Source organism: Diceros bicornis, chromosome X, assembly GCF_020826845.1.
Source record: "Diceros bicornis minor isolate mBicDic1 chromosome X, mDicBic1.mat.cur, whole genome shotgun sequence".
Taxonomy (NCBI): Eukaryota; Metazoa; Chordata; class Mammalia; order Perissodactyla; family Rhinocerotidae; genus Diceros; species Diceros bicornis.
In genome coordinates, this window is record NC_080781.1 from 42645526 (window position 1) to 42706473 (window position 60948).

General features: G+C 41.4%; 1 protein-coding gene across 5 annotated transcripts; it reads left to right on the top strand.

Moving 5' to 3' along the window:
• Window positions 1–40601: 40601 nt before the first annotated feature.
• On the top strand, window positions 40602–46596 carry PAGE4 (PAGE family member 4). 5 transcript variants are annotated; one of them, XR_009217488.1, is made up of 5 exons: window positions 40602–40669; window positions 42281–42366; window positions 42848–42953; window positions 44397–44526; window positions 45857–46596. XR_009217488.1 is itself a non-coding variant. In XM_058535863.1 (4 exons), exons 1-3 carry the CDS (start codon window positions 42289–42291, stop codon window positions 44510–44512), a joined length of 300 nt encoding a protein of 99 aa, XP_058391846.1. In that variant the 5' UTR covers window positions 42281–42288; the 3' UTR covers window positions 44513–44526; window positions 45857–46596. The 5 variants fall into 5 exon arrangements, 1 of the variants encoding a protein (XP_058391846.1); XR_009217489.1 differs by having other exon boundaries at window positions 40645–40705; XR_009217490.1 differs by lacking the exon at window positions 40602–40669 and adding an exon at window positions 41090–41161.
• Window positions 46597–60948: the final 14352 nt, after the last annotated feature.

The window sequence follows — 60948 nt, forward strand, 5'->3', positions numbered from 1 at the left end:
AACCTCAAAGAGTTTAGAACTCACAGTCTAAACACAGACTCCCAAACTTCAGACTCAAACTTGAGGACACAGAACTTCAAAAAGATCAAGGGCCTCACATCCTGAACTGAGACATCAAAAAACTCATAAGCAAATTTAGGACATAGACCCTCAAAGAGTTCAGAGATCTCTTGCCTCAAACACCTCAGACTAAAACCTTGAAAACCTCAATGAGTTCACAGAGCACACACCCTGAACACAGACTCCAAAATACTTCAGACTCATACATTGGTAAACAGATTCTTAACGAGATAAGGGGCTTCACACCTGAATTCAGAACCCCAAATTCATAAGATTTAATCTTGGAACACAGACACGTAGAGATTTCAGAGACCTCACAATTTGAACACAAATCCTAAATATTTCACATCCAAACCTTGGGACACAGTCCTCTAAAATTTTAGAGACCTAATGTGCTGAACCCAGACTCCAAAATATCTCAGTATCAACTCTTGGGAAATAGACTCTATAAAATTTCACTTACCTCACAGCTTGAACAATGACAACCAATATCTCCAACTCTAATCTTGGAACACAGGCTCTACAAGATTTCAGAGACTTCATACCCTGAGCACAAATCTCCAAATACCATTGACTCAACTCTTGGAACACAGACCATCAAAGAGTTTAGAAACCTCACATCTTGGATACAGACCCCCAAGAGTTCACACTCAAACTTGAAACATATACACTCCAAAATTCAGAGATTTTATACCATAACACATACCCATCATTACCTCAGACTGAAAATATGGGACACAGATCCTCAAGGTGTTCAGAGACCTAACACTCTGCACAGTGACCCTAAACACATCAGATTAAAATCTTGAAATACAGACAATGATTACAGAGACCTAAAGCACTGAACACAGACCTCCCATTACCTCAGAGACTCAAACTTGGAACACAGATCATCAGTGTGTTTCAAGATCTCAAACCATGAACTCATGACCCCACACAGAATCAAACCTTGGGACAAACTCCCTCAAAGAAGTCAGAGATCTCTCACTCTGACCACAGACCCCAAAATACTTCAGATTCAAACTGTGGAGCATAGACAACAAGTTCACACACATCTCACTCCCTGAACACAGACCGGCAAATATCTCTGATTCAAACATTGGAACACAGGCCCTCAAATAATTTAGAGACTTCATATCCTAAACATAAATCATCAAGTGCCACAAACTTAGATCTTGGAACACAGACACTACGAGAGTTTAGAAAACTCATACCTTGAGCAGAGACACCAAAAAGCTCAGAAGAAAACTTAGGACACAAACTCTCAAAAATTTCAAAGACCTCACACCATGAACACTGACCCAAACACCTTACACTCCAATCTTGGAACACAGACCCTGAAAGAGTTCTGTGACCACTCAACCTGTACACACACCTCCAAATACTTCAGACTTAATATTTGGAACCCAGTTCCCCAAGTGTTCATAGACCTCAGACCCAGAACACAAACTTCCAAACACCTCAGACTCAAATGTTGTGACACAAAGCCTGAAAGAATTCAGAAGACCTCTCAACTGAACACAGACTGCAAATTAACTCAGATTCAAATATTGATCACAGTCTCTCAACAAGTTAAGAGACCTCACCCCTGCTCACAGAACCCATATACCTCGTATTCAAATATTAAAATACAGGTTCTAAAGATTTGTGAATGCTTACATCCTGAATACAGACCCAAATACCTTAACCTCAAACTTAGGAACACAGACTTTCAAAGAGTTCAAAGACTTTACACTCCAAACACAGACCACAAATACCTCAGTCTCAATCCTATGAAAAAAAGAACTTCAAAGAGTTCAGAGACCTCATACTCTGAACACGGACCCCAAATACTTCAGATTTAAACCACGGAGCATAGATACTTAATAAGTTCACACTCCTCTCACTCCCTGAACACAGTCCTGCAAATACCTCAGAGTCAAACACTGGAACACAGGCACTCAAATAAGTCAGAGGCTCCATACCCTAAATATAAATCCCCAAATACCACAAACTCAAATATTAAACATAGAACCTCCAAGAGTTCAGAGACCTCATACCCTGAAGAGAGACACTAAAAGCTCAGAAGCAAACTTAGGCCAAAAACCCTAAAAGAGTTCAGAGACCTTACACTCTGAACACTGACCCAAACATCTCAGATGCCAACCTTGGAAAACTGACCCCGAAAGAGTTCTGCACCTTGCAACTTGAATACACACCTCCAAATATCTTAGAGGCAATATTTGGAATGCAGACCTTTTAGAGTTCATAGACCTCATACTCAGAACAGGAATTTCCAAACACCTCAGACTCCAACCTTATGACACAAACCTTCAAAGAATTCAGAGATCTTACACCTTGAACACAGAATCCATATGCTTCATGTTTAAATATTAAAACACAGACTCTAAAATATTTGTAAATGCTTATTGTGAATACAGACACCAAATACCTCAGACTCAAACCTTGGAACGCATACCCTTAATGACTTCAGAGACCAAAACCCTAAACAAAGACCCACAAATGCATCAAACTCAGAATTTTATGTCACAGACCCTCAAAGAGTTCAAAACCTCACACTCTAAACACAGAACACCACATATCTCAGACTCAATTCTATGAAAAAAAGATCTTCAAAAAGTCAGAGATCTCACACTCTGAATATAGACCCACATATAATTCACATTCAAACATTGGACCACACTTAATCAGCTCAGAGACCTTATTCCCTGCTCAGAGACCCCCAAACACATCTGATTCTAAAGTTGGAACACAGGCCCTCAAAGATTTCAGAGATCTCACACCCTGAACATAAATACCCAAATGCCACACACACAAATCTTGGAGCACTGGCCCTCTAAAGTTTATAGACTTTACATTCTGAACTTAGACACCAAAAAAACCCTCAGAAGCAAACTTAGGAAGCAAACCCTCAAAGAGGTCAGACAGCTCCAACCTTAAAAACAGACCCCAAACACCTCAGACTCCAACTTTGGGACACATACCATGCGAGTGTTCTGTGTCATCACAACCTGAACACATACCTCCAAATACCAGTAATTCAATATTTGGAACCCAGAACCTCAGTGAATTCATTGACCTCATACTCAGTACATGACCTCGCAAACACGTGAGACTCCAACATTGGGCCACACACCTTCAACAAATTCAGAGAACTTACTCCTTTCACAAATAACCCATCAGGGGGCCGGCCCGTGGCTTAGCGGTTAAGTGCACACGCTCTGCTACTGGCGGCCCGGGTTCGGATCCCGGGCACGCACCGACGCACCGCTTGTCCGGCCATGCTGAGGTGGCGTCCTACATACAGCAACTAGAAGGACGTGCAACTATGACATACAACTATCTACTGGGGCTTTGGGCAGAAAAAGGGGGAAAAAAAGGAGGAGGATTGTCAATAGCTGTTAGCTCAGGGCCAGTCTTCCTCAGCAAAAAGAGGAGGATTGGCATGGATGTTAGCTCAGGGCTTATCTTCCTCACACACACACACACACACACACACACACACACACACACACACACATACACACACACACAAACCCATCTATGTCATATAAACATTAAAACACAGACCCTAAAAGATTTGTAAGTGCTTACACCCAGAACACAGACACAAAATACCTCAAATCTTGGAACACAGACTCTCAAAGATTTCAAAGAACTAAATCTCTAAACACAGACGTGCAAGTGCATCAAATTCATTATCATAGGACATAGACTCTCATAGACTTCAAAGACTTTACACTCCAAACATAGATGCACAAATACCTCAGATTTAGTCCTCTAAAAAAAGATCTTTGAAGGGTCAGATACCTCATACTCTGAATATGCACCAGCAAACATCTACTCCAACCTGGCAACACAGACGTTCAAAGAGCTCATAACCCTCACACCCTGACTACAGACCCCAGAAGCTCAGATTCAATATTCGCCCCAAAGACCCTCAGCGATTTCAGAGCCGTCACACTCTAAACATAAATCCCTAAATACATCAATTAAAGCTTTAAGACACAGACCCTTAAAGAGTTTAGAGATATCACACTCTAAACAGAGTCCCAAACACCTCAGACTCAAACTTTGGATCAGAGAACCTCAAAAAAATCAAGGACCTCATGCCCTGAAGTTAGATACCAAATAACATGGAAGCATACTTAGGACACATCCCCTCAAAGAGTTCAGAGACTTCACATCTTGAACACTTGCCTTAAACACCTTAGACAAAAACTTTGAATAATAGACCCTCAATGAGTCCAGAGACCTCTCACTGTAAACACCAACCCCAAAATACTTCATACTCCAACAATTGAAGACAAACCCTCAATCATAAGGGTCTTCTAACCCTTAACACAGAAGCCCAAATCTCTTAGATTCAGCCTTGAAACACAGATAGAGGAAACATGAAAACACAGACACTATAAGAGTTGTGAGTGTTTACAACCTGAATACCGACCCCAAATACCTGAGACTCAAACTTGGAACACAGATTCTCAAAGGTTTCAGAGAACTCACACCCTGAACACAGACCTGCAGATACACCAGACTCCACCCTTAGAACACAAACCCTTAGAGAGTTCAAAGACTTTACATTCTAAACCCAGAACCCAATACCTCAGATTCAATCCTATGAAAAAAGTACTTCAATAAGTCAGAGGTCTCATAGTGTGCAAACACTGCAAAATAGCTCAACCTCCAACCTCACAGTACAGACCCTCAAAGATTTTGGAGCTCTCCCAACCTGAATATAGACTTCCAAATAGCTTAGATTCAAAATCTGTACCAAAGACCTTCAACAATTTCAGAGCCCTCACATGCGAAACACAGATCTCCAAATATATCAATTATAATTTTAAGACACAAACCCTCAGTGAGTTGAGAGACATCACATTCTAAATAGAGTTCCAAACAACCTCAGGACACCGAACCTCTAAAAAGATCCCTGAACTCACACACGAAACAACACAGAAGCAAACTCAGGACACAAACCCTCAAAGGGTTCAGAGATCTCACACCTTGAACACTTACCCCAAATACCTCAGACTAAAACTTTGAAAAATAGACCTTCAATGAATTCAGAGACCTCTTACCCTGAACACTCAGTCCAAAATACTTCATACTCAAATGATGGAAGACAAACCCTCAGTGACATCACAGACTTCACAGCCTGCATTCAGAACCCCAAATCTTTCAGATTCAGCCTTGGAATACAGACAGTGAAAGACTTCACAGACCTCACACTTTGAACACAGACCATAAACATCACCCACTCAAAATTCAGAGACCTCACATGTTGAACTCAGAATCCCAAATATCTCAGGAATAATTCTTGGGAAACAGATCCCATAAAATTCCAGACACCTCGCAGCTTCAATACTGACACCCAATACCTCCTCCAACTCAAACACTGGAACACAGGCCGTATAAGATTTCAGAGATTTTACATCCCCAGTACAAGTCTCCTAATACCACAAACTCAAGACTTGCAACAGTGACCCTCAAAGTACTCAGAGACTTCACACTCTGCTCACTGACTTCCAAACACTTCAGACTAAAAGCCCAAAACAGAGTTGTTCAATAATTTCGGAGACCTAATACATGAACCCAGATTCCCTGTTACATCAGACTGAAACCTGGGAATGCAGATCATCAAAGTGTTTCAGAACTTCCAATCCTGAACTCACAGCCCGGTAGAACACAATCAAACCTTGGTACTAATACCCTTAAAGCACTGGGAGACTCCACACCCAGATCACAGACCCAAAAATACTCCAGATCAAACCTTGGAGCATAGACAGTTAATAAGTTCAGATACCTCTCATACCCTGATCACAGACCCCAGAACCCCTGATTCAAACTTTGGAACACAGACCCTCAAAGAATTCAGAGAGCTCACACTCTGAACACAGATCCCCACATACCTCAGATTCAAACCTAAGGACACAGGCCTCAGCGAGTTCTGAGAATGAACACACATAACATAGACCTTCAAATCTCTCACACTCAAACCTGAGAGGCTCTCAAAATTTCAGACACTCTTCTCCCTGAACACAGCACCCTCTCCCCCACTGCAAATACCTCAGATTCAAACCTTTGAACACAGATGCTCAAAGAGTTCAGAGACTTCACACCCTGAACAGGGAGGTCTAAACCACTCAGACAAAAAACTTGGAACCTAGAACTTAAGATTTCAAGAACCTCACTCTTTGAATACAGAGCAAAAATACCTCTGAAGCTTGGAATCCAAGCCTAAAATTTCAAAGACTTCACACCTTGATCACGGACCCCCAATTACCTCAGATTCAAAACCTTACAATGTAGACTCTGAAAAATTCAGAGACCTCACACTCTGAACACAGAACAGTAGTTACCTCAGACTCAAGCCTTTGGACCAACTTTGAAAAATTTCAGAGAACATGAGCACACGCCTCTAAGTATTTCAAACTCAAAACATGGTACATATGCCCTTAGAGAGATCGGAGGCCTCATACCCTGAACATGGACTTCCAAACACCTCAGGCAAGAAACTTGGAACAAAGACCTTCAAAGAATTCATGGACCTCACTTCCTGAATAAAGACCCCCAAATGTCTCAGACTCAAATGTGGGACTCAACACTTTCTAAAAGTTCAAAGACCACACACCCTGAACCCAGACCTCCTAATCCCTAAGACTAAAACCTTGGAACAGAAACTGAAAATCTTAGAGGCCTCAAACCCTGAATACAGACCCCTAAATAACTTAGGCTGACTCCTTGGGACACAGACCCTCTAAAAGTACAGAGACCTCATGCCACAAATGCAGACCTCCAAATGTATGAAACTTAAACTTTTGGAAACAGAACCCCATAGATTTCAGAGACCTCTCACCCTGAACAGAGACCGCCAAATACTTCAGACTCAAACACTAAAACAAAGACACCAAAAGATTTGAGATGCCTCACACCCTGCACACAGACCCACAATGACCGTAGATTCAAACCTCACAACACAAATCCTCGAAGACTTCAGAGACCTCACACTGTGAACATGGACCACCAAATACTTTGGAGTCAAAACCTTGAGTCATAGACCTTAAAGAGTTCAGACACCTCACACTGTGAACACAGACCACCAAATACTTTGGAGTCAAAACCTTGAGTCATAGACCTTAGTTCAGAGATCTCACACTCTGAACACAGACCTCCAAACCCCTCAGAATCAAACCTTAGAACAGAGACTCTCAAAATTTCAGAGACCTCACACTCTGACTATGGACCCCCAAATACTCCACATGAATCCCTGGGGCACAGACCCTCTAAAATTTCACAGACTTCACACTCTGAAAACAGACCCCAAATACCTCATATTCAAAACTTAGGACACAGCTCTTCTAAAAGTTCAGACTTCACATGCTGAACACAGACCCCTGAATACCTCAGACCTAAACCTTCAGAAACAGACCTCCACTGATTTCAGACACATCTCTCACTGAACTGAGACCTCCAAAAACCTCCGAGTTAAACCTTGAGTCACAGACCCAAAAACAGTTCAGAGACCTCACACCCCATACACAGACTCCTAGTTGCCTCATATTCAAACACTGGGACAAACTCTAAAAGAATTCAGTGAACTCATCCCTTGAGCACAGACTCCTAACTATCTCAGGCTCAAACTTTCAAACATACACCCTCAAAGAGTTGAGAGACCTTACAACCTGAATGTGGACATCCAAATAACTCAGACAAAAAGCTTTGAACACACACCCCCAGGGAGTTTAAGGATTTCACCCCTTGAACGAAGACCTCAAATACCTTAGACCCAAACTTGGGACATAGACCCGCTAAAACTTCAGAGACTTCAGACCTCGAATACAGACCCTTAAAGTATTCACAGACCTCACACCCTGAACACTCACCCTACATTAATCAGACTAAACCTTAGGGCACACCTCAATGACTTTAGAGATATCACACTGTGAATACAGACACCCAAATATCTCTGACTCAGACCTTGAGCCACAGACTCTCAGAGTTCAGAAACCTGATACCCTGACTAGAGACCCACAATGACCTCAGATTCAAACCTTGGGCAAACCCTCAAAAAATTCAGAGAGGGGCCGGCCCCGTGGTGCAGCAGTTAAGTTTGTGTGCTCTGCTTCAGTGGCTCGGGGTTTGCAGATCCGGATCCTGGGCACAGACCAATGCACCACTTGTCAAACCATGCTGTGACACTGTCCCACATAAAGTGGAGGAAGATGGGCATGGATGTTAGCCCAGGGCCAATCTTCCTCAGCTAAAAGAGGAGGATTGGCAATGGATGTTAGCTCAGGGCTAATCTTCCTCACACACACACACACACACACACACACACACACACACACACACAAAATTCAGAGAGCTCACCCCTGAGCACAGGCCCCTAAGTATCTCAGACTTAAATTGTGGAACCTAGGCCCTCAAAGAGTTCAGAGACATCACTCCTGAACATGGACTTCTAAATACCTCAGATAAAAAATTGAGAAATGGACCTTCAAAAATTTCAAGGCCTCAGACCCAAATTTGGGATAGATACCCTCTAAAATAGCAGAGACCTCACACCTTGATCAAAAAGCCCAAGTACCTCAGATTCAAATCTTACAACACAGATCTTCAAAATTTCAGAGACATCACACATTGAACATTGATCCACATAATTTAGATTCAAACCTTGGGATACAGACCTCAAAGAGTTCAGAGATCTCACATCTTGAACACAAACTCCAAACACGTCAGACAAAAATCTTGGAGCATAGTCATTCAAAGTGTTCAAGGGCCGTACTCCTGGAGCACAGATTCCCAAATGTCTCAAACCTAACCGTGGAACACAGACCCTCTAAAATTTCAGAGACCTCACACTTTGAATACAGATCCCCATGTACCTCATATTTAAACCTTATAAAATAGACCTCAAAGATTTGAAGGACCTCACACCCTAAACACAGATAAAGTATTCTGAGGCCTCACACTCTCAACACCCATCTCACATAACTCAGATTCAAACCTAGGGACCCAGAAATGGTAAATATCTGGGTAAATATAATAGATAATTCTTCTCCTCCTGGGTTCTTTAAAATATGTTTGACACTTAAAAGTAAAATTTATAACACTGTCTGATGCGGTTTTGAATGTATGTAGATATAATATATGACAACTATGGCATAAAGAGGGGAGGCCTATAAGATGGCAAAGTTTCCACATTTTAACTGAAGTGATAAAATATTGATTCTAAGTAGAATGTGAAATGTATTTTGTAATTCCTAGAGACACCAGTAAAAAACTATACACAAAGTCAAAATCACAACAGATATATTAAAACGGAATACTGCAAGTTTTAATCCAAAACACGGCAGGAAAGATGAAATAGGAATTAAAAACAGAGGGAACAAACAGAAAACAATAAAATGGTAGGTCTAAATCCAAACATATCAATGATACATTAAATTTAAATGGTCTAAACACATCAATTAACCGACATTGTCAAAATTAAAAACCATGACCTAACTATATGCTGTCTGCAAATGTAATGCCATAGGTAGGCTAAAAGTAAAAGGATGGCTGGTTTCAGTGCAGAGATATAGAGAGCTGGAAAAAGTATCACTTCCATCCTCTACAACCAGAAAAAAGCTGGACAAACTGCAAATTAAATACTTTTCTTGAAACCATCAATGAAATGAGTTTTCTGGAAAACAACTAACCTGAAATCTAGAGAGACAGGTACCTACAGGAAAACACAGCACCTGAGCATTTGATTATCTGGGACAGATGCCTCTGAATGTCTCATAAGCCAGTAAGAAAATTAAGGTAAAATTTTTTAACAAATTGCTAAAGGCTGAGTGTGGGCTAGTGCGAGAGTGTGAAGTTCTAGGGGCTGCAGACATGAGAATTTCACACCTGCTTGCACGCTTTTCCTCTAGAACACCAGCAGGCACTGACAGGGAAAGTTGGGGAGAATCCTGAGAAACTGAGGAAGGGATATAGGAGCCACTGCTGAAACTCTGCTTATACCAATCTCTTCAATCTCCCATACAAAACAAAAGCCTTAATTTGTGTGCTGGAGACCATCAAAACCTGTTGCCTGAGGTCACTGGTAGAAACCCATTGCAGCAGGGAGAAAAATATGGAGGCCACTACTGAAACTGCTTGCACATCTTCCCTATCTCCCCTGAGTAGCAAAAGCCCTCACCTGTAGGGGGAAAGACATCAAAGCTGTAGCCTAAGTGCACAGGTGGAAACCCACCACAGCTGGGAGAAGGGATCACGGGGGCGGGGGTGGGGGGGAAGAATCTCTATTACTGGAGTAGTAAGTGTGCTAGGCTCAGCATTATATCTGGAAGAGGGGCAGAAACACTTGTGGAGGCCACACACCTGAGTCCCAGGTTCACAGTGCCTACCTAAGACTGAGGCTTATTCAGGACATCAGGGAACATACTCCCTTCCACTCCCTACCATGCTAACAAGCCTCGAACAAAAAAATGAGCAACAGAACACAGCTAAGAAAGCTGTAAGAGACAGACTTTCTCTGGGGTACAACTCAGTGGGAAGACCCAAAGCCAAGTGGCGAGATCAGAACAAGGCATCACTAGAAGGGTTTGAAGGCTCCGGTGCATTGAGAGTAACCATAGCAACAACAAACTTCAAATTTAGTACATCTCCTTACTAGATTAATACTAAATCCTAGGAGAAGTACCCATACTAAAATCCTAAGAGATGTAACTGTGCACTCTTCTCCAAACATAAAAATATTTACTTTAGTATCTACTGTCCTATACAACATTAGGCTTCCAACATGAAATTATTATGCATTCAAAAAGGCAAGAAACACACAGTCTGAAGAGACAATCATCAGAACCAAACTCAGATATAATACAGATGATGAAACTGTCAGAGAATTTAAAATAATTGCAGTTAATATGTTAAAGGCTCTAATGAAAACGGGGGTGGAAGAGAAAGTCTTCGCTGGTGTTTTGATTAAGTCTCATACTTAGGCAAGCACTGTGGGTTTGTGGCTTGGGAAGGTGGCCTTCACAATGTTCCTGTCCTTCCTCCATGGCTGGAGCCTTTTTTCCCCTATTCCCTTCTCTCAGCTGCATGGATATCCACCCATGCACTCGGGCTACAGCTTTGATGCCCTGGCTCCTGAAGATGGAAGTTTTTGTTACTTAGGGAAGATAGGGAAGGTGAGTCTGGGCCAAGTTTCCTTGATGGCCTCCATTGCCTTCCCCTGGTTGCAGTAGAATTCTCCAATGCCTGCATATTAAGCTTTTTTTGATCTGTAAGGGAGATAGGGGAAATAGGTCTGGGAGGATTCAGACAATGGCTGCTGTTCTCCTCCTCTTGCCAGCAACATTCTCTGGTTTCTCTGTGTGAGCCTAGTAGAGGAAAAGCCTGCAAGAGGGTGGAAATCCCATATGGCTGAGTCCCCCGGGAGCTTCACATTCTCATGCTAGCCCACACTTGGTCCCCAGGAATTCATAAAAATTTCTTCTTTAATCTTCATATTGGCTTCTGTCCATGGTAAGCAAATGCTCCAGTCCTGTCTCCTTGCAGGTACCTGTCTCCCTCCAGATTTTTTTTTTATTGATGTCTTAATAGTTTATAACATTGTGAAATTTTAGTTGTACATTTTTTGTGTGTGTGTGTGTGAGGAAGATCAGCCCTGAGCTAACATCCATGCCAACCCTCCTCTTTTTGCTGAGGAAGCCAGGCAAGAGCTAACATCCATGCCAATCTTCCTCCACTTTATGTGGGATGCCGGCACAGCATGGCCTGACAAACGGTGCGTCGGTGCGTGCCCGTGATCCGAACCTGGGCCGCCAGCATTGGAGCACGTGCACTTAACCGCTATGCCACGGGGCCGGCCCCTGGTTGTACATTTTTGTTTGTCAATCACCATATACATGTCTCCCTTCACCCCTTGTGCCCACCGCCCACCCCCTTTGCCCCTGGTAACCACAATACAGTTCTCTCTGACCATGTGTTGGTTTATATGCCACATATGAGTGAAATCATGTGGTGTTTGTCTTTCTCTTTCTGGCTTATTTCACTTAACATAATACCCTCCAGGTCCATCCATATTGTTGCAAATGGCACAATTTTGTTTTTTTTTATGGCTGAGTAGTATTCCATTGTATATATATACCACATTTTCTTGATCGAATCATCAGTCAAGGGACACTTGGGTTGCTTCCACTTCTTGGCTATAGTGAATAATGCTGCAATGAACATAGGGGTGCATAAGCCTCTTTGGATTGTTGATTTCAGGTTCGTTGGATAGATTCCCAGTAGTGGGATAGCTGGATCATAGGGTATTTCTACTTTTAATTTTTTGAGGAATCTCTATACCGTTTTCCATGGAGGCTGCACCAGTTTGCATTCCCACCAGCTGTGTATGAGGGTTCCTGTTTCTCCACATCCTCTCCATCATTTGTTGTTTTTTGTCTTGGTGATTATAGCCATTCTAACGGGCATTAGGTGATATCTCAGTGTTGATTTGATTTGCATTTCCCTGATGATTAGTGATGTTGAACATCTTTTCATGTGCCTATTGGCCATCTGTATATCTTCTTTGGAGAAGTGTCTGTTCATTTCCTCTGCCCATTTTTTGATCGGGTTGTTTGTTTTTTTGTTGTTCAGTTGTGTGAGTTCTTTATACATTATGGAGATTAACCCCTTGTCAGATATATGTTTTCAAATATTTTCTCCCAGCTGGTGGGTTGTCTATTCATTTTGATCCTGGTTTCATTTGTCTTGTAGAAGCTCTTTAATCTGATGAAGTCCCACTTGTTTATTTTTTCTTTAGTTTCCCTAGTCTGACTAGGCATGGCATCTGAAAAGATTCCTTTATGACCAATGCCATATAGTGTGTTGTCTATATTTTCTTCTATGAGTTTTATAGTTTCAGGTCTCACCTTCAGGTCTTTGAACCATTTTGAGTTAATTTTTGTCAATGGCGACAGCAGATGGTCCATTTTTATTCTTTTGCATGTGGCTGTCCAGGTTTCCCAGCACCATTTATTGAAGAGCATTTCCTTTCTCCATTGTATGTTCTTAGCTCCTGTGTCAAAAATTAGCTGTCCATATGTGTGGTTTTATTTCTGGGCTTTCAATTCTGTTCCATTGATGTGTGTGTCTGTTTTTGTACCAGTACCATGCTGTTTTGATTACTATTGCTTTGTAGTATGTTTTGAAGTCAGGGATTGTGATGCCTCCAGCTTTCTTCTTTTTTCTCAGGATTGCTTTAGCTATTCAGGGTCTTTTGTTGCCCCATATGAATTTTAGTATTCTTTTTTTCTATTTCTGTGAAGAATGTCATAGGGATTCTGATTGGGATTGCATTGAATCTGTAGATTGCTTTAGGTAATATAGACATTTTAACTATGTTTATTCTTCCAATCCATGTGCATGGGATATCTTTCCATTTCTTTATGTCATCATCGATTTCTTTCAATAATGTCTTGTGGTTTTCATTGTATAGGTCTTTCACTTCCTTGGCAAGATTTATTCCTAGATATTTTATTCTTTTTCATGCAATTGTAAATGGTATTATCATTTTGAGCTCTTTCTGTTACTTCGTTATTAGCATACAGAAATGCAACTGATCTTAGCAGGTTGATTTTGTACCCTGTGACTTTGCTGTATTTGTTGATTATTTCTAATAGTTCTCCAATGGATTCTTTAGGGTTTTCTATATATAAAATCATGTCATCTGCAAATAGTGAGAGTTTCACTCCTTCATTGCCTATTTGGATTCCTTTTATTCCTTTTTCTTGCCTAATTGCTCTGGTCAACACCTCCAGAACTATGTTGAATAAGAGTGGTGAGAGTGGGCAGCCTTGTCTCATTCCTGTTCTCAGAGGAATAGCTTTCAGACTTTCCCCATACAGTATGATGTTGGCTGTGGGTCTGTCATAAATAGCCTTTATTATGTTGAGGAACTTCCCTTCTATACCAATTTTGTTGAGAGTTTTTATCATAAATGGATGTTGGATCTTGTCAAATGCCTTCTCTGCATCTGTTGAGATGACCATGTGGTTTTTATTCCTCATTTTGTTGATATGGTGTATCACGTGGATTGATTTGTGGATGTGGAGCCATCCCTGTGTCCCTGGTATAAATCCCACTTGATCATCGTATAAGATCTTTTTAATGTATTGCTGTATTCAGTTTGCCAATATTTTGTTGAGGATTTTTGTATCTATGTTCATCAGCGATATTGGCCTGTAATTTTCCTTTTTTGTATTGTCTTTGTCTGGCTTTGGTATCAGGGTGATGTTGGCCTCGGAGAATGAGTTAGGAAGTGTTCCATCTTCCTCTATTTTTTGGAATAGTTTGAGAAGGATGGGTATTACATCTTCTTTGAATGTTTGGGAAAATTCACTGGAGAAGCCATGTGGTCCTGGACTTTTATTTTTTGGGAGGTTTTTGATTACTATTTCAATCTCTTTACTTGTGATTGGTCTATTCAGATTCTCTATTTCTTCTTGGTTCAGTTTTAGGAGGTTGTATGAGTCTAAGAATTTATCCATTTCTTCTAGATTGTCCAATTTGTTGGCATATAGTTTTTCATAGTATTCTCTTATAATCCTTGGTATTTCCGTGGTATCCATTGTAATTTCTCCTCTTTCATTTCTAATTTTATTCGAGACTTTTCTCTTTTTTTCTTAGTAAGTCTGGCTAAGGGTTTGTCAATTTTGTTTATCTTCTCAAAGAACGAACTCTTTGTTTCATTAATCCTTTCTACGTTTTTTTGGTTTCAATTTCATTTATTTCTGCTCTAATTTTTACTTCGCTCCTTCTGCTGACTTTGGGCTTTGTTTGTTCTTCTTTTTCTAGTTCTGTTAGGTGTAATTTAAGGTTGCTTATTTGGGCTTTTTCTTGTTTGTTGAGGTGGGCCTGTATCACTATGAATTTTCCTCTCAGGACTGATTTTGCTGTATCTCATATGAGTTGGTATGGCATATTTTCATTTTCATTTGTTTCCAGATATTTTTTGATTTCTCCTTTAATTTCATCAATGATCCATTGGTTGTTCAGTAGCATGTTGTTTAATGTCCACATCTTTGTCACTTTCCCAGTTTTTTTCTTGTGGTTTATTTCCAGTTTCATAGCATTATGGTCTGAAAAAATGCTTGTTATGATTTCAATCTTAAATTTATTGAGGCTTGCCTTGTTTGCCAACATATGGTCTATGCTTGAGAATGTTCCATGCACACTGGAGAAGAATGTGTAGTCAGCTGTTTTTGGATGGAGTGCTCTGTATATGTCTACTAGGTCCAGCTTGTCCAGTTTTTCATTTAAATCCACTGTTTCTTTGTTGATTTTTTGTCTGGATGATCTATCCATTGATGTAAGTGGGGTATTAGGATCCCCTACTGTTATTGTGTTGTTGTTAATATCTCCTTTTAGGTTTGTTAATAGTTGCTTTATGTACTTTGGTGCTCCTAAGTTGGGTGCATATATATTTATAATTGATATGTCTTCTTGGTGGAGTGTCCCTTTTATCATTATATATTGCCCTTCTTTGTCTCTCTTAACTTGTTTTATCTTGAAGTCTACTTTGTCTTATATGAGTATGGCAACGCCTGCTTTCTTTTGTTTGCTGTTAGCCTGGAGTATTGTCTTCCATCCTTTCACTCTGAGCCTGTGTTTGTCTTTAGAGCTGAGATGTGTTTCCTGGAGGCAGTATATTGTTGGGTCTTGCTTTTTAATCCATCCTGCCACTCTGTGTCTTTTGATTGGAGAGTTCAATCCATTTACATTTAGAGTAATTATTGATATATGAGAGCTTAATGTTGCTGTTTTGTCGCTTATTTTCTGGTTCTTTTGCATTTCCTGTGCTTCTTGTCCCATGTGTTTTAGACTGCCAGTTCAGTTTGGTTGTTCTGTCTTATGACTCTTCTAGTTTTCTTTTTATTTATCCTATGTGATTTTGTTCTGATTATTTGTTTAGTGGTTACCTTGTGGTTTGTATGAAAAATCTTGTGTATGAGATAGTCCATTATCTCACTGCCTCTTATTCCCTTTTACTAAGTCAATTCGATCTCTTTCCCCTTCCTCTTCTAAGTTATTCTTGTCACAACTTATTCTATCTTGTGTTATGGTGTGTGTTTATAGTGTTGAGGTTGTATTTATTTTTGGTGATTTCCTTCCTTTGATCTTTGATTTTGGTATTTAAGTGGTTGCTATCCTATTCCAGTGAAGATCTACTATTTTTCTGATTTTGTCTACCTATTTTTCTCCTTGCTCCAAGCTTTGTATTCCCTTTCTCTTCTTTTTTTCAGGCCTCGGGGCCTTCTTGAGAATTTCTTGTAGTGGGGGTCTCATGGCCATGAACTCCCTTAGCTTTTGTTTATCTGGGAAAGTGATTATTTTTCCATCATATTTAAAGGATATTTTTGCTGGATAGAGTATTCTTGGCTGAAAGTTTTTGTCTTTCAGTATTTTGAATATATCATTCCAGTCTCTCCTAGCCTATAAAGTTTCTGTTGAGAAATCCGCTGAGAGCCTGATGGGAGTTCCTTTGTATGTTATTCTCCATTTTTGTCTAGCTACTCTTCATGTTGTTTCTTTGTCATTGACCTTTTTTTTTTTTCATGGTTGGTTTATGTATTTATTTTAGAAATATAATTTAGGAGTTAGCTGATGGTCATAGAGACACAAATTAATAAATGTATTTGAATTGATAACTAAAATGAAACATTTTGTTACAGAAAGTAAGTCTGGGATCAATAAATTGGTTAGGCAATGTGGACTGACTTTGCCAGTTAGGTTTTTTTTTTTTTTTTTTTTTAATTTTTTGTTTATTGCAGTAACATCGGTTTATAACATTGTATAAATTTCAGGTGTACATCATTATACTTCTATTTCTGCGTAGATTACATCATGTTCACCACCCAAATACTAATTACAACCCATCACCACACACATTTCATTTTGCATAATACCCTCAATGTCCATCCATGTTGTCACAAATGGCTGGATTTCTCGTTTCTTATGGCTGAGTAGTATTCCATTGTGTATATATACCACATCTTCTTTATCCATTTGTCCCTTGATGGGCACTTAGGTTGCTTCCAAGTCTTGGTTATTGTGAATAACGCTGCAATGAACACAGGGATGCACGTATCTTTATGCATTGGTGTTTTCAAGTTCTTTGGATAAATACCCAGCAGTGGAATAGCTGGATCATACGGCAGTTCTATCCTTGATTTTTTGAGGAATCTCCATACTATTTTCCATACTGGCTGCACCAGTTTGCACTCCCACCAGCAGTGTATGAGAGTTCCCTTCTCTCCACATCCTCTCCAACACATGTTGTTTCCTTTCTTGTTAATTATAGCCATTCTGATGGGCGTGAGGTGATATCTCATTGTAGTTTTGATTTGAATTTCCACGATAGTTAATGATTTTGAACATCTTTTCACGTGCCTGTTGGGCATCTGTATATCTTCTTTGGAGAAATGTCTGTTCAGGTCTTTTGCCTATTTTTTAATTGGGTTGGTAGTTTTTTTGTTGTTGAGATGCATCAGTTCTTTGTATATTTTGGAGATTAAGCCCTTATTCTTTGTATGGTTTGCAAATAACTTCTCCCAATTGTTAGGTTGTCTTTTCGTTTTGTTGATGGTTTCCTTGGCTGTGCAGAAGCTTTTTAGTTTGATGTAGTCCCATTTGCTTATTTTTTCTATTGTTTCTCTTGCCCGGACAGAGATGTTGCTTGAAAGTATGTTGCTAAGACTGATGTCAAAGACCGTACTGCCTATGTTTTCTTGTAGAAGTTTCATCGTTTCAGGTCTTACATTCAAGTCTTTAATCCATTTGGAGTTAATTTTGTGTATGGTGTAAGGTAAGGGTCTAATTTCATTTCTTTGCATGTGGCTGTCCAGTTTTCCCAACACCATTTGTTGAAGAGACTTTCTTTTCTCCATTGTATGTTCTTGGCTCCTTTGTCAAAGATTAGCTGTCCATAGATGTGTGGGTTTATTTCTGGGCTTTCGATTCTATTCCATTGATCTGTGTGTCTGTTTTTGTGCCAGTACCATGCTGTTTTGGTTACTATAGCTTTGTAGTATATTTTGAAATCAGAGAGTGTGATACTTCCAGCTTTGTTCTTTTTTCTCAGGATTCCTTTACTTATTCGGGGTCTTTTGTTGTTCCATATAAATTTTAGGATGATTTGTTCTATTTCTGTGAAAAATGTTGTTGCAACTTTGATAGGGATTGCATTGAATCTATAGATGGCTTTAGGAAGTATGGACATCTTAACTACGTTAATTCTTCCAATCCAAGAGCACGGAATATCTTTCTATTTCTTTGTGTCTTCTTCAATCTCTTTCAGCAATGTTTTATAGTTTTCCGTGTACAGCTCTTTCACCTCTTTGGTTAAGTTTATTCCTAGGTATTTTATTCTTTTTGTTGCAATTATAAATGGGGTGGTATTCTTAATTTCTCTTTCTGCTACTTCGTTGTTAGTGTATAGAAATGCAACTGATTTTTGTATCCTGCAACTTTACCATATTCGTTTATTACTTCTAAAAGTTTTCTGGTGGATTCTTTAGGGTTTTCTATATATAAAATCATGTCATCTGCAAATAGTGACAGTTTCACTTCTTCATTTCCAATTTGGATCACTTTTATTTCTTTCTCTTGCCTGACGGCTCTGGCTAGGGCTTCCAGTACTATGTTAAATAGGAGTGGTGACAGTGGGCATCCTTGTCTGGTTCCTGTTCTTAGAGGGATAGCTTTCAGTTTTTCACCATTGAGGATGATATTAGCTGTGGGTTTCTCATATATGGCCTTTATTATGTTGAGGTACTTTCCTTTTGTATCCATTTTATTCAGAGTTTTTATCATAAATGGATGCTGTATCTTGTCACATGCTTTCTCTGCATCTATTGAGATGATCATGTGATTTTTATTCTTCACTTTATTAATGTAGTGTATCACATTCATTGATTTGCGAATGTTAAACCATCCCTGCATCCCTGGAATAAATCCCACTTGATCATGGTGTATAATCTTTTTAACGTATTGTTGTATGCGATTTGCTTGTATTTTGTTGAGGATTTTTGCATCGATGTTCATCAGTGATACTGGCCTGTAGTTTTCTTTTTTTTGTGTTGTCCTTGTCTGGTTTTGGTATCAGGGTAATGTTAGCTTCATAGAATGAGTTAGGGAGCTTCCTCCCCTCCTCAATTTTTTGGAAGAGTTTGAGAAGGATAGGTATTAAGTCTTCTTTGAATGTTTGGTAGAATTCACCAGGGAAGCTGTCTGGTCCTGGACTTTTATTTTTGGGGAGGTTTGTGATTACTGTTTCGATCTCCTTCCTGGTGATTGGTCTATTCAAATTCTCTACTTCTTCTTGATCCAGTTTTGGAAGGTTGTATGATTCTAAGAATTTATCTATTTCTTCCAGATTGTCCAATTGGTTGGCATATAGCTTTTCATAGTATCTCTTATAATCTTTTGTATTTCTGAGGTATCTGTTGTAATTTCTCCTCTTTAATTTCTGATTTTACTTATTTGTGCCTTCTCTCTTTTTTTCTTGGTGAGTCTAGCTAAAGCTTTGTGAATTTTGTTTATTGTTTCAAAGAACCAGCTCTTGGTTTTATTAATTTTTTCTGTTGTTTTTTTGGTCTCTATTTCATTTATTTCTGCTCTGATTTTTATGATTTCCCTTCTTCTACTGATTTTGGGCTTGGTTTGTTCTTCTTTTTCCAGTTCCTTTAGGTGCACTGTTAGATTGTTTATTTGAGATTTTTCTTGTTTGTTGAGATAGGCCTGTATTGCTATAAACTTCCCTCTTAGAACCGCTTTTGCTGTATCCCATAAATTCTGGCATGTCGTGTTTTCATTTTCATTTGTCTCCAGGTATTTTTTGATTTCTTCTTTGATTTCTTCGTTGACCCATTCGTTGTTCAGTAGCATTTTGTTTAATCTCCACGTATTTGTGGCTTTTCTGATTTTCTTCCTATAGTTGATTTCTAGTTTCATACCGTTGTGGTCAGAAAAGATGCTTGGTATTATTTCAATCTTCTTAAATTTATGGAGACTTGTTTTGTGGCCTAATATGTGATCAATCCTGGAGAATGTTCCATGTGCATTTGAAAAGAACGTGTATTCTTCGGTTTTTGGATGGAATGCTCTGTATATATCTACTAGGTCCATCTGTTCTAGTGTATCATTTAAGGCCAATGTTTCCTTATTCATCTTCTGTTTGGATGATTTATCCGTTGGTGTAAGTGGAGTGTTAAAGCGCCCTACTATTATTATGTTACTGTCTATTTCTGTTTTTATGTCTGTTAATAATTGCTTTATATATTTAGGTGCACCTACATTGGGTGCGTAGATATTTACAAGTGTTATATCCTCTTGTTGGATTGTTCCCTTGATCATTATGTAATGACTTTCTTTGTCTCTTTTTACAGCTTTTGTTTTAAAGTCTATTTTGTCTGATATGAGTACTGCTACCCCAGCTTTCTTTTCATTGCCATTTGCATGGAGTATCTTTTTCCATCCCTTCACTTTCAGTTTGTCAGTGTCTTTAGGTCTGAAGTGTGTCTCTTGTATGCAGCATATATATGGGTCTTGTTTTTTTTATCCAATCAGCCACCCTATGCCTTTTAATTGGAGCATTTAGTCCATTGACATTTAAAGTAGCTAATCATAAGTATGTACTTACTGCCATTTTTTAACTTTTTTTTTCTCAGTGTTTTAGTAGTCCTTCTTTGTTCCTTCCTGCTTCTATACAGAATTGATGGTCTCTTTAGTTTGACCTCTGTCTGAAAGCTCTACTCTTTAACTCCCCTCCTCCCTCCTTTTATGTTTTTTATATCATATCTAACCTCTTTTTTGTGCATTTGTATCCATAACTCTCTTATCATGGAAATAGATAATTTTTCCTATTTGTGGTCTTCTCTTCATTTCCAGTATTGTATTCTTCATTTCTGATTGGTTCTTTTTTATATCTTCCATGTCTTTGTTGACATTCTCACTGAGTTCATCTATTCTTCTCCCCAGATCAGTGAGCATCCTTAACACTCTTTGTTTGAACTCTCTGTTGGGTAGGTTGCTCATTTCTGTTTCACTTAGTTCCTTTTCTGGGGTTTTGTCCTGTTCCCTTACTTGGAATGTATTCCTTTGCCTCCTCATTTTGCCTCTTTCCCTGTGCTTGTGTCTACGTATTAGGTAGGTCAGCTACGTCTCCTGCTCTTGGATAGGTGACCTTATGTAAGTGATGCCTTAGGAGGCCTGCAGTGTGCTTCCCTCAGTTCTCAATGTTCCAGGGGTGACCCCTATGTGGGCTACGTGTGTCCTTCTGTTGTGGCCTGTTTGCTCTCCCTGTAGGCGCCCAGGGAGGCCGAGTTATGCTCCTGGCCAGCTTTTGTAATGCTCAGCTGCTTATAGTTGTTGTGGGCCCTTCAGTCTCTTTATCAGGTGTGGGGAGCCCCAGCACAGTTGGCTGCAAGTTCTAATACCACATTTGTGTTGCAGTATTTCTTTTAAGTGAGTAGACCCCCAGTGTGGCAGGTTGTTAGGCTCAGGGCCTTACAATTGCTATAAGCCTCCAGCCCTTAAGTCTCTTGTTAGCTCTCTGAGGATTGCAGCTGTGTGGGTCTGGCCTCAGGCACAGGAGCACCCAATTGTTTCAGGCTTTGGAAGGTGGGGCAAACCCCCTATGTGTGTCTTTGAGAAGCACAAGTCTTCTGCAGCTGACAAGCCCTGCCACCCACAGGTCCACATACACAGTCAACACAGTCCTGCCCCGTTTGCGCGCCGCAACCTCCCGAAGCAGACCCAGTCTCTCCACGGCGGGTGCCCCACACACTCCACCACTGCCCCACACTCTCCACCCACTGCTTGTGCATGCCCTGACCCACTGAAGTCGGCTCAGTTGCCAGGCTGCAGAGAATCCAGTCACCAATCTATCCAGGCCCACAAGTTGCCTGAGGGCTTGTTGGTTGTGTAGGGCCAGTCTCTAGGGTGGGCTGCCTGCCCTGGCTGAGCTGGATTAAATCAGTGCTTTAGTGGGCGGGGCAGACCATGGTCTAGCAGGCCTCAGGGAGAACTCCAATGGCGTCTGTGTCAGCACGCCCACACCAGGCCACAACAATGGCCGCCACCAATGTCCCAGTCCCTGGAGAGGTCCCACCTCTCACCGAGATGCACACAGGGCCCATCAGGTGAGTCTCCCTCCACCAAAGCACCGTGCACCCCCCTTTCTGGTGATTTTAGGTTGCTTTCTGAAACCGGTGAGTCTGCGCGCAGGCTCCTCAAGAGCCGATTTTAATGTCTTTGTGAACTAGCTCCTCTGGGGGCACTCCCCAATGTTTTAGTAGCAGGCAAAGTCAGATATTATGCCACTCGTCTCGATTGTGCTGTGTCCACAAAATGCCCACAACGGGGGCTCTCCCCGGCTCAGGGCCCCGTGCCTCCAGGGAGGGCTGCGTACCTGTGGGCTGCTCCATGGCAGTCGCGAGGTGCTGCAGCCTGCGAAGGCAGCGTTTTTCCTCTTCAGAAGGGAGTTTCTGCTTCTTCCGCCTCAGTCAGGATTGTCCGTTGTTGCAGAAGTTCCTCCTATCCAGCTGTCAGTTCTGTCTCAGGGGTAATCTCTCCAGGAGTAGTTGTAAATTGGCTGTGTCCGCGGGAGGAGGTGAGCCCAGAGTCTGCCTATGCCACCATCTTGACCTCTCCTATCTGTCATTGACCTTTGCCAGTTTTACTACTATATACTTCGGAGTGGGCCTTTGCCTGTTGACATATTTAGGCTTCACTTACTGGTATTTCCTGCTCCTTCCCCAGATTTGGGAAGTTCTCAGCTATTATTTCCTTGAATAGGCTCTCTGTTCCTCTTTCCCTCTCTTCTCCCTCAGGAATACCTATAATTCTTAGGTTACATTTCCTAATTGAGTCAGTTATTTCTTGGAGACTTTCTTCATTTCTTTTTAGTCTTAGTTCTCTCTCCTCCTCCATCTGGAGCATATCTGTATTCCTATCCTCTAAAATGCTAATTCTTTCCTCCCTATTGTGAGCTCTGTTTTTTAAAAATTCCATATTCTCCTTTATCTCCATTGTGCTCTTCATTTCCATCAATACTGATTGGTTTTTCTTTATGATTTCAATCTCTTTTGTGAAGAAACTCCTTTATCTTGTTCAATTGTTTACCTGTGTTTTCTTGTATTTCGTTGAGCTTTTTTATGGTAGCTATTTTGAATTCTCTGTCATTTAGGTTATGGATTTCTGTGCCTTCAGGTTTGATTTCTGGATGCTTATCATTTTTCTTCTGGTCTGACAATTTAATGTACTTTTGCCTCATGGTTGCTGTATTGGCTTTGTTTTTCCTCATCCTGGAAATATCTGGTTGCAGTTTCCACCTGTCGTCACCATGTGGGTGTCTGAGCCCCCTGTGCTCCGTCATGGCTGTTCCGCTGCCATAGGCCGACTGCGCTCCGCTCCACCTTGGCTGTTCCGCTGCCGTGGGCTGCCCGCACTCTGCCCCAGCAACTCTGCCACCGCAGCCACCTGCGCTCTGCCCTGGCTACTCCGCCACTGCCATGGGCCACCCGCACTCCACCCCGGCTGCTCTGTTGCCACAAGCTGCCTGCACTCTGCCGGGGCTGCTCACACTGGTCGGCTGAGCTGCAGTGTTGAGCATGCGGGGGCGAGGGGCTCTCTCCCTTGCCCGCTGGATCTCTGGGTGGGAGGGGCTTCTCACTCACCCCTCGTTATCTGCTCTCCTGGGGTGCTCAGATGTTGACGGCACCCCTGAAGCAGTTCTGAGGCCTCTGTGTGGAGTTTCTCACTGGCTGAGAGAGCCTGAAGAGCTATGATTTCCCTGCAGAGGACCGCCCCTCCCCTCTCTCTGAGATCCGCGTGACCCAAGTCGCCAATCTGATGGGGAAGGTGAGGATTTCTCCTTACCTCTCCCCACTTCCTCCAGGGGCCCCAGTACGTCCACTCTCAGATGTGCGGCAGTGTGGGTCTTTCTGATGTCTCTCTGTGCAGTGTGAGTGTCTCTTGTTGGTCTACGCTTGACCCATTTGTTGTATCTTATTGGGGGAAGAGTTTACTGGAAAGCTCACTCTGCCATGATGCTGACATCACTCTCCCTCCAGATTTTGGGATGGCATTTACCCTATGACCTCAGTTCTTGGACTCTGATGAGTCCAAGAAAACTCAACAATTTGAAGTATATCCAGTTTTTTTCTTGGATAGGATAGACAACATCTTTCCAGCTCTCCATCTCTGAACTGAACTTCTGGGTCATATGGTATGTGTATACTTAATTTTATAGGAAACCATCAAACCATTTTCCAGTGTGGCTGTATAATTTTGCATTCGTGCCAGCAACATATGAGAGATCCAGGAGTTCCACATCATCACCAGTACTTGGTATTGTCAATACTTTTTCTTTTAATCATTTAATAGGTGTGTAATGGTATCTCTTGTGGTTGTAATTTGCATTTCCTAAATGGCCAATGATGTGGTGCATCTTTTCATGTGCTAATTTTCCATCTGTATATCCTCTGGTTTAATGACCATGACTTTTGCCAATTTATAAATTGCGTTGTTTTTTTTCCTGTTATTGAGTTTAAAGAGTTCTTTATATATTCTGGATGGAAGTCCTTTGTCAGATGTATGATTTGCAAATATTTTCTCCCTGTTTGTAGCTGTCTTTTTTTCTAAGTTAGTCTTTTGTTGTTTTAAGAACATTGAAGAGCCCTCAAGAAAATTCATACATCACGTAGGATTTTATAATACACACATACATCCTCAAAATCATAGCCTAATACTTGCCACTCTTGCATAATCATAAGCCAGTCACCTTATCTTGGACACTTTTAAGATACCTTGAACAAAGAATCAAGTGCTTTGCAGTTCTAAGGTCAGAATATTGGGCAGTAATGTGTTTGACCTTGTAAAGAGAAGATTGTATCAATTCAAATTAATTATCTTCTAGATAGAGGTGTGAAAATTAACAAAAGGAAATCTCATCTAAAATGGAGTCAGGAGGCCAGAAGAGGGAGCTCCCATGCAGTACCACACAAGGTCAATTACAAGAAAGACAGTCAATCACAGACCCCAGCAGAAAGCTGTCAACAGAAAAAGAATCATCAACTATAGGAAGAAATGTACATTGCATCCCAAACAGAAATCACTACCCTAGCAACTCAGCCAATAAGAAACTATCATCACCCTGAACTCTTGCTTTTCTCCAGTGGACTTTTGTTCAAAACAACTGCTCCCAATTTCCTCCCTTTTCTCTGTAAAATAATGTTCCTCTCCCTTGTTTGTTGGATTTGCATATGGTCCACCATAGCATGTACATCCCAAATTGCTATGCTCGAATAAACTTGTTTTGTTGGTAAGATAACTAGCTGTTTTATTTTTAAGTTTAACAGAGGAAAAGGCCTTAAAGATAAAGAGACACTAATAGATTTTCATTTATTCAGGCATGAGTTAGGCTTCTATTTCTATCCTCTAGTCTTATTAATGATTAGTCCTATGGTTTAGAAATCATACTCCAAGGAATCCAGGAGGTCTGTAGAGGATCCCCCAGAGGCTGTCTAAGAGATTGGGGGTGCAGGGACAGAGATCATGAGCCTCTGAGAGCCTCTCATCTCTGGCTTCAAGCACAGCAGCTCTGAATTTTTATTATTAGGCTTGGCAATATTTTTTGTTTAATAAAAATTTTTATTTTGAAATGATTTTAGACTTACAGAAAAGTTGCAAACATAATAAAGAGAGTTTCCATATACTCTTCACTCAGATTCACCAAATGTTAACATCTAATATAACCATGGTATATTTGTCAAAACTAAGAAATTAACAGTGGTACTATGCTTGGAGTACTGCTAACTAAACTATAGACTTTATTCAGATTTAATTAATTTTCTCACTAATATTCTTTTAATCCAATCCAGAATACCACATTGCATTTAGAGAAGATTTTCTTTTCATTGTTTTAACAGTGTCCTTCACAAAGCAAAGGTTTTAATTTTTGATGAAGACTGATTTATCAAATTTTTCTTGTATGGACTGTGCTTTTAGTGTCATGTCTAAGAATTCATGGACAAACCCAAGGTCTCCTAAGTTTTTTTTTAAGTTTTAAATTCTATGTTTAGATATATGATCCATTTTGTGTTAATTTTTGTATACAGTGTGAAGTTTAAGTAGAGGTTAATTTTTGTTGCATATGATTCATTTTTGTTGCATATGACCATCCAATTGTCCCCATACCATTTATTGAAAGTACTACCCTTTATCTACTGAATTGCTTTTGCTCCTTTGTCAAAAAATAATTGGCCATATTTGCATGGGCCATTTTCTGGACTCTATTCTATCCTATTGATCAGTGTGTCTTGATTACCATCATTTTATAATCATTCTTAAAATCAGATAGTTCAGCACCCAGATCTCAGTTTCTAAATACCATTTCTCAATAAAAGGAACCAAGAACCCTGGAGAAAGGGCTGATTTTAGGGCAGAAGGTGAACCTGTATTATCTTGTAGCGTCAGAAAGTAAGGGAAAGCTAAAAAACAAACAAACAAACAAAAAACCAAAACAACAAAAGAAGATGAAGGTCATGTCAAACGTACACAGGAGCCAGTCTGAAAGGTGTCCCAACTAGAAGAATTTGAGTCACAAAATACAAAACAATTGTATTGGAATAGAAAGTAAAAAATAAAATAAATATCCATGAGTCCATACTGATATAAATAAATGATTGAATAAATAAATAAATGGGAGAGAAGGGACAAATCTTCCTTACAGAAGAATTTCAAACAATAAATGTAGAAGGAACGTGTGAAACAGAAAATTACTATTAGAACAGCACAGTAATAATTGCTCTAGGCAAGATCCATGGATTAATACTAAAATTACAGCCTCAAATTATTTCCCTCCAAATATTTATTAGTTCCTGTAGAGATTTTAACATATATCCACAAATTCTTTCACATTCTTTTCTCCAGGAGGGGGAGCTTAACTCTCCTCCCCTTGAGTGTGGGCTGGACTTAGTGATGCACTTCTAATGAAGAGAGTACGGAAAGGGAAAAATAGTAATTTTATAGTGGAGATCAAAATTTGGCCACCCCAAAATATGTCTCTTCACCTTGATTATTTTCTATGATGGACATTTGACCTCCCCCACTAACTGCCTAAATGAATTTTGGGTATGGATAATTTACATTTGTAAGGGAAATCTCCATTTGTAAAGTTGTCTCCCTCTCTGTACTGGGAAGAGGGAGGATGACCTTATCTCTAGAACCTCTTATCAGTACAGAAAGAGAGGACTTAAATCTGCATGCTCTTGATTACTGTGATTTCTATCTCCCTCCCCACCCCCAACATCCTCCTTTGTCTTTATCTAAATCTATTTAAGGTGAAAAACCACCACCATTTGTTGAGAAACTGTTTCCCTGGTTTCTCCCATGTATACATGTTATTAAACTTTGTTTTATTTTCTCCTGCTAACCTGTATTTTAATTATTTGGCCAGCCATAAGACCTTTAAGGCAAAGGGTGGAGGGGGATTCTCCCTCTTCCCCAACAGGAGAAATCTGACAGACACCACCTTAACCAAATGGTCAAGGCTAACATCACCAGTAATAAGTCATATTTATATCACATACTCTCTCATATGATGTAATAAGACGGGCATTTCACCTGAATGGTATTCTTCTCAAAAGCCATTATCCTAGTCCAATCAGGAGAAAATATCAAACCCAAATTGACGGACAGTCTAAAAATGACCTGACAAATACTCTACAAAACAGGTAGTGTGATTCCTCCAACTTTCTTCTTCTTTTTCAAAATTGCTTTAGCTATTCCAATTCTTTTGCTTTTCTTTATAAATTTTAGAACCAGCTTGTCTATATGTACAAAAAATTCTGGTAGGATTTTGATCAGTGTTGTGTTAAATCTAGGTATCAATTTGGAGATAGTTGACATCTTCACTATGTTGGGTTTTCAAATCCATTAACACAGTATGTATTTCCATTTATTTAGGTCTTCCTTGATTTCTTTGATCAATGTTTTGTAGTTTTCAACATACAGATCCTGTATTTTGTGAGATTTATATCTAAGTATGTCCATGTTTTTGTGGGGGATAAGAATTGGCCATACCAAAATGTGTCTCTTTGGCTTGATTATTTTTAAGAAAAAAAGACTCTGAAAGAAACTTTTACTTACCCCTTAACTGCCTAAAAGAATTTAAAATAGAAGGGCCTGTTCCAGGAAGAAGATAATACCATAAGATAATTGTAATGTAATGTAAAATGTGTCTCTCAGGTCACATTGTCTATAGTTGGCCCATTTGCATTTCCATCTCCATGTAAATTGCCTTCCTCCCCCTTGAAGTCCCAAACCACTACCCCCAACACCCTCCTTTGTCTTTAGCTAAAAATGGTATTTAAGGTGGCGATCTCAGTCACTCTGGAGAGTTGCTCAGTTTTCCTGGGTTTCTCCCATGTATACATGTTATAAAGCTTTGTTTGATTTTCTCCTGTCTCATGTCAATTTAATTCTTAGGCCAGCCAGAAGGAGCTAGACTGGGTAGAGTAATTGTCTTCCTCCCCTACCTTTTGAATGATTATAAATGTTTTTTAAAAATAATTTTGGTTTTCAATTGTACATTGCTCATGTATAGAAATTCAATTGCTTTTTGTGTGTTGATCTTGTATACTGCTGTCTTGCTAAACTCACTTATTAGTTCTAAGAGGTTTTTTTTTTGTAGATTCCTTGGGATTTCCTATGCAGACAACGTGATTGACTGCAAATAGGGTGATTTGTACTTCTTCCTTTCCAATCTGAATGCCTTTTTCCCCTTATTCTTGCCTTATTATACTGACTAAGATTTCCCGCATGCTGTTGAATAGGAGTAGTGAGAATGGAAATCTTTGCCTCATTCATGATCTTTGGAGGAGAGCATTCAGTCTTTCAACATCAAATACGATGTTAGCTTCAGGATTTTTGTAGATACCCTTTACCAAGTTCAGGAAATTTTCCTCTAGTCCTAGTTTGCTGAGAGTTTCTATCATGAATGGATGTAGTAGTGTCAAATGCTTTTTCTGCATCAATTGACATAATCATGTGGTTTTTCTTATTTAGACTGTTAATATGGAGGATTACATTGATTTTTGAATACTGAATTAACTTTGCATTCCTGGAATAAAACTCCCTTGGTTGTGGTGAATTATTCTTCTTATATATTGCTAGATTCAATTTGCTGATATTTTGTTAAGGATTTTTACATTTATGCTCATGACAATCCTACCAATCCTAAATGTTTATGCACCTAATAACAGAGCTACAAAATATATGAAGCTAAAACTGATAGAACTGCAAGGAGAAATAGACAAATCCACAATTATAGTCTGAGATTTCACTATCCTTTTTAAAATAATAGATAGAACATGTAGGCAGAAAATCAGCAAGGATACAATAAACAATCTGAAAGACATAACCTACCAAGGCTCACTTAAGAAGAAATAAATAACCTGAATAACCTTTTGTCTATTAAAGAAATTGAAATTTTAGTGAAAAAAAATGTTCCCACAAAGAAAACTCCACGCTTAGATGGCATCACTGGAGAATTCTACCAAATATTTAAGGAATAAATAATACCAATTCTACACAAACTCTTCCAAAATTTGAAGAGGAAAGAACACTTGCCTACTCATTCAATAAGGCCAGAATTTCCTTGATTCCAAAACCGGATAAAGACATTAACAGAAAAGGAAACTACAGATCAATGTCCCTCATAAATATAGATGCAAAAATTCTAAACAAGATTTTAACAAATTAAATCTAACAATATGTTAAACATGTTTTGTTAAAAGGATATGTTAAAAGGATAATAAATCATGATTGAATGGAATTTATCTCAGTAATGCAGGGCTGGTTTAATATTTGAAAATCAATGGATGAAATTCACCATATTAACAAACTAAAAAAGAAAAACCCCATATAATTGTCTCAATAGATGCAGAATGTTGAATGCTTTTGCTCTAAGATCAGGAACAAGACAGGGATGTTCACTCTCACCACTTGTATTCAACATTGTACTCGAGTTTCTAGGCAGTGTAATTAGGCAAGATAAAGAAATAAAGTGCATCCAGATTGGGAACAGAAAAGTAAAACTGTCTATTCACAGATAACATGGTCATTTACCTAAAAAATGTGATGGAATCTAATTAAAAGCTACTAAAACCAACAAGTGAGTCTAGCAGAGTTGCAGGATATAAGCTCACTATTAAGAAATCAATTGTATTTCTATATATTAGCAACAACCAAAAATTGAAATAAAAACTAATACAATTTATAATAGCATAAAACATATGAAATACATAGGAATAAATCTGACAAAAGAAATGAAAGATCTGTACACTGAAAACTACAAAATACTGCTGAGAGAAATTAGGACCTAAGTAAACGGAGAGATATATCTTGTTCATGGGTCTGAAGACTCAAAATTGTTAAGGTGTCAATTCTCCCCAAATTAATCTATAAATTTAATGCATTCCCAATCAAAATCCCAGCATGCTTTTTTTTTTAAGAAATTGACAAGCTGATTCCAAGATTCGTATGGAAATGTAAAGGACCTAGATTAGCCAAAACAAGATTTTGAGAATTATTACAAAACTATATCACAATAGTCTGGTATTGGCAAAAAGACAGACAGATAGATCAATGCAACAGAACAGAGAGTCCAGAAATAAACCCACACATACATGGACAACTGATTTTTGGCAAAGGTATACAGGCAAGGGCATAAGAGCCAGCAAAGGCCAGCATGACCGAGGTACCCTCACCACTTGCCTGACTACTAGGGGATACATGCATAAGAGGAAACTCATCCAAGAGAGAGAAATCCAGAGCCAGATGAGCTTTCTAGCACGTGTGAGAAGCCTGCACACCATCAATGAAGGCACAATTATAAACTGGGGATTGGTTGGCACAGAAAGACAAACCTGGAGGCTTCTGTATAAGGAGGAAGGGGGAAAAAAGGCAACTCCTTTAGGTGATGGAGCTGTCAAGACGGACAGAACCAACCTTCCTTCCTCTCCACTGTTTCAAGTGAACCACCCACATATGCTGACACTAAGTAATAGCGATCTGAATAAATGTGAGTGTGTGTGTAACAACTAAATGTACACAAGTAGTATCTGAAGGAGTTTAGAGATTGTTAGATGCAAAGTTTAAAATGATATAGTTTGTCAATCAGATTTACAGGAACTCTTTTGCAATCATGTAAACTTCCTTCATGTTTACCGGGCAGTGATTTAGAAAAATCACCTCACAGAATATTTATATTCACAGTCTATTGGTGCACTTATTGTGGTCTACTGTTGGTCATAAACACCAAATAAAAGATCCACCTCTCACTCATAGCCTCATTCCAGCCTCAGTGGACTCTGCAGTTTCTAAGCATGTTATGACCTACCAGCTTTCATGACTTAGCTCATGATGTTCCTTCTGCCAGTGCTGCATCCTGCACATGTGGGTGCCTATACCACATCACCTCTTGTGGACGGTGGTCATGGGCTTGATAAGCTTCCTCTTGAGCTAAGAGATTCAAGGGAACTAGCAGATCCATGAGGCACCACAAGGTAAAGAAATGAGTGAAGGCAGTGGAATCAGAAAGACAGCTTTAATTCCTGGAATACTTTGCCAGAGGGTGTGATGTTGGACAAGTTGTAAATACTCTCAAGCCTCTATTTCCTCATGTAGGAATTTTTTTCCTAAAGAAATAATTAACAAAATGGGCAGGGAATGATCCTTGAGGATGTTTGCTGCAGCATGGATGATAATCTAGAATGAATGTGTAAGACATATATGAAAAATTATTTATGGGATACAGCAAAAGCAGTTCTAAGAGGGAAGTTTATAGCAATAAACAATCTAACAATGCACCTAAAGGAACTGGAAAAAGAAGAACAAACCAAGCCCAAAATCAGTAGAAGAAGGGAATCATAAAAATCAGAGCAGAAATAAATGAAATAGAGGCCAAAAAAACAACAGAAAAAATTAATAAAACCAAGAGCTGGTTCTTTGAAACAATAAACAAAATTCACAAAGCTTTAGCTAGACTCACCAAGAAAAAAAGAGAGAAGGCACAAATAAGTAAAATCAGAAATTAAAGAGGAGAAATTACAACAGATACCTCAGAAATACAAAAGATTATAAGAGATACTATGAAAAGCTATATGCCAACCAATTGGACAATCTGGAAGAAATGGATAAATTCTTAGAATCATACAACCTTCCAAAACTGGATCAAGAAGAAGTAGAGAATTTGAATAGACCAATCACCAGGAAGGAGATCGAAACAGTAATCACAAACCTCCCCAAAAATAAAAGTCCAGGACCAGACAGCTTCCCTGGTGAATTCTACCAAACATTCAAAGAAGACTTAATACCTATCCTTCTCAAACTCTTCCAAAAAATTGAGGAGGGGGGGAAGATCCCTAACTCATTCTATGAAGCTGACATTACCCTGATACCAAAACCGGACAAGGACAACACAAAAAAAAGAAAATTACAGGCCAATATCACTGATGAACATCGATGCAAAAATCCTCAATAAAATACTAGCAAATCGCATACAACAATACGTTAAAAAGATTATACACCATGATCAAGTGGGATTTATTCCAGGGATGCAGGGATGGTTTAACATTCGCAAATCAATCAACGTAATACACCACATTAATAAAATGAAGAATAAAAATCACATGATCATCTCAATAGATGCAGAGAAAGCATTTGACAAGATACAGCATCCATTTATGATAAAAACTCTGAATAAAATGGGTATAGAAGGAAAGTACCTCAACATAATAAAGGCCATATATGAGAAACCCACAGCTAATATCATCCTCAATGGTGAAAAACTGAAAGCCATCCCTCTAAGAACAGGAACCAGACAAGGATGCCCACTGTCACCACTCCTATTTAACATAGTACTGGAAGTCCTAGCCAGAGCAATCAGGCAAGAGAAAGAAATAAAAGGGATCCAAATTGGAAAGGAAGAAGTGAAACTGTCACTACTTGCAGATGACATGATTTTATATACAGAAAACCCCAAAGAATCCACCAGAAAACTTTTAGAAGTAATAAACGAATATGGTAAAGTTGCAGGATACAAAATCAACATACAAAAATCAGTTGCATTTCTGTACACTAACAACGAAGTAGCAGAAAGAGAAATTAAGAGTACCATCCCATTTACAATTGCAACAAAATGAATAAAATACCTAGGAATAAACTTAACCAAAGAGGTGAAAGATCTGTACACCGAAAACTATAAAACATTTCTGAAAGAAATTGAAGAAGACACAAAGAAATGGAAAGATATTCCGTGCTCTTGGATTGGAAGAATTAACATAGTTAAGATGTCCATACTTCCTAAAGCCATCTATAGATTCAATGCAATCCCTATCAAAGTTCCAACAACATTTTTCACAGAAATAGAACAAAGAATCCTAAAATTTATATGGAACAACAAAAGACCCCGAATAGCTAAAGGAATCCTGAGAAAAAAGAACAAAGCTGGAGGTATCACACTCCCTGATTTCAAAATATACTACAAAGCTGTAGTAACCAAAACAGCATGGTACTGGCACAAAAACAGACACAGAGATCAATGGAATAGAATCGAAAGCCCAGAAATAAACCCACACAGCTATGGACAGCTAATCTTTGACAAAGGAGCCAAGAACATACAATGGGGAAAAGAAAGTCTCTTCAACAAGTGGTGTTGGGAAAACTGGATAGCCATATGCAAAAAAGTGAAAGTAGACCCTTACCTTACACCATACACAAAAATTAACTCCAAATGGATTAAAGACTTGAATGTAAGACCTGAAACTATGAAACTTCTAGAAGAAAACATAGGCAGTACGCTCTTCGACATCAGTCTTAGCAACATCTTCTCAAACACCACGTCTGACCGGGCAACAGAAACAATAGAAAAAATAAACAAATGGGACTACATCAAACTAAAAAGCTTCTGCACAGCAAAGGAAACCATCAACAAGACGAAAAGACAACCTAACAATTTGGAGAAGATATTTGCAAACCATACTTCTGATAAGGGCTTAATCTCCAAAATATATATAGAACTCACACATATTACCAACAAAAAAACTACCAACCCAATTAAAAAATGGGCAAAGGACCTGAACAGACATTTCTCCAAAGAAGATATACAGATGCCCAACAGACACATGAAAAGATGTTCAACATCATTAACTATCAGGGAAATGCAAATCAAAACTACAATGAGATATCACCTGACGCCCGTCAGAATGGCTATAATTAACAAGACAGGAAACAACATGTGTGGGAGAGGATGTGGAGAGAAGGGAACTCTCATACACTGCTGGTGGGAGTGCAAACTGGTGCAGCCACTATGGAAAACAGTATGGAGATTCCTCAAAAAATCAAGGATAGAACTACCATATGATCCAGCCATCCCACTGCTGGGTATTTATCCAAAGAACTTGAAAACACCAATTTGTAAAGGTACATGCACCCATGTGTTCATTGCAGCGTTATTCACAATAGCCAAGACTTGGAAGCAACCTAAGTGCCCATCAAGGGACGAATGGATAAAGAAGATGTGGTATATATACACAATGGAATAGTACTCAGCCATAAGAAACGATGAAATCCAGCCATTTGTGACATCATGGATGGACATTGAAGGTATAATGCAAAGTGAAATAAGTCAGAGGGAGAAGGTCAAATACCGCATGATTTCCTTCATTAACTAGTAGATAATAACAACAATAAACAAACACATAGGGACAGAGATTGGATTGGTGGTTACCAGAGGGGAAGGGGGGAGGGAGGAGGGTGAAAGGGATAATTCGGTACATGTGTGTGGTGATGGGTTGTAATTAGTATTTTGGTGGTGAACATGATGTAATCTATGCAGAAATAGAAGTACAATGATGTACACCTGAAATTTTTACAATGTTATAAACCAATGTTACTGCAATAAACAAAAAATTAAAAAAAAAATAAAATAAAATGACAAATAGAGGAGAGGTTTTGAATGAATGCTAGAATTCCAAGGTTGTTTCTTTTTTTTTTTTTTTTTTTGTGAGGAGATCAGCCCTGTGCTAACATCCGCCAATCCTCCTCTTTTTTTGCTGAGGAAGACGGCTCTGGGCTAACATCTGTGCCCATCTTCCTCCACTTTATGTGGGAGGCCGCCACAGCATGGCTTGCCAAGCAGTGCGTCGGTGCGCGCCCGGGATCCGAACCAGCGAACCCCGGGCCGACGCAGTGGAGCGCGCGCACTTAACCGCTTGCGCCACCGGGCTGGCCCCTCCAAGGTTGTTTCTTAATTCTCCTTTCTGACTTTATGAATTTTTTACTATGAGCATGAGTTACTTGAATAATAATGTTCAAACTTATTATTTATCAAAAATGTAAATTCAGATAGTAGCGTGGTATCATTTTCTCCCATCAAAATAGCAGAAAAAGGGGGCCGCCCTGGTGGTGTAGTGGTTAAGTTTGCACATTCTGCTTTGGTGGCCTGGGGTTCACAGGTTCAGATTCCAGGCTCGGATATACACACTGCTCATCAAGCCATGCTGTGGCGGCATCCCACATACAAAATAGAGGAAGACTGGCACAGCTGTTAGCTCAGGGACAATCTTCCTCACCAAAAAAAATTTTTTTAAATAATAATAAAAATATAGCAGAAAAAGAATTAATGTTACTCCCAACAATTGCAAGGGTGGAAGAAAATGAGCCTTCTTGTACACAAGCTGGAGTGTAAAATGGATTCTCATATCTTAGAACCGTCTAGCAATACACATTAAAATCTTTAAACCCCTCACTTTTCTTTCACCCAGCAATTCAATTTCCAGGAATACATCCTAAGAAAATATGAGAAAGGTGTACTACAGTGTAAGTATAAGATGTTCATTCCAATTTTACTTATAATAGTAAAAGACCATGAACAATCAGCATAAAGCACACACATAGATACACTTTTTTGTATTATTTAACCTTAATTAATGAACATTAGTCTATATCAATATATGTTAATTTATATAATTCTTCAATGGCTGCAAAACTTCCATTTTCTAGTTCTACTGCAATTCATATGAGCAAGTACATTACTGAACACACAGGCACTTTTGAGTTTTCACTTTTGCAACTCTTGTGAATATGCTGCAGTCTACTTGGATGACTATAGCTTCAGGATGAACCCCAAAGGGAAACTGCTAAGAAAGGATGCTTAGGGCATTACTAATTGAGAGATACTTGAGAGTATTAGGAGTTTCTCATGAAACTCTAAAACTGCTCCCTCTCCCTCCATTGGAAGGGGTGGGAATGGGTTGCACAAGCTGTGGGGCTCAACACAGACACCTTTCATATACCCCAGCTGCACCCTCTATTCCTCTCTCTACATGCTGGCTGTGGGGATTTCCTCCAACTTCGGGTGGCGGTGGTGGTTGTGGGCGGTAACCCTCCCAGGTCTGGCCCATCCCCAGAGCCACAGGGGCAGTACCCCAGGCCAAAAGAAGGCCAGAGAGAGAAGAATAGAGTGGTCCCCACTACCATTGCCTCCCTCTGGAGCATATATCTATAGTCAGCATGTGACCCTGAATCTTTCCCTCCTCCAGGTATTGGTAATGGGCTGGGCCATCACTCCACACACTGCACAACCACAGCTGCCACCTCACCACAGCTTCACCACGGCTTTGTGTCTGCACACCCCACTCACAGCTGGCTCAGGTAGCATTTCCCACATTTCTGCCATTGGGCTTCAGGACAGTCTGCATAGAGCTCACCTTTGGCCCATGCACCACCTGGGCCTTGCCTGGGGTTCCACTTCGACACCTGCTCCACTCCAGAATGGGCACACTCGCCAGTCCCCACTCTTGGTTATCACCTCTGACCATGGCCAATGACTGAACAAAGGGTCTCTTTTCCCTCTGCTATGGTGAGGGAAGGGAGGGAGAGATGGGGTGGGAGGGGATGCCCTGTGTCTCCCCTCAGTGGTCCTAGAAACAATACCATTACTGCCAGGTGTTTATTCTACCCAGATTTAGGTAACCTTATGCTGGGATTTAAATAATAAGAAGACAGTGGGACTGGCCAATTCTTAGTGACTGAATTATTTGTAAAGAGCAGATACTACTTGTGCCATAAAACAAATAAAATGAAATGATATCTACAATCATCACAATGATACAAACAAGGGCTTGGGAGTACCTTGGTCAGATTGCTTGCTCTGCACTAATGTTGCCCGAGGGTGAGGTTACCTGGGAAGGCTTGTGGCACTGGGCAAATCAGGGTTTCTTTTTCAGTTCACATGCCAAGCTCTCACACAGAAAGGACCCTATCTTCCCTCTAACTTCTTCACAGCATCCTGGAGAAACTTGATCCTACTCGGAGAACACAGCTGCTGCCGAAAGACAAAGCACCAAGTTCAGGGAGACAGCTGGGCAGCAGATAGCCTTTCCAAGAGATAACAGGAAATTACTAAGAGCCAATGAAAGCACTTTACCTCAGGAGAAACATGAGACTGAGGTCAGAGCCCACAATTTATGTTGATTGAAGAGTGTGAGAACTCAGTCCTTCTCAAGAAATCTTTATTTCATAAACATAAAGATCTGAGCTGTAGGAGCAGCTCCTGATTAGACATTAAAAGTAGTTATCCCTGATTGGTGAGATCAAGGAAGAATATGTTCTTTACATTTGGCTCTAAAATGACTCTATATATTGTCTGTACGAGAAAGGGAGGGAAAGAGGGAGGAAGAGGGGGAAGGAGAGAGGGAAAGAGGGCGAAAGGGAAGGAGGAGAGAGAGGGAGCGGTGTGGCAATTCTACTTCTACTACAGGGGATCTTTCTAACTCTCAAAGAATGTGTTCTTCTCTAAAGGTAACCTGCAGGGTCTGGGAACAGTCATGAACGTGCAAAGACAGAAAGGTTTTTTCGAGGGAGTAGGGGTAGGCAAGGGCAAGGCAAACTTCTTTCTGTCCTGCAGGTACCCACATACTTTTGTTTGCCCAAAGCAAGTGCAGTGGGCTGCTGTCCTCCCTCTCACTTCCCCTCACTCCACCTCTTTCCTGACAGCAGAGGACCGGACTGCTTAGGTGCTGGTGAAGCCCTGTGAGATGCACCAGACCTACAACCCTGAGGACTGCATTTTATCCGCCGGGTTACCCTTGCAGAATCATGTGTCGTTGGAGCCCCGGGACATGTTGGCTTCAGGAAAACAAAGCATATTTACTGTCTGACAGGAGGGTTGGTGGTGTAGTAATGCTGGTGAACTTTTCCAAAGCCTCCTTCTTTTTTTGAGATCATGCTGCACATATACAGTGCTACATAACTGGCTGTTTCAAGTTAATAATGTGAGCAGCACCACTATGACAGCAAACATTATTCAGAATTAGTTTTGATGAGTAGCCTTATTTCCTTTTCAAATAAGCTGCAGTTTACTTATACGCCAAGTCCATGACCATGGTTTTATCAATTAAGCTGCTTTGGAAGTCTCATGTATCTAAATCTTTGTTCACATTCAAGACAGTTTCCTTAATATAAAGTTCTAGAAGTAAAAAAGCTGAGTCACAGGACATGTGCTAGTTTTAAAGCTTATGTATTTGGATTTATGAATCCTTTTCTTTACATTTTCTGAATCTCTGTCATACTTTAAATGGCTTTGCACTCTTTGCCTAAAAGCTTTCACACATTTGTGGGGAGACTAAAGAATCTCTTGAGGGCCACTGAGGCAGCCGCACTGAGAGGAAAATTTGGAAGGTCGATTGGCAGGTGAAATACAGGGCTGGGAACGATCCTAGACACAAAAGGCATGCAAGCTTTTTGCCAGTGGAGAAGGGAAGGACAAGTCCCTTTGGGACTGGGAAGCAATGCCCTCCTCTAGGTATGGCAAAACCTCTACCTGGTCGAGGAGGGCTGGAACCACAGCCCATGTGACACACACGTCACTGCGCATACTCACAGGTGTTATCACGCACACCTCTGACGCTTGGGATTGCCTGGTGGATTTGACACCACAGAGGTTGTGTTTAGGCGGCAACGGAAGGTAGATACTATTTTCATTTGCTTTCTGATTCTCCACCAGGCTCTCTGCTGTTCTCAGCAAGTATAAGTGTGAATAGGTATGAATGAGTGAGTGTGAGGGGAAGCCAGTGGGCTATGGGCGGGTTGGGGCAGCGCGATCTGTGGTCCCGGAGGAGGAAGGTCCTCATTCTTACCGTCACAGGCGTCACAGCTACCATGACCCTTGTCGCTGTGGCGGAGCTGGGACAAGGGAGGATGGTGGGCTGCAAGGGGAGGGGCTTCAGTGAAGATAGGGTGAGTCTTGGTGGTGTTATTGGAGGTATCTGGGTCTTGGGGCACAAGGAACTGCCGACAGACGACAGACTCGAGAGTCCTCAGCGGGGCCCCGGTGGGGGGGCATGGAATCCAGCCCACCAGGCGCACGCGGGATGCAGTGCGCATGCCCAGTGCCACACGCCTGCCCGTCGGCCAGCAGCGTTGGGGGTGCATAACGTTCCGGGCGCCGAGCTGTACGCGTCGCGTGTTAAATCGTCTGGGTTGTTTCTTGTTGGCTGAGACTGAGCTGGTAGGTCCGTCGATCAGTTCTTCCACGAGTCTAACTGTGAGTGTAAGGAGGGAGCCAGCGGGCTTTGGAGGGTCGTGTTGGCACGATCTGTGGCCCCCGAGGTGCAGGGTCCTTGGACTCCTAGTCCACACAGGCGTCACTGCCGCCACGACCGTTGTCGTTGTGGTGGGCCCAGAACGAGGGAGGAGGGTGGGCTACGAGGTGAGGGGCTCTGAGGAAGACGGGGCGAGTTTGGGGATGTTATTGGAGGTATCTGTGTCCCTGGGGCACAAGGAACTGAGACAGAGGACAGAGTCGAGAGTCCTCAGTGGGGCCCTGGTGGGGGGCGGGGAATCCTCCCGCCAGGCGCACGCGGGATGCAGTGCGCATGCCCGGTGTCAGGCGCCTTCCCGTCGGCTATCAGCATTGGGGGTGCATAACATTCCGGGCACCGAGCTGCGCGTCGCGTGTTAAATCGTCTGGGAACTTTCTTGTTGGCTGAGACTGAGTCGGTAGGATCATAGATCTTTGCTTCCAGTAGTGTAACTGTAAGTGTGAGGAGGCAGCCAGCAGGGTTCTGAGGGCTGGTAGCAATTTCACCTGTGGCCCCCGAGGAGGAGGGGGCCACGAGGTCCTAGTCGTTTTCACAGGCATCGCAGCTGCAAACAGCCTTGTTGTGGCGGGGCCAGGACAAGGGAGGAGGGTGGGCTGCGAGGTGAGGGGCTCTGAGGAAGATGGGGTGAGTCTTGGGGGTGTTATTGGAGGTATCTGGGTCTTGGGGCACAAGGAACTTCCGACAGAGGACAGAGTCGAGAGTCCTTAGTGGGGCCCGGGTGGGGGACGGGGAATCTGCCCGCCAGGCATACGTGGGATGCAGTGCGCATGCCTAGTGCCACGCGCCATCCCGACGGCCATCAGCGTTGGGGGTGCGTAACGTTCCGGGCGCCGAGCTGTGCACTTAGCGTGTTAAATCGTCTGGGTTGTTTCTTGTTGGCTGAGACTGAGCTGGTAGGTCCGTCGATCAGTCCTTCCACGAGTCTAACTGTGAGTGTGAGATGGGAGCCAGCGGGCTTTGGAGGGTCGTGGTGGCACGATCTGCGGCCCCCGAGGTGCAGGGTCCTTGGACCCCTAATCCACACAGGCATCGCTGCCGCCACGACCCTTGTCGTTGTGGTGGGCCCAGAACGAGGGAAGAGGGTGGGCTACGAGGTGAGGGGCTCTGAGGAAGACGGGGCGAGTCTTGGGGGTGTTATTGGAGGTATCTGGGTCCCTGGTGCCGAAGGAACTGAGACAGAGGACAGAGTCAAGAGTCCTCAGTGGGGCCCGGGTGAGGGGCGGGGAATCCTCCCGCCAGGCACACGCGGGATGCGCTGCGCATGCCCAGTGCCACGCGCCTTCCAGTCGGCCGTCGGCGTCGGGGGTGCATAACGTTCCGGGCGCCGAGCTGCCCGTAGCGTGTTATATCGTCTGGGTTCTTTGTTGTTGGCTGAGCCTGAGTCGGTAGGATTGTAGATCGTTGCTTCCAGTAGTGTAACTGTGAGTGTGAGGAGGGAGCCAGCAGTGTTCAGAGGGGTCGTAGTGATGTGACCTGTGGCCCCTGAGAAGGAGAGTCCACGAGGTCTTAGTCCTCACAGGCATTGCAGCCGCCCGTGACCCTTGTCCTCCTGGCGTCAGCCAAGCGAGGAGGGGAGGGATTCTGAGGAAGATGGCGTGAATCTTGGGGGTGTTATTGGAGGTATCTGGGTCCTTGGGCTACAAGAAACTGCCAACAGAGGACAGACTCGAGCGTCTTCAGTGGGGCTCTGGTGAGGGGGTGGTGAATCCAGCCCGCCAAGGCACACATGGGACGTAATGCGCATGCCCAGTGCCAGGCACTTTCCTGTTGGCCATCAGCGTCAGGGTGCCTAAAGTTTCAGGCGCTGAGCCTCTTGGGTAGCGTTTACCGTCTGGGTTCTTTCATGTTTGCTGCGACTGAGTCGCGTAGGTCCGTAGATCAGTTCTTCCACTTGTGTAACTGTGAGTGAGTGTGAGGAGGGAGCCAGCGTGCTTCAGTGGGTCAGTGCGGCGTGGTTTCTGGCCTCTGAGGCTGAACGTTCTCGAGGTCGTCCTCCTCCTCACAGGTGGGGTAGCCACCATGACCCTTGTTGTTGTGGCGGGGCCAGGATGAGACCGGATGGTGGGCCATGAAGGGGAGAGCATCAGAGGAAGATGGGGAGAGTGTTCGGGGCGTTATTGGAGGTATCTGCGTGCTGGGAGTACCAGGAACTGCCGACAGAGCACAGAATTGGGAGTCCTCAGAGCTGGATGTGGCTGTATATTAGAAATCTCTTCATACTGGAGATTGTGAAACTAAATCTCTGTAGGAAATCATACGTTTTTTATCAAGTAGTTGAAAATTCCTTCTCCCCGAATTGGCTCTGAGAGAAAGGGGTTTGCAGACAGCCTCATTTGCTGTGATTGGAAAACAGGCAGTTATTAATTCAAGACTTAGTCTCACCAAATGTAAAAAAAGAGTTGTTTTTTTTTTGTTTTTTTACAATCAGTAGCTCGCTGTGGAAGTAGTCCAGAATAATTATTCCTTTTTATTACATTCACCAGGTCACACTTTTCTGCTTTCAGGTTGAAATATGAGTGCTCGAGTGAGATCAAGATCCAGAGGAAGGCGAAGTGTTCGTGAGTCTTCCAATCCGGTTGAACCTGTGGTTGTGAGTGCTTTAACATCTGACTTCTATTGTTGGAAATTAATTTTTCTGAAAAAGAAATCAGAAAAGTTGTTGAACTAATATAGATCTGTTGTATCCAGGATATCCTTGCTGAAAATGGGTGAAAAATGAATCCCATGAAAGAGACATTGAGCAAAGAGACCTATATTCTGGGCTTGGCTGGATATGTATATTGATAAGAGCCTGGAAGTCACCCCTGTGGCTTCCCTGTTGTGCTTATTTAACAACACACAGCCCAGAAAGGGTTAAAATGGTTTCCAGAATTATTGGTCCTTGCTGATGTGTTCTTTCTTAGAGGATTTTCTATATAAAAAGAATAAGTTTAAAAGTACTTACAGAGAAGAGTATAGGACAAACTGCTTCAGATTTGTGGTTAGTTACCTCCAATAGTACGTATATGTGAGCCTTCTATTGCCATAGTGTTAGTAACAACACTTTTTATTTGCACTTCCCCTCCCCCAAGGCCCAGCAACCAGGTGGCAAAAAATCTCAACAAAAGAAACCACCAGCTGAGAATCCGGATATTGAACCTGGACAAGAGAGAGAAGAAGAAGCATCTGCGGTTCAAGGTGAAGGGGGGGTGGAGGGACATTTTGTATATCATCTATAATGTTATACTAGTAACAAGGATAAATGAAGGGTTCCCTCAAAATTGGCTGGAAATCTATTTGGTAAGGGAAAGGTATAGTTTGCAGCTAAATGCAGTCCCTCTCTGTGATGTTTTTCCTCTTTTAGCGTTTTACCCATTCCGTATTTTAAATTATTTGGCATGCTTGGAAAAAGCCATTCTTGCCAAGGCTCCATATTAGCAAATCAAAAGAAACAACATTAAATTTAGACAAAATTGTACACTATTTCACTGGTTAAACTTGGTCTTCTTGGAATGTTGTTTTCTGGGCTTCTTAAGTCATTGCATCAGAAGTTTAAGTAAATCTAGATATATTTTGGTTAGCACTTAGATTTAATTTTTTTTTAAATTTCATAATATAGAGAAACAGAAGTGTGAAATCTTTTCCTAGTTGCTCTTAAAGTCTTCAATATTTTTGTTTTTCTGAACCATAATTTAGTTGTCACATTCTTTTTTTTAAACTTTTTACTTAAAAGATTTAAAACTTACAGAAAAGTTATAAGAAAGTACAGTGTACTCATGTATCCTCTTTACCTTGATTCACCAGTTGCTAACATTTTGCCACATATCACCCTCTCTTTAGGTATTAATACACACATTATTATTGCTAAACCATTTGAGAGTAAATTTCAAATGTAGCTCTTTACTCTCTAATTCAGTATGTATCTCCTAAAAACAAGGATATTCTCTTACATAATCCTGGTACAATGATCAAATTCAGGAAATTTGACAATGAGAATATAATAATAATCTAAAATTTAGACAGTTGACTTAGTAATATCTAGTTTTGTTAGTTGGCCTATTAATACCCTTTGTAGCATTATTTTTTCATGATCCAGGATCCAATCCAAGACCACCCATTGCATTTAGTTGTCATTTCTCTTTGGACTCCTTTAACCTGGAAGTGTTCCTCAGTCTTTGTTTGTCTTTCATGATTCACATTTTTTGGAGTCCAAACCAGCTGTTTCTTAAAATGTTCTTCAGTTTGGGTTTGTCTCATCTTACTATCTTAAGGCTTTTTTCAGTGGCAGGTAATGTGCTAGATGCTGAGGATATAAATATAAATGAGAGAATAATTTCTGTCTTGAGCTCACAATCTTGTCAAATTCATATAAACAAATAGCTGATGTAATGAGAAGTGCAATAATAGAAATGTGTATAGGTTACAAAGGTGACAGCTAAGTTGTCTTAAACAGTTTAGAAAAAGAAACTTCATAGAGGAGGTAATACATGAGAAACACAACTTCTCCATTTTCTAGCAGAAAAATCTAATGCTCATTGCATTGTTATGCATCACATTTATTAAATATTAAATTTCAGAGCTATGTTTAATAACATTAATTTGTGGTTTACTGCTTACATTAATAACTCTCTTTATTTATAGAAGAACTTGAAGTGGAAGATGATAGCCAGGTATTGGACGTGGAAAAGCCTGAGGGCAAGGATGGAGATGGCCTTGATGAGAAAGGGAAGACTCCACCTAATCCTAGTACCTGCTAAAATTCCAGAAACAGGTATGTTATCCATTATGAGTGCAAGTCATGGAGTTGCTCTTTTCTACAATATTATTACACTTTTTTAACAGATTGCACAAAGATTATTTGAAAGGTAGTTCAGACACCAAATGCTTGATTCAAAGACAGTGTCAGGGAGAAAATTAAGTCAGAGTCATGTTGTTGAATTGTAAAACATGAAAGTATTATTACTTTGGAGTAGAAGTCCTTTAAAACCCAAAGTAAGTGATGAAATACTTTTTAAAGTATATAAATTATTTAACGTACTTCAGTATAACTGGATATCTAAACAACACAATAGTATAGATTTTTTTTAATTGTCAGAACTGTTTCTCAAAAATCACTTTATCTTTTAGACATCAAAACATCATATAGATCTCTATGTTTTGGCTTTCCTAGGTTGGTTTGTTGGGTTTTTTAAAATTGTAAGCCAGGCTGAGAAATAGTATTTTCCCTCACATTTTAATGTATCTGTGATGGTAGTGGCTTAAAACTAGTGACTTTTTCAAAGCAGGATACTCCTGACAAGAGTTAAAGGGAGTGTTGTGACTGCTTACAGCAGGACAGCAGGTGCAAATGGAACAGGTGGCCTCCCTACTATAAATAGACCATATGTAAAGGTTGACCTAGATCATTGAAATATTTTTTTGTTAAAAAAGAGACAAAACAACTGGAATGCTGTTCTTTGCCCTCTCTTTAGTTAAACAGTTCCAAGTACGACATTATTTTAGCTAATATATATCATTAGAAGACTGTTTCAAGGCAATGCATTTGAATAACACTGGGTTTGGTTTGCTTGCTTGTTTTACTTCTTGAAGTTTTTGCTTGGTTGATTTTAACTGAAATCACTGGCAGTTTTTGCACTCTACTTAAAATTATCTTTTTTTTCCTGAGGAAGATTTGCCCTGGGCTAACATCTGTGCTAGTCTTCCTCTATTTTGTATGTAGGTCGCCACCACAGCATGGCTGCCATGGAGTGGTGTAGGTCCATACCCAGGAACTGAACCTGGGCCGCTGAAGCAGAGTGCGCCGAACTTAACCACTAGGTCGTGGGGCTGACCCCAAAATTATCTTTAAATAGGCTCATGGGATTTAATATGTTCTGGGCTTGAGAAATCTATGTTTCGTCTTACCACGACAAAAGAGTGATACATTTAAAAAATTAGTGTTCATATGCCTGAAAACGTACATTAGCGTGGAAGTTAGGGTTAGAGTTCTGGTTTTAGTTTCTTCTTATAAAAACAAAACTGTAGTGTCCTTGGTGAACCTTTATATCGTCTAAATAAAGTTCTGCTAAGTGATGTACCCAACTGTTATGTTTATGTTTTAGATGGTGGACAAGTAACAAGTTAAAAAGAAGACAAGCTGAAGCCTCACATGCTGTTAGTTATATTGATAATTTGGCTTGTTAAATTCTCTCAATAAAGTTTTACAGTTTTCTCAGAAGAGGTCATGCACATGTTTTGATAAATCTATTCCTTGGAGATTGATATTATTGTAAATAGTATCTTAAAAAACTCGTCATATTCTGTTTAGAGCTGGTCTATAGAAGTGCTGTTTATTTTCGTATAATGATTTTGTGTCTGGCAACTTCACTAAACTTATTCTAATAGTTTATCTCTACATCCTTTTGGATTTTCTACATACACAATAGGTACCATATGCAAATAATGACAGTTTGTTTCTTCCTTTGGAGTCTTTCTGCTGTTTATTTCTTGTCCTTACCTTATGACACTGGCCAGATACTTTTAGTACAATGTTAAATAGAAGTGATGATACTAGACATCCTTGTCACCTTCCTTATCTCAAAGGGAAAACTTTGAACATTTCAATAGAATAGGTTTTTTATTAGATCTCTTCTATTAGATTAAGAAATTTCCTTTTTATTCCTAGTTTGCTGACCTTTTTATTCTTAGTTTGCTCACCTTTTTATTCCTAGTTTGCTCAGAATACTTACCATGAATATTTGTTGAATTTTATCAAACACTTGTTCTGTATCTATTGAGGTGATCTTATGATGTTTCTCCTTTAATCTGTTAATGTGGCATTCCTAAAATAAACCCAATTTAAGGCATGATATATCGTCCTTTCTATGTATTATTGGATTCCTTTTCCTAATGTTCTATTTAGGAGTTTTGCATCTTTGTTCATGAGTGAGATTGGCCCATAATTTATGTACTATCTTGAGCTTTGATATCAAGGTTATTCTGGCTTCATAAAATGAGTTGAGATATATATCCTCTTTTTCTCTTTTCTGGTAGAGTTCATATAACATTGTTACTATTTCTTAAATGTTTGATAAAATTTGTCAGTGAAGCCTTCGAAGCTTGGAGTTCTCTTTTTAGGAAAATTTTAAATTAATGATTCAATACCTTCTATTCTTCAGCCAGTTTGGGTAAGTTTTATTTTTATAGGACTTTGGCCATGTTATCTAAATTTTCATTGCACAAAGTTGTCCATAGTATCTGTCTGCAGGATCTGTAGTGATACTGTCGTTTTCATTCTTAGTACTGATAATTTGTGCGTTCTCTCTTGCATTTTTAATCAGTCTCACCAGAGGTTTACCAATTTTATTAGTCTTTTTAAAATAAACCAACTTTTGGCTATGCTGATCCTATTCTATTTTTGTTTTATATTTCATTAATTTCCTCTCTCACCATTATTTCTTTTTTTTCTACTTTCTCTGTAATTTTCTGTTCTTTTTCTAACTGCTTGAGATAGATGTTTAGTTAATTAATTTTCAGCCTTTTCCTTATGTACTTTTAAATTATAACATTCTATACAGGGCTTTAGCTTCATTTCACAAGTTTTGATATATAGTATTTTTGTTATTCAACTGAAAATATTTTCTGATTTCTTTGAACTACGGATTACTTTTAAGTGTATTTCTTAACTTTCAAACATATGAACACTTTTTAGCTGTCTTTTTGTTATGGAGCACAAATAACTGATGTAGCTATGTGTAAAAGACACAGCCAAAACTTAAGAATTCAGAAAAGTTGAAAGTAAAAAAATGGATATAGATATTCTGCACAAAATAGATAAATAGGCTTTAAGATAAACAAGCATTACTAGGAATAAGGGATACTTCATGCAGAAAAGTTCAGTTCATCAGGAAAATTTAACAATTTTAATGAACCTAGTAGCATCGCTTCAAAATGTAATGGAAAAATTTGCAGAACCACAAGGAGAAATCAGTAAGGATATGTAAGATTTGCACATCATGATTAACAAATTTTACCTAATGGAAATATAGAGAACTCTATTCAACAACTGAATGCACAGTCTTTTCAGTGCAATTATTTAATCAGAATATACAATATATTTCAGTTTTTTGAAATTTTTTGAGATGTATTTTATGGCCCTGCATGTGGTCAATTTTTGTGAAAATTCAATATGTGCTTGAAAAGAATGTGTATTTGTTGTTGAACGTGAATGATGCACTCTGTCTAACTTCGTATTCCTGTCCTGCACTAATACCTCACAAGATTTTAGTGCTATCGTCCCCTTTCCCTGACAAGCCAAGTACCCTTAGGCAATGGCTCAGGTCCTTAGGCAACGCCTCAGCATCTGCTTCGCCTATTGGAAACTAGTTCATTCTTGCCATGCCACACAGTGGTAGTAGAACATGTCCCTATGCTGTGGTTTCTTTTCTCCAAGCTGTCACAGGCTGCTCTACAAGCCTTTGTCTTTGAAACTTCTCCAGGCAAAAACCAGACACCAATCTCCAGGGGATACCCTTCAAACTTGGTCACTACCACACTCCGTTCTGGTTGCAGCACTAGAATGGGTCTCGATTTTCTACAGCTCAGTGAGCATACAGCCGGTGAGATGCCAGTCTTCCCTTCTTAAACATATTCCAAACGTCTTTTCAGTGGCTCTCTTAGATTCCAGTTAAATTGGTTTCAAATGGGATGGGTAACATACCCTCCCCTCCAACTCAGTAAGGAGGATTTATTTCACACCAGCCCCAACTAAGTTGAGAACTCACAACTCGCAGGTATTTTATTTTCAACAAACTCCTCTTTAAGGAGTTTTCAAATTTCTACTATCTTTATGTAGACTGGTTAGGCTAGCAAAGTGAGGGGATGTATTAGCCCCTTCTCTTTAAAATGTGGGGTTAACTTAATTCCTATTGTCCTGTTGTCAGTAGGCATTTGGATGTAATGAATTTAGGAGAGAGGTATAAATTTGAAATTCATTAAGGATATAGATGGCATTTGAAGCCTTGGGTCCACAGGAACTCACCTAGGGAGAGATTGTATAGAGGAGAGCCACGGGCAGAGCCCTGGAGCGCTCTACAAAAGAAAAATCCTATAAAAGATTGAGAAGAAGGACCACCAGAGAGGTAGGAAGAAACTAGGCGAGTGTATATTAAGAAAATCTAAAAGAAGTAAAGTGTTGAAAGAAATAATAGGCAGTCAGCAATTTAAATGCCGGTGGGAAGTCATGCAAGAAGGGTATAGGAAATTGGCTGTTAGTTTTGCATGATGTATGTCACCAGAGGCCTTATTAAGAGCCATTTAAATGGGGGTTATGGAGAGGAAAGCCTGATGGAAGAGGATTAAGGTGAGAATGGGAGCTGAGCAAGTGGAGATGGTGATCATAGAAAAGTATTTCGAGGAGTTTTGATGTGAAGAAGAAGGAAATGGAAATTTAGCTAGGAGGAGGGCATGAGGTCAAGGGGGGGATTATTTTTTGATTGAGTGATACTAAGGCATGTTTGTGTGCTGGTGAGAATGGTCCATTAGAGGATGGAAGACATTGATAAGGCCATAGGGATGGTATCCGAGCACAAGTAGAGGGGTTGGCCTTTGATAGGAGCAGGGACACCTTTCCACAGTTAATGTGGGAAGGCTAATATTGGAGGGCTCTGCTAATATTGGAGGGTTCCGGGAGAAATTTCTGTCTCTGAGTAGAGGAATGGGTACGATTAGAAAGCAGATAGAAGAACTTCTACTTTTCCGTTTACATATATATATATATACGTATATATATATATACGTATATATATATACACACATATATTTTATATATTTCCATGATTTTTGAATTTTGACCATAACTATATCTGCTTTTCTAAAATAATAAAGATGTTATTAAAAAGTATTTTAAAGAGAAGCTTGTGGTTGGTTACTTTGCAGCCATCTTGTGTTCAGAAGTGCGTGTAAGCTCCTATTAGAAGCAGCAGCTGCCATTTGAGTCCCCTCCTTGGCCAGGGTGCAGCCAGGCCTGAAGAACAGACATAGGGACATTCTGTCATGGTCACATTAAGAACCTTAGAGGCTCTAAGCTTCAAAAAGATTGTGGAGTGCCATCCTTCCCACTTGCCGTATGTATTTCATGATAAAAATCGATAGTCAAGTTTTTATATTTTTCCCATAATGTTGATTTTGCTGTTTCTTTGAATATCAAATTCAAGTATCAAATGTTTCTAACGATCTCTTTCTCATTGCCGGGGACCCCTTCCCTGCTGTTGACCTAAGCATTTGCTTAGTAAGCCTTTAGGGTAACCTAGCACTGATTCCAGTCCTTCCTTTAGACTTTTATTCCTCCTAGTCCATCACCTGGTACTGGATTGCAGTAGATGCAAGGAAATCTAGTATGACCTGGACACGATGCTCAGTTTCCACATTTGTCACCTGGAGGCAAGAGAGAGATACTAGATAGATGGGAAGGGCCTTTTTAATTAGGTGCCTCATGACAGCAGGGAACAAATTTGAGTTGTTTCATTGCAGGCCACAAAGATCAGGGATTTACTGGAAGGATGCTTAAATTTTGCAGAATTGAAGCAAGAGTTGGCTTAGGAAGGGGAGACACCAGGGCAGCTCTAAGGACCTCAGCTAGATGGGAATCAGGCATCCTGTCCTCCGTAAGGGTTCCTTATTCCTGACAACCAACTCCTGTTGCTAACCTCAGGAGGCCTAGGCACCCCCCTCCCCGGAGGAAGGGAATAGGTGGATGGGTGATGGCAGCTGCTAACCAAGGAGAACTCTGCTAGGGTATAATCAGGCAGCACAGCCCCACAAGCCGGGCAGTGTGTACTGGGCCAAGGCCAGCCATCCCCAGGACTCAGGGACCAGACTCTTCCTAGAACACACTCTCCCTGATACTCGAGCACTGGCTGGCTGCTGCTTCTGAGCCAGGTCCTGAAGCCTGCCCTGGGCCGCACTCCCTGGGACCAGCACCTGTGGCTGCTCCCCGACATCCCCCAGTGTGCCCAAGGCCTGAGCCACTTGCTCCTCGTGGGCCCTGTGGTGCTGCTGCCACTGCCAGCAGCTCTCAGCACAGGAGCTTCCAGAGGCCCTCAGACCCATGCCCATCCATCCCCTCCACTGTCAGCTCCACAACTGCAGCTGCTTCCCTCCCACTCCCACCTGCTGCCCGACCTGGGACTCTGCTAGGGCCTGAGGGTCTTGGAGGCAGTGTCCTGTAGTTCAGGCCGCTCTCTCAGCCGTAGGGGAGGTGCCAGCTATAGGCAGGCATGGCCTTGTAGTGTCTTGTCCCTCCTGCTGTCCCCAGGCTGCTCAGCGTCTGCTGGGCCAGAAGGCTGGCTGCCAAACCCTCAACCCACCCGCGGCCTTGGGAGCCGGAGCAGGAGGCGAGGAGCAGGCACAGACTGTGCAAAGCACCGATAAGATGGGCAAAGGGACGTGTCTTTTCAGGCCCAGTGGCCTTGGGAGTTCTGCTCCTCCGGATCTGGGGTCCAGGCCTGCCCCAGAATGGAGCTGGGGCTTCATCCTTATCTGGCAGGGCAGAACCTGGAGTGGGAGGGGAGCCTGGGACACGGCTAGGGGCAGGCTCAGCCATGGAGATGATGGCCTATCACAGCTTCTGACCGCACTCCTCAGGACCCAGCCTCTGAGTGGACATTTCACAGCCCCAGAGGAGTTTCTGGACTAGCCTACCCCTCCGTCCCGGGACCCGCAGTGCTGGGGGAAGCCTCATGGATGAAGGGAAGGATGGGGGAGGAATATCAGGGTTGTACAACGGGATGCAATGCCTGTACTCCAGGAGTACTGCGTGGGGTACATGGTAATCTTTCCCCAGAGGCCTTTGCTGGAGTGCAGTGGACAGGGCCCTGAATGAGAGAAGAACTGAGTTGGCTCTTGGTTCTACTTCTTAAAAGCTTGTGCCTACGTGTAATATATAGATGATCCTCTTGGAGTCTCAGCTTTGTTGCCTGTAAAATGGAGATAATTCCTACCTCACAGGGATTCCACACAGATTACATGAATTAAAAAATGGCAGCGTGCAAAGCAAAGGGCTAGGACTGTTCTAAAGGATCTGTGAATGTTGGCTGTATCAAAATCTGAATTTTCTCTAAGACCAGTGCTAGAGGCCAGAATACACCAGAGGTGAGGGCCAGCCACTTGAGAACCATCCACAGGCCCTGTCACATAATTATTTCATACCCTGTCACATCTCCCCACCCCCTGCAGCCTGTCAACTCGCTCTCCAACACTCATGTCACCTGGGGCTCCAGTGCACCAGACCACACTACTTTCTCTCTAGTGAGTGCAGCCAGTGTCATACCCAAGGCCTATAAATGAGGCCCTCAGGCAAGAGCCATCCCAGCCTGCATCTGATGCCCAAGATGAAATGCTAAGCAGAGAAGCATGCTGTAGAACAGTGTGTGGGATATGCTCCTGTGTGTGTGTGTGTGTGAAGGAAATATGTATAAAATATGCTTACATATTTTCTATGAATATGGAAGAGTACACAATTTTCATTTCTATGAAAATTTGTGGTCCGGTACACAAGAAACTGTTAACAGTGGTTATCACTAAGCAGTGGACCTGGGATGATGGGCAGGGCGGAAAGGAGACTTCTTTTATTTTTAACAGCCATTTAAATATTTAAATATTTTTATTTGGGTCAGGAGAGAGAAACAAGTGAGGAGACAACTGTCTCCTGTCATTTAAATATTTTTAGCGTGAGTGTGTGTTAATTTTATAATAAAGAAAACTTTAAACCAAAAGGTATAGATGATAAAGTGATATGTATGTATAGATGATAGAAAATGGGTATAGATAAATGACATAAATAGATAAGAGATGAGCTAGAGTTAGGCAGGCAGACACACAGATTCTGTCTCTCTCGGAGCCTCAGTTTCCTCACATATGAAATGGTACCTATTTCATAGGATTATTGTGAGGATTAAATGACTTAATGCATTGGAGCCCTTTGAACAGTTCCCGGCACACAGTAAGTGCTCAATAAACGTTCTCTTTAGTGTAGTACTGGTGCGGAGGAAGACAGGCTGGCTTGATGTGAAAATCTCTTTCGCCATCTTGTGGTCAGTGTATGCCATGCAGGAACATCAGTGCAATAAGAAGCATGTTTTCAACCCTCTTTATAGGTGAGCCTATGAGTTCAGGCCTTAGTGAAGTGGTGGACCTATGACTTATTGAAAAATAATTTAAATAAATAACTTTATAAATAGGTAGCTAGATGAGACTTAGAATCCTCTACTCTTTAGTCATCTTTGCTCCCGTATCTGGATCCCCAGCCCTGACAGTGTCAAGGAAAAAGAGCACATTGACTGGTTCTTGTTTGTTTTCAAGTCTCTCTTTATTCATCAGACTTCTTTGTTTCGAGCAACAGAACCCATTCTAGCTTCTTTCAGCAGAAAAGGGATTTTTTTTTTTAATGGCTACTAGGTAGAGCTCAAAGTAATCTCCAAAAGGTGAGAGAATCTGGTTTGGGGGCTAGGTAGCCAGAAGTTGGTGCAATCCCACCTCTTCTGGGGACAGGCACTGCTGAGGCTGAACCCAGCACCGTGCCATTAGGACCTCTACTACAGCTGCACGTGAAAACTCGGTATCTCTCTGCCACGCTCTAACATTTTCACCAGGCACGGATTTCCGTGGACAGTTGTCTCCTCACTTGTTTCTCTCTCCTGACCCAAAGTCTTGATGGGGAACATCAACATCTGATTGGTGGAGCCTAGGGCTCACACCTCTCTTCTAGGCTGAGTTCTGGTTTCCACCTTAGGGAGGCAGGACTCGTAACTTGGGGATTCTGCAAATTTAGAAAGGCTATTCAGAAGATGCTGGGCAGGGCAGAGGGTGATGCTCTGTCCCTAGGGAGAGGATTTTGAACATGTGTGCTTCAGAATCTCATGTCCCTTCTTGTCTCACAGTAGATTGTAGATATAGTCCAGGCACTACTGGAAATCTAGGTCTGTCTGATTATGTGGTCAGAGTCCATACTGATTATCCAGGGGGCAGACCATGGCGATACCAGATGGGAGAGCTCTTTTAGGCTGGGCACTCCATGGCCACAGGAACCGTGTCTGTCTGGTTTACCACTGTATTCCCCATCAGCTAGGTCGGTGCCTCAATACATGAAGGAAGGAATGATGGAATGAACGAACAAATTAAGCTGGCCACTTTCCTTGTGTAGTTGTAAATATTCACTGACACTTAGGGCCCCTACTCTCAGGAGAAGCCTAAGAGATGCTGCTTTGGGGATGTCTTGTTAAATAAGATCAAAAGAGAGGTAGCACCACTCTTACCAAACTACAACTTCATGTAGGGTTTCTGACTCCTCTCCAGGAGGGTTCTGCCTGAACAAACACATTCAGTGTCTCCATTCAGAGCGAAAGGACAATCAAATGTGTGCCACCAGATTTTACTGTCCAACCAGATACTTTCTAGAAAAAGTTCTGTGCTCAGGAAATATTTCCAGGAGGAATGCATGCAATATTCTGACAGTGGAATTGCTCAAGATTGCTGGATCTGAAGGTCTATTGGAATTGAACTTTTACATCTAGCGGTAGGCTCAGCCAGCAGCTTCAGCATTTGCTTTACCCATCACTGAGTGGCAAGTTCCCATCTTTGGCAGAGATTGTTGATAGGCACAGGCCACCAGAGGGAGCAGGTGTGCCTCTGCTGTGGTGGATCATAGCACTTCCTGTTTGGACAGTCCCGTCCGTGTCCGTCCGTCCGTGTCCCCCCCCCCCCCCCCCCCCCCCCCCCCGCCCTCTTGCCTTGGAAAGCACCACTGTTGCTGAGCAACAGGGAAGCCAGTCGTGCAGGGCCCCATGCCTCTACCAATCACCAACGATAAGTGAGACATGGAATGTAAAAGCCTGCCTTCATATCACATATACTGTAGCACTTTGGAACTTACTGGCCACTCAAAATGTGGCCTGTCATCCCTCGTTATTTCAGGGGTCCCCAAGACCACCTGCACATTCAGTGAATTTTATAGAAGGACTCAAGGGACTCAGTATATAATTGTACTCACGGCTAAGGTTTATTACAGCAACAGGATATACAATAAGATGATCAAGGAAAAAAAGACACCGATGGGGTCTGGAGGAATCACAGGCTTCCTTATGCTCTCTCCCTCCTGTGAGAGGGCACACCAAGCACACTCTTCCCCAGGAATGAAAACGCAAATATGTGGGCAATGTTTTTGCCCAAGGAGGCTCACTCAGTGCCCAAACGTTTTTTTTGTTTTTTTTTTTTAATTGAGGGATGGTCACTAGGCATCCTCTGCTTAGCATGTACCAAAATGCCAGATTCTCGAAAGTAGGTGTTCAGGTGTATAAACAGATTAGACACAGTGAACCACTCTTATCAATTAGGGAACAAGTCAAGTTCTGTTATTAGTTTCTATTGCTGCTGTGACAAATTATCACAAAGTTAGAGGCTTAAACTATACAAATTGATTATCTTACAGTCCTGTAGGTCAGAAGTCCAGCACAGGTCTCACCAGGATAAAATCTAGGTGTCAGCAAGGCTGCATTCCCTTCTGGAGGCTCCAGGGGAGGATCCATTTCCTGCTCACCCAGGTTGTTAGCAGAAGTAAGTTCATAGGTCCCTGTTTTCTTGCAGGCTATAAACTGAGGGTCGTTCCCAGCTTCTAGAGGCCATCACATTCTTTGGCTTGTGGCCCCTTCCTCCATCTTCAAAGCTAGAGTAGTGAGTCGAATCCTTCTCAAGTCACATCTTTCTGGCCCCTCTTCCATCACCTCATCTCTCTGACCACAACTGAGAAAGGTTCTCCACTTTTGAGGACTTAGGTGATTAGTTTAGGCTCACCCAGATAATCCGGGATAACCTCCCCATCTCAAAGTCCTTAACCTTAATCACAGCTGCAAAATCCCTTTTGCCATGTAAAGTTACATATTTATAGGTTCCAGGGATTAGGATGTGGACATCTTTAGGCAGCCAGTATTCTGCCTACAAGTGCCAAGTTCCCAGATGCCAGCCAAGGGCCAACCTCGAAAGCAGGCCTTTCTAAAGATAACAGTCTCGGTCTGCTGTATTAACTATTTTCTGCACACTCATGCATCTCTAAAGGAAGGTAACATCATGAGTGAGAGGTTACACCACCTTCCAATAGCATGTGGCCCCTCTTGTTCTTGTAGTGTCTTGGACTTCGTAGACAACTGGACCCAGAGCCCAGCCCACAAAGAGGCCTTCATGCTCCAGACACAAACCTTGGGGCTGTGCAGGGCTGTCTCCTACCCGCTTTCAACTCTGATAGGAGCCAAGGTCAAAGAAACTGTTTAGGCCTTGGTGATTATTAGCATTGGGCTTGGCAGAAAATAGATTCATGTTTAAATTATTAGCTATGTACCAAGAGGAAGTTATTTATTCCCTCTGATTCTCATTTCTTCATCTACTTATAGTTCTAACGCCACTATCTTATAGATTTAAATGAGAGACTGCACATGACGCATGTGTAAGACAGTATCTTCCAGATCATAATGGCTAGTGTGCTAGGAGATGGAACATCTAATGGGAGCAAAAACAAGATTAAAATCTCCTATTTCCACATGGAGCTTCCTCTTGGGGGAGAAATAAGAGGCAGAGGCTCACTTTTAGGATCTACCTTGGTCTTTTTTGCCTCTTAAACCCTTATCTCTTTATTGACAAACTTCTTTCTTTCTTTCTTTCTGTGAAAGTGTGACATTGTGAATTATTAACCTTTGTTTTTCACCCCCAGCTCCAGCTTGCCCTTGTACTCCTGGCCCTGCCTCAGACATGGCAGGTCCAAGGTTTCTACCCCAGGGTAGAGTTATTTTAGCAGAAATGCAAATAGAATCAAAGAGCCCAAGATCAGCTTTTGAGTTTCAGAAGAGACTTCAGAAAATGTACACAGAGAAAGTAGGACTGAAAGAAAGGCTTTTTGAATTGTAGGGTCTTAGGTCTTTTGAATACCAAGAGATAAGGACTTGGCCTGTCTACAGGCATAGAAGAATATATGGCCTGTCCAAAGGACTTCCAGCCATCCAATACTAGATCAAGATCCCACAGACTGAAGGGAAGGCTGAGAGGGAGGCAGAGAGATACTGATGACATTCAAGGCCAGGGGAACCCCATTTCAGACTCCATTGAAGCCTTAAGGAGAAGCCTTCCGCCCCCCACAACCCCCTGTCCCTCTCTCCCCACACACTGGATTTGGGTTCCCTCTCATTTCATATGGTGTGACCTGGAGAATCAGAAAGGACACTCAATTAGCTTTTAGTCTGGGCCTGAGGATTGAGAGAGGAAAAGAGTCTGTGGTGTTCATAGAAGCTCCAGCACCAACTATCAGGGTAGAAGGGGTTTGCAGCCAAAGGCCTGTATTATTAAAGACTAGAGTTTGCCTGGTGTGGGTCTTCAGCAAACCACTTTAGGTCCTCTGAGAAAAAAGACACTGCCCTACTGGCTTGGTAGTCACTATCAGGTGAAGACCCCATTCCTCCCATTACCAGAACAGACACGAGGTTTCCTGACAGCAAGGTGACAATGTTCAGGTCACAACAGGTGAACAAAATGGCCCAATGCACCCAGACAGAGACAGAATCACTTGCTCTGGGGTCAGTTGTTCACTGAGACATGTCACATTCCCCCATTTCTGGTGGATGCATGCCTGGCCAGGCAGTGAGCAAAGGATGATGTCAGGATGGAATTTTGAGGGACCAAAATTAGGGAAAATTGAGATTATTAACAACTCAGTGATGTCCAGTCCTTTCTGGCTGCAACTACTAACACTCCATGGCTTCTAGCTTAACAAACCTCTGAATTTGGGGGAGGCTTCGTGTATTCACTGAAGAAAAGAAATTAAAAATGCCCTGAGAGTACTGTGTATCACGATTAAAAACAAATGAATAGTGTTCCTCTACCTGGGGTTCCATGGATGTACATCAGGGGAACCATAGTCACACTGAATTACAGGCAAACTATAGCATACGAGTTGATTTTTGTGCATTTTTTTGCTGTAGATGTGATCAGATTCTCAGAGGGTTCCAAGACTTATGATATTTTTGCAGGAGGGTGGCCTGGATCTGTGTTTATTATCTGTGCACCCTGTGAAAACTCATTTACAATCCCCACGTCATGCTTCTCCTGCCTATGGAGTAGGAAAAACAATACTGAGCACACAGAGTTATTGTGAGGAATTAACTAGAAGGTGCTTTGTAAATTAATTGATTTTTAAATGAGGGGTATTCATGTGTTAGCCCTCCTTACCACCCCCAAATGAATAGCTCTATTAAATAAAGGTGATCAGTTGAGATTTTGGATGTCAGAGATACACATTTTTCAAAAATGTGTGTGTACACAGTTTATATGTGACATAATGGTGTGTTTAATCCTATATTTTTTTCAAGGCATTGTTTTCATAGATTATTTCGTATTGTGTGCCTTAAAAATAATGATGATGATGAAGATAATTCCTTGTACTTGCATAGCCGGCAGTCTTCTCATTTATCTCATCAGTTGTTGACAAAGCCCTCCTCTTACTCTTGTAAATGAAATGAGGCTGTTGCTGGGTCCACAGCGTTTGGTTGCCATGGTTTGAGTTCATTTCATAAGCTGTTGCTTGGCAATCCCACGCGTCAGCTGGCTCTTTTTTCCTCAGCCCTCTCACCACACACTGTCTCAAGTATAATGAGACTGAGGCTGGGTAAAGGAGGGTGCTGGTCCCCAAACACTTTCTGTCTTCCCCCACAGCTCTTTTACTGTGATGGGTGATAAATGTGGTGAGAGCAGAGCAATGAGGTGGTTACGAACATGGGATTTAGAGTCACGCAGATCTGGGTTCAAATTCTGGCTCGGGATCTGGCTCAGTGTGTCCTTTAGCTATTCACTTAGAAGGCTAAGTCTCAGTGTCCCCATGTGTAAAGTGGGGGATGATAATACCCAGCTCCTAGGGTGGTTTTAAGGATTGAGGGAGAAAATCCATTTAAAGCGCCTGCACACAGTAACTGTTCAGTAGCTGTGACCTATTCTAATAAGGGGGATGGGAGGTGGAACCATATCTCTCCTTGTTGTGCAGTAAAATGGTCTGATGTAGCAGTAAGTGTGGATTTAATTTGTACAGCTATGTCCCACTTACCTTTATACATAGAAGGAGTGGGTCCACTGCAAATCCACGGAGTAAACAGGAATTTATAAATAATCAGGACCAAGAAAAAGAACGGGGTATTAGTACCAAAAGAAATACAAGTAGGGATGCAGCAGACAGAAAATCTCAATAGCAGATGTGCACTCCAGGTAGTAGGTGAGTAGATGCTATGCATTTGAAGGGGCTTACATGGGGGAGACCTGTCTCCTCCCTAGACAAACACACCCACAGGCAGTGTTGTGCTGGTAAAACAGCTCTCAAGGGGAGAAAAACCCTGATTTATACCATTTGCCTAGTTCCATGGTGTAAATACTCCTACTATAGTGGATTTCAAGCTACCAACATGATGTCTTTGAAAGGAATGTGGAGTTGGAAAGAGATGCCCACAATCTACTCTCAGGAGCCCACAATCCACTCTCAGGAGCCCATCTCTAGCACAGAACTAATCCCATCCCTAGGGGCAGCTTTATTGGTTTTTTCTCATTGGTGGACATGTTTTTATAACAGTTTAGGGAGGTCAGTTCTCAAGACTGCTCTTCTGGCCTTCAGTTTTCCCAGACTGGAAGGATATAACTGAGGAAATCTTTATTGTGCAGTCACATCCCACACCTTTATAGGCTGGCTCCTGTGCCCTTTCTGCCTCAGGACCAGGACTCCATGACATTTGCAGGATCCAGAGGAGACTTGGGAGCTAGGTGAATGTCCTATTTGAGGCAGTGTCTTCTTTCAAAGTTATCTTTTATCTTTTTTTACATAACTTAACTCAATCATGATGCCCTCGTCATAGTCTTTCATATTCTTAGTCAGTTTTACAATGTATATGACCTTAGTATTTTTATATTAGTCACCAACCTGTCTGAAAATTAATCACTTTTAAATTAATCTGTGCCACCGTACAACTTCACCTAATAGAGCTTCAGTATAGTTGTCTGACTCGGACAGCTGGAGTAGACAAACAACTGTGGGGGTTTGAATTCCCTCATGGACTGATCGGTTTCAAGTGTCAGTCAGTGATTTTCATTCACAAGAGTAGGCACATTGACCAGCTTTTGGTAAAAATACGTTGTATGTGTTTTACATTTTATTTGGTCCATAATTTGTATTTCCTCCCCACTCAGTATCTCACAATGTCCAGTTGAAGGGCTTCTGCAGTTACAGTGTCCCAAACGATAGTTTTCCCCCCTGCAAATCAGCTAAAAAATACCAAGATGTTTATGTTGTACAGGCAGGCAGAAGAGAAACTTAGATATAATACCCCATAACTTTCTAAGGAAGGTAGGCCCTATTAATGGAAGGTTCTTGTTTGGGGCGGGGGGGCTAGGTACAAAGTCATCAAACTCAGTATAATTAATGGCCTGTCAGAGATCTGAGGGGCATTTTCAGTAGTGGGTGGAGTGTACAAGTTTGGAGGGAGAAACTAGAAGAGACTTAAATTTCCCTGAAAGAATAAGAGGAGAGATCAGGAGGATCTGGATAAGATCCCTGAGGGAGAAAATGAAGCCAGGGAAAATGGAAGGCTGTTTGGGAGATGGTGCAGGTGGCAGGGAGGAGGGGGAATCTGATCACTGAAGACTGAAAAGAAAGATTTGGGATAAGAAATAATGTCTAGTGGGCACTTTCTAGTTACATTCTGTGGGGGCAACCCCCTAACACATCCCCCCCTAGGAAATCTTCATTTAATTCTACAATGCTCACTGTTTGACGGGAATGGATTCTCTATGGTGATTATGAATACAATTTGGTTTCAAGATTTAGATATGGAGAAAAACAGAGCCTGTGGGTCAGGGAACAAGACATGTGGCTTATATACACTCTTGTGATCTTTGCATGACAAGACCTAGTGTTTGCCACTCACTGGTTAGGCTGAGGTGGAAGCTATTTACTGTGCCTAACTGGAGGACCATAGGCTGGAGAGGCATAGGGAGGACTGGGATGGAGTCCCTTGGAATGCGAGCCTACAGGCTCCTGGAACTCCTTCTGGAGTTGATCACCCAGAAGTGGGCCTGGGCTTCATGTTCCCCAAAGATGCTGCCCAGGAGGGACAGAACCCTGCTGGGGATAGTCTTGCCAGAT

What these genes read in the sequence shown, in the direction of transcription:
- PAGE4 (XM_058535863.1), top strand. Translation starts at nt 42,289, where the DNA reads ATGAGTGCTCGAGTGAGATCAAGATCCAGAGGAAGGCGAAGTGTTCGT. An exon ending in ATCCGGTTGAACCTGTGGTT is followed by an intron (nt 42,367 to 42,847) that starts GTGAGTGCTTTA and finishes CCCTCCCCCAAG; the next exon opens with GCCCAGCAACCAGGTGGCAA. An exon ending in AGAAGCATCTGCGGTTCAAG is followed by an intron (nt 42,954 to 44,396) that starts GTGAAGGGGGGG and finishes CTTTATTTATAG; the next exon opens with AAGAACTTGAAGTGGAAGAT.